The sequence below is a fragment of the Saccopteryx leptura genome, chromosome 3, assembly GCF_036850995.1.
Source record: "Saccopteryx leptura isolate mSacLep1 chromosome 3, mSacLep1_pri_phased_curated, whole genome shotgun sequence".
Classification (NCBI taxonomy): Eukaryota; Metazoa; Chordata; class Mammalia; order Chiroptera; family Emballonuridae; genus Saccopteryx; species Saccopteryx leptura.
The window spans coordinates 117,358,258-117,430,346 of NC_089505.1; the positions used below are offsets into that span (position 1 = coordinate 117,358,258).

The 72,089-nt window shown below is 40.7% G+C and overlaps 3 protein-coding genes and 1 pseudogene across 3 annotated transcripts in view; 3 read left to right on the top strand and 1 right to left on the bottom strand.

The window, feature by feature from the left end:
• The first annotated feature begins 3,956 nt into the window (after window positions 1-3,956).
• Window positions 3,957-4,904, top strand: LOC136398296 (olfactory receptor 2A12-like). Its single transcript, XM_066372649.1, is given in 1 exon segment — window positions 3,957-4,904. A coding segment is annotated over 1 exon segment (948 nt).
• A 5,696-nt stretch (window positions 4,905-10,600) lies between these two features.
• Window positions 10,601-14,773, bottom strand: LOC136398297 (glyceraldehyde-3-phosphate dehydrogenase-like; annotated as a pseudogene).
• A 29,965-nt stretch (window positions 14,774-44,738) lies between these two features.
• Window positions 44,739-45,686, top strand: LOC136397636 (olfactory receptor 2A12-like). The gene has a single exon (XM_066372143.1). The coding sequence runs from the start codon at window positions 44,739-44,741 to the stop codon at window positions 45,684-45,686; it is 948 nt and encodes a 315-aa protein (XP_066228240.1).
• A 26,244-nt stretch (window positions 45,687-71,930) lies between these two features.
• LOC136397638 (olfactory receptor 2A12-like) overlaps window positions 71,931-72,089 on the top strand; it is a 23,042-nt gene continuing 22,883 nt past the window's right edge. The window contains exon 1 of the mRNA XM_066372146.1: window positions 71,931-71,998. The gene's annotated coding sequence lies outside the window, so the exon portion shown is untranslated. The remainder of the gene's footprint in view (window positions 71,999-72,089) is intronic.

Below are 72,089 nucleotides of genomic sequence, written 5' to 3' on the forward strand. Positions count from 1 at the left end.
CTCACCAGCCTGTGAGGGGTCACCAGCTGAGTGGGGGATCATAGACATCACCCCCTGGTCACTGGTTTGAAGCCCAAGGTCTATGGCTAGACACCAACGTCTATGGCTTGAGCAAGGGTCACTGGCTCAGCTAGAACCCCCGGTCAAGGCACGTATGAGAAAGCAATCAATGATCAACGAAGGTGCTGCAACTAAGGAATTGGTGCTTCTCATCTCTCTCCCTTTCTGCCTGTCTGTCCCTCTGTCTCTCTCTCTTTCATGCAAATAAATTAATAAATAAATAACTAAATACAAGTCTGTGCCTACTCCGACATGATATTTTATGGATTTGATTCTAAAAAATGTATTGTTTTACGTTTACCATTTAAATCTACAATATATCTGAAATTGATTTTTGTGTGTCATGCGAGGTAGGAGTCAAAACATGGTTTTCTGTGTAAATATCCACATGATCCAGAGAATTTGTTGACAAGACTATCCTTTCCCCATTGCATCATGGGATCAAGTTGTCATAAATCTGGTGATTGTATATTCATGGATGAATTCTGTGCTTTATTAAGTTCAATTAATTTATTTGTTTATTCTTGTGTCATGTGCTAATCTCATACTCGTTGAATTATTATAGCCTAATAGTAAGTCTTAATTTCTGGTAAGTTTTCCATAAAAACTTTATAAATTGGTTATCAATTTCTGTAAAAAAAAACAAAAACAACTGCTGGGATTTTTACTGCAATTTCACTGAATCTATAAATCAACTTCACATCTTTATAATGTTGAATGGTCCAACCCATGAACATAGAACATCCTCTACTTACTTAGGTCTCCCTTAATTTCTCTAAGTAATGTTTTCCTACACATATTCATTAGATTTACAAATTCATATTTGATTTTAAAAAATGTTTTTGTAAATTACTTTCTAGTTGCTGGTATAGAGAAATATAATGAGTTTTTGTAAATATGCTTATTTCAGTTTGCCTTTGATTTCTTTTTGATTTGCTACCTACACAATCGTGTGGTCTGCAGATAATGACAGTTTTATTTCTTGTTTTCCAATCCTTTGACATTTTATTTCTTTCTCTTGACTTATTTCACTGGCTACAATCCCCAGTTTAATGGTTAGTAGAAATGCTGCTATTGAATATTTTTGTTTAACTTTAATGTCAGGGAGCAAGTTACTATTTTGCTATTCAGTGCATTTACTGTATAGGCTGTTTCTTCTTTTATTGGAGATAATATTTATCACATTAAGAAGGTTCCCTTCTGATTCCTAGTTTAATAAAGTGTTTATTTCTAATTTTAATTTATTATTGATATTTACCAAATATTCTTTCTGTACCTATTGAGTTAATCATATCCTTTTCCTTTAGTTACTTTTATTAATAAGATGAATTACACTGTTAGCTTATTAAATGCTAAGCCACGCTTGCATTCTTATAATAAACACAACTTCATTGTGATGTATTATCTTTTTTATGTTGCTGTATTGAATTTGCTAATAAAATTTTTAAAAGTTTTGCAACAATGCTCATGAAAGAGCTTGGTTTATAAGTTTTCCTTCTTGTAATGACTTTGTTATTTTTTAGTTTTGAGTTTATGCTGGCCTCATAAAATGAATTGGAAATTTTTAACACTTTTTCTATTGTTTGAAAGGGTTTTTATGATTGGTATTATTCTCTTAAATGTTGAAAGAACTTACCAATAAAGCTATCTGGATCGGGATTATTCTTTGTAGGAAAGTTTGAAATATAATGTTTTTTAAAGACAGTGGATTCTTGACTTTTATTTCTTGTGTGAGTACTGGTAATTTGTGTATTTTTAAAACATATTTGTTTATTTCATTTAATTGTCAAATTTATATACAAAGTTGTTTGTAATTTTTAAAATTATTGTTAAATGACTTTTAGATCTATAGTAATTTTCCCTTTTCATTCCAAATGTTGGTAATTTGTGTTTTATTTCTTTTTCTTTATCAGTCTTGCTAAGGACTTTATCTATTTATCTATCTACTTATCTATTTTTTATACAGATAGCATAATTTAATAAAAAAGTTTTTTATTGATTTAGTTCAGTGAGAGAGGAAGGGTGAAAGAGAGAAAGTGAAATAGGAACACTGAGCTGTTCCTGTGTATGTCCTAATTGGGAATTGAACTGGCAACCTATGTGCTTCAGGACGATGCTAAACAACTGAGCTATCCGTTCAGGGCAGGGCTTATACAGTACTTATTTCGAAGAATGAAATTTTGGCTTTGTTCATTTTTTCTACTGTAAGTTTGTTGATGATTTCATTATTTTTTGCTCTTATTTTTATTATCTCATCCTATCAATTTATTTTTGAATTTGACTTGTAGTTCATTTTTTAGCTTTGTGAGATGGGAGGTCAGCTAATCAATTTTTAGCCTTTCTTTTATTCTAATATGTATTTGCATCATGAAAGAAAATATAAGGTACCCTTTAAACACTGATAATATTTTATTTTTATCACTATTTAGTTAAGTATAGACTAATTATCATTTTGATTTTTTTGGTCTAATACATTATTTTGCACTGTGTATTAATTTCAAAGGGTTGTGTTCTTCCTCGTTATATTTATTTTGAAATTGATTTCTAGCCAAATTATGGTAATCAGAGAATATAGTCTAAGTGATTTCCATTCCTTGGATTTTTTGAGCTTACATTTATGATGCAAAATGTGATCAATTTTGACAAATGTTTTATGAAACTACAACATGTTTCTTTCACTTAGTTTTGCATGTCATATTTCTTGCATTTTTTATTTCCAGTATGCTTATGTCCTTATATTAAGGAGTGTTTATTTTTTCCTTCAGTTTTATTGAGATATAAGTAACACAACATGTGGATTTGATATATTTACATATTGCAAAATAATTGACGTATTTCTTGTAAACAATATGCAGGTTTTTTTAAAGCAGTGTGAAAATATGCCTTTTATTAAAATATTTAGTCCATTTGCATTTAAAGTAATCATCTACACCAGTGGTCCCCAACCCCCGGGCCGTGGACTGGTACCGGTCCATGGGTCATTTGGTACCGATCCGCAGAGAAAGAATAAATAACTTACATTATTTCCATTTTATTTATATTTAAGACTGAACTATATTTTATTTTTTAAAAATGACCAGATTCCCTCTGTTACATCTGTCTAAGACTCACTCTTGATGCTTGTCTCGTAAGTTCGACAATTATATTTTAAAATACCACAGTTTTTATGCCGGTCGCATAATTTTATTTTGTGCATTTATCTGTCCCACCCTAAAGGCCGATCTGTGAAAATATTTTCTGACATTAAACCGGTCTGTGGCCCAAAAAAGGTTGGGGACTACTCATCTACACACTAAAGTTCATATTTACTATCTTTCCACTTACTTTCATTTGACTTACCTGTTTTATATTTGAAGTAATTTTTTCCAGCTATCACGTCACAGTGTCCTTCTAGCGCCCTCTATTGACAAAGCTGATAGTGACGTTTGGCAAAGAAGAAATGGTCATTGATTGGGGAGAGGTTTGTAGCATATTCAGACAGCCTAAGGCAGACAGGAACTTCAGCTTTAAAAGTTTAGGGGCTGGGACTGATGCGATGTAAACCAATTGTTGCTAGACATGTGAATGACCAGGTTGTCCATTGGAGAAAGTGAAGTAAGACAGGGAAAATTGCCTATGAGCAGTTAATGTTATTGTTTTAAGGTATTGTGTTTTATATGTCATATACAGTGCCTCTACTCCTTTCAAAAACCTGATAAATTAATATTAGTATTAGTCACATTTTACAGATGAGGAGACTGAGGCTCAGAAGTGTTAAGTAACTTGGTCAAGACAGCAGATGAATAGAGGGCCAGGATTTAAATCCTAGCCTCTCTGTCTCCAGGGCAGATACTTTTGCTAAACTACCACAGTTTCAATGACATTTAAATGAATGTGATTCTTTTTTAATCCCCACCATGTGGATGTCTCCAGCGGAGAACTAAACTTGGGTGTCTGAATTCATCCTGCTTGGCTTCTCCCGTGACCCCACGTCCAACAGGATCCTCTTCATTGTCTTCCTTCTGCTCTACCTGAGCTCAGTCCTGGGCAATGGGCTCATTGTCACCCTGATCTGCCTGGATATGCGTCTTCACACTCCCATGTACTTCTTCCTCTGTATCCTCTCCCTGCTGGACACGGGCAATGTCACCACCACTGTGCCCCAGATGTTGGTGCATCTTCTCGCTCATTCTCAGACCATCTCCTTTTCTGGCTGTTTGCTGCAGATGTATGTGTTTAGTGCCTTGGGCTTGACTGAGTGCATTTTATTTGTAGTCATGGCTTATGACCGATACATAGCCATCTGTTACCCTCTGCGTTATACAGTCATCCTCAACTGGGGCCTGTGCACACGGCTGGCAGCTTGGACCTGGGCCTGTGGTTTCTTCCTCTCTCTGATTCATACATTCTTCACCATGCAGCTGCCATACTGTGGACCTAACGTGATCAACCACTACTTCTGTGAAGGCCCCTCGGTACGAAGCTTGGCTTGCATGGATACCCACCTCATTGAGATTATGGACCTGGTGATCAGTGTGTTTATGGTTGTTGCCCCAATTTCCCTCATTTTGGCCTCCTATGTCCGTATTGCCCAGGCCATTCTCAAGATCAAGTCCACAAAGGGCCGCTGCAAGGCTTTCTCCACCTGTGTCTCCCACCTCACTGTGGTCTCATTCTTCTATGCTCCAGCCACTTATATCTACATACGGGTCAACTCTAACTATTCCCCTGAGCGAGACAAGCAGATCTCTCTCTTTTACAATGTCTTCACTGCCCTGCTGAACCCTGTGGTCTACAGTCTGAGAAACAAGGACATCCAAGGGGCTTTTCTCAAAGTGATGAGGTGGAATAGGGTGACCTGGTGAACTGGGAGCAGGAAAGGCTTGAGGTGTAATGTGAATTGATGAGAAAAAGGACAACATCTATAACAGTGGGAAACAAAAATTTTGTTGCATCCAAAAAAGACTTCTTCTTACCTAATTCGAGTGTGCTGATATCAAATCTGACATTAGTTTTTCTCTGTAAGCTACAGTTTTTTTGCAATTCAAGATTTTATGTTTTCATCTTATTATAAAATGTTCTTTTTTCTTATTTTTTCCAGAGACAGAGAGAGTCAGAGAGGGATAGATAGGGACAGACTGACAGGAATGGAGAGAGATGAGAAGCATCAATCATCAGTTTTTCATTGCAATACCTTAGTTGTTCATTGATTGCTTTCTCTTATGTGCCTTGACCGGGGGCTATAGCAGACCGAGTGACCCCTTGCTCAAGCCATCGACCTTGGGACAAGCTGGTGAGCTTTGCTCAAACCAGATGAACCTGTGCTCAAGCTGGCAACCTTGGGGTCTTGAACCTGGGTCCTACACATCCCAATCCAAAGCTCTATCTATTGCGCCATTGCCTGGTCAGGCGTAATATTTTCAACATTTAGTAACATAATGAAGTAGAATGTCTTCTTAGGTATCATCTTTGTGAAAATTTAATAATTTGTATAATGCAGTAAATACACTTATACACTAAAAGATATGATTGTGTTAGAATTTGTCTACAATTTTGAAATAGAACATATTAAAACACTTGTTTTAATCATAAAATTTGTGCAAAACTTATTTAAATTCTATTCAGGTAAAAATTTGTGTTTGTAGCTCTTGCATTTGCGTACTTGTTAAGTACAATCTCATTTGATGCTCCAGTAGTAGTCTGCCATCATTAACATCTCCAAGATTTTTGGGAAACTTATCAAGGTGACTGTTCAAGGAAGTGAATTTTTTTTTTTTTTTTTTTTTTTTTTTTTTTTTTTTTTTTTTTTTTTGCAGAGACAAAGAGAGGAGCAGATAGGGACAGACAGACAGGAAGAGAGAGAGATGAGAAACATCAATTCTTCATTGCGATTCCTTAGTTGTTCATTGATTGATTTCTCATATGTGCCTTGACCACCGGGGCTACAGCAGACTGAGTGACCCCTTGCTCGAGCCAGCGACTTTGGGCTCAAGCTGGTGAGCCTTGCTCAAACCAGATGAGCCCGCACTCAAGCTGGCGACCTCGGGGTCTCGAACCTGGGTCCTTCCGCATCCCAGTTTGACGATCTATCCACTGCGCCACTGCCTGGTCAGGCAAGGAAGTGAATTTTAACTCTCATGTTACATCCAATGTCATGGAAAGCCAACAGCATCCTTTGAACCAGAAGTTCATACTTTTCTGCTTTTTTGTTGCCAAGGAAGTTCTTTGTAACTGCCACAAAAGACTGCCATGCTGCTTTATCCTCCTTATTCATCTTCCTGGCAAATTCTTCGTCACGTATGATGGTTCGAATATGAGGTCCATTGAATACACCTGCTTTTATCTTCTCGAAAGACAAGGCAGAAAAAGCAGAAATAATATTTTGAAAACATTCACTTTCTCTATTCAAAGCCTGAACAAATTGCTTCATTAAGCCAGGTTTGATGTGAAGTGGGGGGAAAATGATCCTGTCTCAATATATAGAACTGTCTCGATCTCGATTAACTACAGGTTCATTCACAATATTTTGCATCACTACTTCTAGAGCTTCACGTTTCGGCCACTCCTTCTGTGTCCAGTGTTTCTCCCAACCTTGGCTGTCCCACAAACAAGAAAGCAAGGATACTTCGTGAAACCTCTCTGTTGTCCTAGCAGGAAATTTACCATTTTAAGATTCACACAAATGATCTAGTTATGCTCCTCATACTTCAGAAAGTGGAGGACAATTTTTATGTCATTATTACTAAGTCATTCAATTTGGGTTGGCTAAACTGCTGAGGGGTTAATGAACTGCTTGGCATCAGAAGAAGACCCTTCAGATTCTACAACCATTTTTTCATGGATCTTATCAAAATACACTTGATCACCATGTTCACTGTCTTTGTCCTTAGAAGAAATAAAACCATTGAAAACGGGAACCAGGAGTGTCTCAGAGTGTGGAACAGGTCGTATTGCTGAAGAAATTAGAATATGCAATCGTATGCCGTTTTTTCTTGCCGACGCCCTTGGTCTGGAAGAGACAGAAATAACAGTCACTGATGTGGTTCTTAGGTTCACGCCAAACCATGGGAATACCAAAAGGCATTCCTTTGTGTTTTCCTTTTGTCCAGTCACAAAGCATTTCCTCACAATTGTGACACACAATATGATCACCAAGGGGAACTTGAAAATAGGCAATATATGCACGTGTCACAAATGATGAAATATTGCACTTTTGACGTTGAAGTGTGTAACAGCAACATATAGAACAGAAGTTGTCAGGACTATTCTTACATTTACACCTACTCGAAGAAGCCATGATTCAATCTTAAAACAAAATAAGAGGGTGTTTTTATCAGATAATAATGTTTTACATTTAAAAACAACTACAATTATGTAAAAGTGAAGTTTTTAAAACATTAATTGCCTTGTGGTTATGTTCAAACTAAGAGTCATTGCCCTTTAACTCCAATATAAAAACCAATGCATGTCATTAACTGTAACAAAAAGAAATTAAAATTGCATAATAACAAGAGCATGCACAAAAAAACCCCAAAAACAACAGATTTCAGATTTGGAATCAGTGAGGCAGAAATATATAAAAACAGTTTTAAAACTTCATGCAACAGAAAATGAAAAAAAAGTTGTTCCCCAGTGTAATGTATGCAACCAACATTATGCAATTGAACCAACAGAGTACTTGATCAGTGGAACAAACGTGGTACATGGAACCAACATGGCTGTTCTGGTCAACTTGCTACACTGTGGTACAGTGACAACTCCAAAATAACAGGACTTAGAAAAGCTCATTTACTGTTCATATTTCATGCCAGGTGTAGGTAGAATATAGCCTCCTGCTCTTGAATTCTTTTATATATTCTAAAGGAGGCCCTCTCTGGAATATGCCATTCTTTTTTCTTTTTTAATTTTTATTTATTGATTTCAGTGAGAGAGGAAGTAGAGAGAGAGAGAGAAACAGGAACATCAATCTGTTCCTGTATGTGCCCTGACCGGAATCAAACTGGCGACCTCTGTGCTTCTAGATGATGCTCTAACCAACAGAGCCATCTGGCCAGGGCTAGAATATGCCATTCTTATGATAGAGAGAAGGGAAGAAAGGTTGATATGCATGATGACCTTTAGAGCTTCAGTTCAGATATAAAACACATCTCTCTGCTTACATTTCACCGGCCAAAGGAAGTTAAACAATCAAGCTTGATGGGAAAAGGGTAGGAAACATTTTCATCCTACAACAATGCAAAGTAAGTCATTTTTCAATGGAGATGAAAGTATAACCCTCTACAGTGTAGGCAACAAGTAATGAGGATAGTAACATAACCCATCACAACGGCACTGGAACCAATACAATACATGTATAACTAACATGAAACATGAGAACTGTGAGTGACAAAGGACTTGGACACAGTAAAAGGCAAAAGTAAGGTAAGCAATCAAAGTGACATATGAACAATAAATATCTTTGGAGAACATAGACTATAAAGCCAATGGTATATGGAGCAAATGCAACTCACAGAGCTGACTTGGTGCGTGGAGCCAATGGGGTTCATGGAGCAAATGCGTAATCCTCTGCATCCTTCTGTGGAAGGACACAGAACATCAAGTGACCAGGGTTCTAGTCTCAAGCTTGCTAACTTGTCTTGTGACTTTGGACAACTCAGTTTCTTTATCTGGATCTTACTTCACTCATCTATAATATGAACACCCTAAATTTGATGTGTAAAATTCTATATCCTAGAAAGTTCAGTGCATGCAACTCAAATGCAGTAAACTGTGACTCGTCTGTGAACCATACAATGAAGAAGGGAACCACAGAAGAATGAGTTGCTGCTCACTATCTGTGAACCATAGTGGGCAGCACACCTGACTGTGACTCTGACTCTTTCAAGGGATCTGAATGACATATGAGGCTCTCTAACAATCCTTACACGGAGCCTCAGGGTTAGTGGGAACATCCTGCTTTCTTCCAGGCCTCACTGGTGGCCCTGAGATCCTGGCGATGAGTCCACTCAGTTCCAATAGTTCTCAAGCATCCATTATGGCCCAGGCTGTAACAGACCCTGTGGAAACCAAGAGAGATAGACCATGGATGGCATATACAGTCATGAAAGTATAATTTATAACCAAAGGATATGACACAGTAATCTGTGGGGACCAATGACCTCATAGGAGTGCCATTCTCTCAGTGTATGCCAGATGCAGAGGACCAGGTTACAGCCACCCAGTTCCTGTTCACCACTGTGCCCTGCAGCACTTTGCAAGCTCTGCAGAGGTTCAAGTCAGAGACAGAGAGAAATCCCAAGGAGCGTAATATTGTTTCTTCCACTAGTAGAATGATAGCTCAAAATAGAAATAAGTATAATTATTGAAAAATAAAGTGGTAAAACTCTCAGAAATAAACAGGTTTTGCAATAAAGAGCAACAGAAAAGGGAAACCTACTGGACAAGAGTTGACAGGTAAAGCCTTGTGAGGGATTGTTAGTTGATACCTGAGGATGAGAAGGAGTCACCTCTGCAAATAACCAGGAGAAGGGCATTTCAGGCAAGGGGACACCAGCCACCAAGCCTCTTAGTCTAGAAAGGACTGTATATTGCATGCAGAGATGAAAGAAAGGTCATGTGGTCATAATACAGTGAGCAGGGGAGATAGAGATAGCATTGAGAGATTGGCAAAGAGTCGTCCTATAGAGCCCTATACAATATGTGTTTATACTATACTACGTGCAGTGTTTATACTTCGTTCTTATTTAGAGAGTGATCCAGCTTTAGGAATGGTCGACTCTACTATGAGTGTGATATGAGGTTGGAGAAAAGGTCATTAGGGTGAGAATGTCAGCAACTCATAGGTCAGGAATGAGAATAGGGAATCACCCTTTAAAGAATGAAATCTTGCCATTTTCAGCAACATGAATGGACCTTGAGTGTATTGTGCTGAGTGAAATAAGTCAGACAAAGAAAGACAAATGTCAGATAATTTTGTTTATATGTGGAACCTAAGGAAGAAAATAAATGAACAAGCTGAACAGAAACAGACTCATAGATACATAGAACATTTTGACAACTGCTAGATGGGAGAGGTTTGGGAGAATGGGCAAAAAGGGTGGAGGTTCTTAAGAAGTACAAGCTTGTATCTGCAAAATAATCATGAGAATGAAAATACAGCATAAAAAGTACAATCAATAACATTGTAAAAACTATTATGGTGCTAGATGGGTGCTAGATTTATTGGAGTGATTACTTAATCAGTTATATAAATGTCTGGTCACTGGGTTGTACACCTGAAATTAATATGTCAATTTTAATTTAAAAATAAAGAATTGTTAAAATAATAAAGACAAAACAAAAAAACAGATGATCACTCGCTCATTTTATTTATATTTATTTATTTATTAGCTGGGTACAGTAAATTTATTGATGGTTCATAACAATATAGGGACCCTTAAGCCCCTCCCCTTCTTTAGGGGGTCTGTGATGGAAACTGTGATGGTCAGGAGATTCTCAGTGGGTTGGAGGATCAATTTGGGACAAGGATTCCCCAGCAACTGAGAGCCTCTTTTCCTCTTACTCATAGTGATGGTCCAGGGGGCTCTAATTTCTTAGAGGTCATGTGGACCACAAGGATTACCACCTTGTTGCTTTAGCCAAATTCATTGTTCTATCACAAAATGAGCTTGACAAAGTGGTCATTGAGGGCAATGCCAGCCCCAACATCGAAGGTGGAGGAGTGGGTGTCACTGGTAAAGTTGCAAAAGACAATCTGTTCATCTGTGTGTCCCAGAATGCCCTGAGGGAGCCCTCTGATGATTGTTTTAGTGACCCCTAAATGTTATTGTATTTGGTAGCTTTCTCCAGGTGGCAGGTCAAATCCACAACCAACACACTGAAGGTGAGGACAGGAAAGGCCATGTCAGTAGCTTCCCATTCAGGTTATGTATGACCTGGCTCAGAGCCTTGGCAGCACCAGTAGAAGCAGGGATGATGTTCTGGGCAGCACCTCAGCCATCATGCCACAGCTTCCCAGAGGGGTTGTCCACAGTCTTCTGGGTGGCAGTGATGGCATGGACCGTGGTCATGAGTCCTTATGGGATGCCGAAGTTGTCATGGATGACCTTGGTCATAGAGACCAAACAGTTTGTGGTACAGAAAGCAATGATGACCATCTTTAAGGAGTTTTCAACCTTGTCATAGTTCACACCCGTCACAAACATGGGGGCATCTGAGAAAGGGCAGAGATGACTGTAAGGTATTTTCCACTGAGGAAGACAGAAGGGCATACCACCAAGTGTGGACTAGTAAAAGCTTTATTTAGAGCACATCCTGGGCGAGGTTCTCTGGTCCACAAGACAGAGGCCAGAAAAGTCGCACAGCCTCCCCCACCCGGGGTAACTTATAGCATCGGTATGGTGATGGTGGGTTGATACGACAGGGCAAAATTTCTTTGGCTGACAGTAGTTCTTCATCAAAGTGCTCCTGGGTCGTTTCTTTTTGGTAAGCATGGGTGTGGGTGGTTCTAGCCAAAGTCCCTGGACCTGGTTTCTCATGTGACCTTCCCCCATTGTGAACTGACCTCACATTCTGACCTGTTATGTTAGATGGGGGCGCCGCTGTTTGTCTGGCTGGTTAGGGGCATAATAGGGAAGGGAGGTCAGAAAATGGTGGCTCTGAGGGGAGTCACGTATATGGGTGCAGGAGCATCTGGTTGACTGTGACTTGAGAAACCTCGCTGATGCGGCCCTGTAAGAATATAAGAGAAAGAGGAGCAAACATGAGTAATATGCTGATAATCATAAGAGGACCTAGGATAGGGGCAACCCAGATGAGGACGGGGGACTGCCATCAGGAGTTAAGTGGGTTGTAGGAAAAGAGGTCCTTGCACAGTTTCTCTTGCAGATGGTTGAGGACATTGATGTTTTCTTCCATCAGGCCAGTCTCATTAATACAGTAACAGTATTGCTCTCTGCTTTAATTCACTCTGGCGGCAGGTTCCCGGTGGGAGGGACAGGAGTAACAGGAGGATCTGCAGGGCCCAACCTTTTGGTGAGCCAGAGACGGGTGGGGCCCAGTGGTTCTTACTGCCAGAGGTCCGTATGGGGTCCCGTCCACCTGGGCTGTAGGGAGCTGGGCTGGAATTCCCTCAGAAGAACCTTGTCTCCTGGCTGGAGGGGGACTGCTGGGTGTGCTTCATCTGGACTCCCTATGGGAGGAAGGGTCCGGTCCGCATATTCTCTGAGAAGATGGTGAAGTAAAGACAGAAAGGGGAAGTATGTGGCAAGAGGAGAGGGGTTGACAGGTAAGTTGTGATTGATTAGGATTGATCTACCATAAACCAGCTCAAAGGGGCTGAGTCTAGTGGGGTTTCGCTGGGTTGCTCTGATTCTGGTGAGTGCCAGGGGGACGAAGTTTGGCCAGAAGAGTCTGGTCTTGATGGGAAGTTTAGTTAGTTGACCCTTCTGGATGCCATGGGCCCTTTCCATCTAACCCAATGATGGAGGGTGATCGGGTATGTGGAGTCTCCAGGTAATGTTAAGTGAGGTGGCGACCTGCTGAACTTTTTGGGCAGTGAAGGCCGGGCCGTTGTCTGACTAGATGGTAGTCGGCAGTCCAAACTGTGGGATGATGTTTTCAACGAGAATGGAGGCAACGGTGTCTGCTGTCACTCGAGAGGTAAGAAAGGCTTCTATCCACCCTGAAAAGATATCAACAAAAGTTAAGACATAACGGAGTTTTTTGTGAGGGGTTATAAGATGAAGTCGATTTGCCAATCTTGGCCTGATAAGTGCCCCTCTGTTGATGAGTGGGGAAGCGGGGGTGGAGCCCCCCTGTTTTGGTGCTCTAGACAGTGGATGAAGTCCACTATTTCAGGGGAGTACACTCCTGCATTGTTGGGGTGAGGGTTTGAGCCTCACCTTTGTTAGTCCTTAAGCCTTCTCCTGATGGCCCCTCTTCAGCTGTGCCTGTCTTAGGTTGTCCCTGCTTTCAGGTAGCTTAGCCATCTTTGACTAACCAGCAATATTAGGGGCCAGAGTTACGTGATTGAGGGAGGAGCAATGATCCTTCCAAAATGCTTAGTTTTATTTATTTATCCATTCTTAGCAGCTGATGATGCTATCTTACAATACATCTCCTTTCTAATTTCTAGAGCTGATTGCTATGCAAAGGCTAAGTTGACTGTTTCCATATCTTCTTTGATTCTGGCTAACAAAAATTGATGGAAAGTGTGCACAATTTCCTTACTTGCTTGGGTGTTAGAATCTCACTTAAGTTAGGCAACCAGAAACATTTTCTGTGGTGGTATCGATTGACTTAAGTGTGGCAGCATATGTAGAGTACAGATTCTAACAGTCCTGTTAGGGCTTGAGACTTTCCCGATAAAGGGAATTCTGAGTTTTCTAATTCTATAGGTTATTTGGGAAAAAAAGGATTTAAGTTATTTTCTAATATTTAAACCAAGATTTCAACATCACAGGGCTATGAAATAGCAAATAAAAAGGAAAATTAACAAAGGATTCTTGAAATAACAAATACATTTCTAACATGGAAAATACTTTTTACACAACAAGGGATTCTTGGTACAAAAAGGAAGTCTTTGAATTTGGCAGGTTATACAATTATATATGCCTTTTCATTAGTACAATTTTAGTACAATTTACAATAAGAGGATTGTAAACTACATCCTCTATGAACCACTGGTTTACTGAGAAAAATAAGGAATGGTAAAAATGCACTCATTATTTTGTAACTACCCAGCTGGCAAAAAGATGCTAACCCTCTTCTCGGCCACAGTGCTTTACACTATTAGGTCAATATAAGGGAATTGATCAGGGTGTCTGGGATTTCAGGTGCCAGAGGGGGAACATGTGCTGGGAGCTGTGAGAGGAGCCTGCCCCTTCCATTTTTCAATCAGCCATTAGCAAAACAACAGCCCCTCCTGAGCAGGAATGCAATCCAATCTGCCATCTACAACCAACTGCCTCGCTCCTTGGAAGGGATGGGGAGAGGAGCGACCCCCACAGCCTTCAAACTCCTCCCTGGTTTCAGCACAAAATATAAGGTATTTTCCACTGAGGGAGAAAAAAGGGTGTAGCCACCAAGTGTAGACTAGCAAAAGCTTTATTTAGAGTGCATCCTGGGTGAGGTTCTCTGGTCCACAAAACGGGCCAGAGGAGTCACACAGCTTCCCTCACCTGGGGTTAATTTATAGCATGGTGTGGTGGTGGCAGGTTGATATGACATGGTGAAATTTCATTGTCTGACAGACAGTCGTTCTTCTTCCAAGTGCTCCTGGGTGGTTTCTTTTGGCAGGCATGGGTGTGGGTGGTTCCAGTCAAGTTTCCGGACCTGGTTCCTCATGTGGCTTCCTTCCTTAATTGCCAACCGACCTTACAATGATGACCTTCCTGGCTCCACTCTTCAAGTGACCCCAGCCTTCCCCAAGGTGGTGAAGACACAGGGGACTCCTCAGCATAATCAGCACCAGCACCACCCCACTTGATGTTGGTGGGATCTCTGTCCTGGAAGACAGCGATGGACTTTCCGTTGATGACAAGCTCCCTCTTCTCAACCTTGACTGTGCCTTTGAAGTTGCCACGAATAGAATTATACTGAACATGTAGACCATGTATTTGAGGTCAATGAAGGGATTATTGATGGCGGCAATATCCACTTTGCCAGAGTTAAAAGCAGCCTTGGTGACCAGGAGCTAAATATGGCCAAATCCACTCACTCTAACCCCTAGCATTGTGTCTCGGGGTTTCTGGCTGGTACTGCACAGGAAGAAGTGGCTGACTGTCAAACAGGATGAGCAGAGAGCCAAGAATCACCCTTCCAGAGAGCTGCAGGGGCTGTGGTGTCCCAGGGAGAGTCCCAGGATGAGGCTTCTGGGAGGGGCAGCTGCTGATTATGGTGCTGAAGCTGAGATGACAAAGAAGGAGAACTGGGGAACTCTGTGCTTGTGATACACATGTTTATTCATACAAAATCATTCTATTCTTGTTATTTATCACCATTTTAAAATTATTTAATGAGTGTGTTGTTGGAAGATCACATTATAATGCTGTAAGGTAACAGAATATTCAGTGAGATGGATTCGGTGAATTTGAGGAATAGTTAATGAACTCCATGATCTTCGATTGTAAGGAGAATGTGTCTTACAGGGTAGAAATATAGAGTTGTCCTGTTTGTTGTAAGGGAGTGTGCATGTTCATAGGGGATACAGAAGAGTGCTGAGCAGACAAAAGGCTAGACTGTATCAGTTATTCATTTATTACCTCAGTTCTCAATGCAACTTTCAATATATGCTCAGTAATAAACAACACAGTTGCCTTAAGTGTTTCTTCTTTAATGTGAGCATGACGTTCAGCTTTCTCAACGGGCACTGGGGGAACATTGCAGGACAAAGGAGATTGTCTGCATTTTCCAGTCTGGGGTTCAGGTGGCCCAGAATGCACAATGACCTTGCAACCTCAGTCTGACTGTCCTTTCATCATGGAAACCAGACCCCCCCCCCTTCCCCGCCGCCCCCGGGCAGCCACCTGCCTGACTATGGAAGGTGGCCTACAGTGTGTCACTCAAGACCAAATTTGGCTTGGCTAAACCAGTGAACTCTTCTGTAATCCCGTACATGAGCCGCACCTTCTCCAGTGAGATCTGAACCTTTCCCAGGTCACCCTATCTTGGCTATGGCACCATGTATGGTCTTTGGGTACCACATCTAGTTTCTTTATATCTGATGGTTTCTAATCTTATCATAGTTAACACTTAAGTATATTAAACTTCACCTCTTTAATATACTGAGTGGTTTTTCTCTCCTGATTAGACTCAGAGAGCTACCGTCCATCTCTACCTTTCAGAGTTAATTTCATTATCTGGTGCACAGCTGCCAGGTCCTCCGGGACGATATCCACCACCCGGCTGTGCTTCCTGGAAAGGAAGAAGGAATCACCATCCAGAGTGTAGGAGGCCAGCAGGGCGCCCTCGCCAGTGGGAAGCCTGTGCTGGGGGAGGAGACTTGCATGACAGCCGGTCAGTGATGCAGACCCCGCCCCAGATGCCATCCCCCTTCCAGAAGGACTTGTTACAGACCAGGACCACCCAACCAGAGCGTGTCTACTGTGCCTGCGGAGAATGGGGGCATAAAAGTAACGAGGCGTATGGCCTTGTCTGAGTGGACATGATGAGAAAATCCACCATGAGGTTGTGCAGTGCCGAGTTGGACTTGACCACCCAGTAGGACATCTGGACCTCAGGCCCAGAGTTCACTACCACCTTCACCTGGGAGCCCAGATGGATGGTGCCCGGCTCAAGCTGGCCCTGAGGGCATTGAGGAGCTGGTTGAAGACACCCACGAATTTGGTAAAGCTGCAGGAGTGAGGAGAGGGAACGGGTAAGGGTGGTACATGAGGCCAGGTGGCCCGTTGCCCACAGTGTTCCTGGTCTGAAAGGGGGGGAACCAGCTTCATATACATACTTTCAATATATCATCTTACCTGATCTCTGTGGGGGAAAGATTATCATTGAATTCTATAGTTTGGAACACTGACACCCAGAAAGAGAGGGAGTTTTTTACAGTGGATTCAGCCACCATGCAATTCTTCATCCCAAGAGACTCCTACAGACCTGAGTTTGGATTCTGGCTCCAGCCCTTGGCCCAGTTGTGGGAATTTGGCTGTTACATAATTTCTCTGGGCCTCAGAAGTCTCACTGGTACAGTGGTTCTGAATAGTAGCACCCACCTTGTAGGTGAATAGTTGTCCCTACCTTCCAGGTGGTTATAAGATGAAACCTGATAATTCTTGGAAAGTGTTTAGGACCATGCCTGGCACACAGTCAGTGCTCAATAGTCAAAGTTCCCTTTCTGCTCTGAGTGTTGGGGGAGGGGCAGACTTCAGTCCTGATCCAGATCAGCTTTACTCATCGCTTTTGGAGAAGGTGAGGTCAGATCACAGGGACTCTCGGAATGACTTACAGAGTTCAACATCCTCACTTGTCTATCCCTGACCATCTCTACTGCCCCTGGGCTCAGCCTCCCTTCCTTCAGCAGGTTAGCCTGTGGGAGGAGGAAGCGCCAGATGGAGGGCTAAGTATGTAGAAAGGGGCTGTGGCCAAGCAAGGAGTGAGATTGAACTCCAAGGAGGTAGAGGCTTTGACAGTGGGAAGAGAGGATCCTGGTAGGTGAGGTTCAGCCCCTGGGAGGTAAGCTGAGCACAGCACCCCTCCATCACGATCCTGGGATTTCTTTGTCTCACTCACTCACCTTGGTGAAGTAAAAGTCATAAAAGGACACCTGGTGGTTGCGGTTGAAAATTTCAGACTTTGTTTCAGCTGCAAAAGGTAAGAAAGGGAAGCAATTTTAGATTAAAGCCAAATATCCAGAAATAGGACTCCTGGGTTCTCAGGATGACCCTTTCTTTGAAGAGGGTGGAAGCAAGGTGGTGGTGGGGGGTGGAAGGACCTGGGAGGGATACTTTCAGAGCTCCTAAATGCTTTCCCCCCAATATCCCCTTCATTTAAAGGTCATTGGAGAGAAGTGACGTCATGGAAATGGCACCGTGAGCAGCGCGTCCGACAGATCTCCCCAAAATCTCAACAAATTTATCAACTAGAAACAGAAAAATATATCCTCCGAGCATCCCGGAGTTCCACACACACACAGAAAGCTAAAGGACTGTTGCCGAGGAGGGAATACGCCTGTGGTGAGTCAACCCACATGTGCAGCTGCCCGTGCCGCGGTCCGGGAGTCCCGGCTACCTGTGTGCGCTGAGAAGCCGCGCGCGCGCCCCTGTGCCGCAGTCCGGGAGGGGCGCCAAACCTGTCTTTCCTAGTCAGGATATTCTCTCCGTGGGCGGGGCACCTCACCCAGCCATTCAAGCTAACAATCAAGCATTGGGGGAGGGGCGCGCAGGCAGCCTGAAATACTCTCTGGAGCACAGCTGCGGATCCAATCACTGAAATTAGCTTAACCCATGAAATCTGCGCACCCACAGGGCTCTAATTGATAAGATCTCTCCCAGTTCAGCGATCCAAGACAAGAGGCATAATATTTTTCAGTGCCTTTCGCTAAAGGGGCGGGGGCAACTTCTGATTGACAGAGCCTCCATATTCAGGGATATACCTAACAAGAGGGACTTGGCAGATATTAAGATCTATACAGCAAGCAGCGAATAGTGCATCTTCTTACCAGCCAAAACAGGCTACAAAGTGTGGAAAGCCTGGGTTGAGTGGTCCAACTGAATGGTAGGCGCTGAACAGTCACCTCGACAACAATTGACTCCCAGCCCCACCTGATTACGCTGGAGGCTCTGACTGCCAGAGCCTTACCCAGAGCCTTGTGCTGAGTGAGGATAGAGTGGGGATTTCCCAGCTCTTTGAGCCTCTTACTCCCCAGACAGAAGCAGTGGCAGCCTCATAGCTGGATCACCAGGCCGCTAATTCAGGAAGGGGGGACTAGGGGAGAGACTCCAAGAAAGCAAACTCTCTCATTGTTGGACTCTGCAAACGCCAACAAGCCTTGACTACCAGTGAGACTAAAGCCAATTATATGACATTGCCATAGAATCCCATCAACTGCAAATCCCTACCTAAGCATGACACAGGGGCAGAACCTGGGGTACAGAGTCACCGACCAGGAAGAGGGAGAGAAAAGAAAAAGGAAGAAGTTAACTTCTCAAAATCAAGAAAAATCCACAGACCTTATAACTTGTTCCACTAATTATTTGTTGTTGTTGTTTCTTTCTTCTTTCTTATTGCCTTTAATATTATTTGTATTTCCTCCACCTCGGTCCTTTTATTCTCTGCCCATCTTATGCTACCCTTTTCTTGAACTACACTACCCATGAGTGTTACATTTTATTTCTTTTCTTCATCCTTACTATCCTTTAGGGTTACACTCCAAAACCCTTAACTCTCACTCTCTCCCCTTTTGTTTTCTTTTTGTTTTTTTTTTGTTTTTTTTCCCTTTCCTTTTTTTCTTCCTTCGTTTCTCTCTTTTTCTTATGTTTTCCTTTCTATTCATTTCTTCTTTTCTCCTTTTACTTTTCCTCCCAGTTAATCCTCAATCACGAACAAATTATTTAATTTTGGACTCAAGTTTTTTTGGTTTTTTTTGTTGTTTGTTCTTTTTTTCTTTTCTTTTCTGCTTTTGTTCTTGGTTTTCCTTTATTTGTTTGTTTTTGTGGCATTTTGGGTACTTTTTACATTGCTTTTTAACTCACTAGCATTCCTCCCAACCCAAAGTCTCCATTGTATTTAGTCTTCGCTCCACTTAATACAACAGATTTTTACTTATTATTTTTATTTTTTCTTCTTTAAATATGATTATTTTTTCTCTCCTTTTTTCTGTTTCCCTCTTATCCCTCTCATTATATCTCTTAGTCGACCATCACTTACAAGCAAATCATTTTATGCTTGTCTAAGATATTCTCCCTTTTTTTTTTTTGCCTTTAGTAGGTCCCTACTCCCTTTTTTGCCCCTTAAACTCTTCACCCCAAATCAGGCCCTACGTTATAGGCAGTTTTTGTTCCATTTAGCATAATATAATTCACAGGTCATCATGATATTTCCCTAAAGAGGTGAGAGGAAGGGAGGAGAAGAAAGAAAAAAGGGGAAAATAATAAATTATTACTTTTTTTGTGTGTGGAGTGTTTTCCCTTTTTTTTCCCCTTTTTATTCTTTTTTAATTCTAATTAACACTATCAACAAGACTACCTTCAGATGCCAATAAGAAAAAGGAAATCGAATATTATGGATACAAAAGATAGAGAGGTAACACAAATAGATGTGGAAAAATCTATGGAGAAAAAGATTTAACATATTGGAAGCCTTGGAGCCAAATGACAGAGAATTTAAAATAGAAATCTTAAAAATACTCAGAGATATACAAGAAAACACAGAAAGGCAATTTAGGGAGATCAGAAAACAACTCAATGATCACAAAGAATATATTACCAAGGAAATTGAAACTATAAAAACAAATCAAACAGAGATGAAAAACTCAATTCACGAACTGAAAAACGAAATAACAAGCTTAGCCAATAGAACAGCCCAGATAGAAGATAGGATTAGTGAAATAGAAGACAAGCAACTTGAGGCACAACAGAGAGAAGAAGAAAGAGACTCAAAAATAATAAAGAACGAGAAAGCCCTACAGGAATTGTCTGACTCCATCAGAAAGAATAACATAAGAATAATAGGTATATCAGAGGGAGAAGAGAAAGAAAATGGAATGGAGAATATACTCAAACAAATAATAGATGAGAACTTCCCAAGCCTGTGGAAAGAACTAAAGCCTCAAATTCAAGAAGCAAACAGAACACCGAGTTTTCTTAACCCCAACAAACCCACTCCAAGGCATATCATAATGAAGATGACACAAACCAATGACAAAGAAAAAATTCTCAAGGCAGCCAGGGAAAAGAAGAATACAACATATAAAGGAAGACCTATTAGATTATCATCAGATTTCTCAGCAGAAACTCTACAAGCTAGAAGAGAGTGGACCCCAATATTCAAAGCCCTGAAAGAGAGAAACTTTCAGCCAAGAATACTATACCCATCAAAGCTATCCTTCAAGTACAAAGGAGATATAAAAACATTCACAAATACAGAAAAGATGAGAGAATTTATCATCAGAAAGTCCCCACTCCAAGGAAATACTAAAGGGGGTTTTCAAACCAGATTCAAAGAACAAAAGAAAACAAAACTACAAGTAACAGCTCCACCAAGAAAACAATAAAACCAAACTTAAACTGTGACAACAAAAGAAAAAAAAAGGGGAGAAAAGATGAATATTAACAGTAGCAAAGGACGATGAAGCATAGAAATACTCATGAGAAAGGGTACTACAATGAATATGGTAGATACCCTTTTCATTACTTAATGGTAACCACTCTTGAAAAAACCACCACAAAAACACATGACTTAAAAAAGGTAGCAACAGAAGAAAGAAGTATGGAATACAAACAAACAAAAACAAACAATAGAAAAACAAAAGAGAAGAATCAAACAAGATACAAAACTAACAGAAAGCAATTTATAAAATGGCAATAGGGAACCCACAAGTGTCAATAATTACACTAAATGTAAATGGATTAAACTTACCAATAAAAAGACACAGAGTAGCAGAATGGATTAAAAAAGAAAATCCAACTGTATGCTGCCTACAAGAAACTCATCTAAGCATCAAGGATAAAAACAAATTCAAAATGAAAGGCTGGAAAACAATACTCCAAGCAAACAACACCCAAAAAAAGCAGGTGTAGCAATACTCATATCTGATAATGCTGACTACAAGACAGAAAAAGTACTCAGAGACAAAAATGGTCATTTCATAATGATTAAGGGGACACTGAATCAAGAAGACATAACAATCCTTAATATATATGCACCAAACCAAGGAGCACCAAAATATATAAGACAGCTACTTATTGACCTTAAAACAAAAACTGACAAAAATACAATCATACTTGGAGACCTCAATACACCGCTGACGGCTCTAGATCGGTCATCCAAACAGAGAATCAATAAAGATATAGTGGCCTTAAATGAAATACTGGAACACCTGGATATGATAGACATCTACAGGACACTTCATCCCAACGCGACAGAGTATACATTTTTCTCTAGTGTACATGGAACATTCTCAAGAATTGACCATATGTTGGGCCACAAAGACAATATCAGCAAATTTAGAAAAATTGAAATTGTACCAAGTATATTCTCTGATCATAAAGCCTTGAAACTAGAATTCAACTGTAAAAAAGAGGGGGAAAAACCCACAAAATTGTGGAAACTAAACAACATACTTCTAAAAAATGAATGGGTCAAAGAAGAAATAAGCGCAGAGATCAAAAGATATATACAGACAAATGAAAATGAAAATACGACATAGCAGAATCTCTGGGATGCAGCAAAAGCAGTAATAAGAGGAAAGTTCACATCACTTCAGGCCTATATGAACAAACAAGAGAGAGCCGAGGTAAACCACTTAACTTCACACCTTAAGGAGCTAGAAAAAGAAGAACAAAGACAACCCAAAACCAGCCGAAGAAAGGAGATAATAAAAATCATAACAGAAATAAATGAAATAGAGAACAGAAAAACTATAGAAAAAATCAATAATACAAGGAGCTGGTTCTTTGAAAAGATCAACAAAATTGACAAACCCTTGGCAAGACTCACCAAGGAAAAAAGACACAGGACTCAAATAAATAAAATCCAAAATGAAAGAGGAGAAATCACCACAGACATCATAGATATACAAAGAATTATTGTAGAATACTATGAAAAACTATATGCCACCAAATACAACAATCTAGAAGAAATGGGGAGTGACGTCACGGAAATGGCGCCGTGAGCAGCGCGTCCGACAGATCTCCCCAAAATCACAACAAATTTATCAACTAGAAACAGGAAAATTTATCTTCGGAGCAAACTGAAAGCAAAAGGACTGTTATCACTCGAATCTGAGAGACGAGGGTGTGGAGGAAGCTACCGCAGGGACGTTCATTCAAGCCACGAGAAAGTGCGCCTATGGTAAGTCATCCCGCACTCGGAAGCCGCCGCCGGCCGCCGCCGCCGCCGCCGCCGCCGGCCGCCGCCAGCCGCCGCCGCCAGCCGCTGCAAGCAGCGCCCGGGTCGGTTGCAGGGCGAGCGGCAAGCAGCCGCTGGCGCGCTCCCGGTCTGGTTGCAGACCGAGCATTGCAGACCGAGCACCGCTAACGTTCCCAGCGGCCCGCGCACGGGGAGCGGGAGAGGCCCCAGGGCGGTATTCCCTACTTGGGAGATTCTCTCCGCGGGCGGGGCACCTCACCCAGCCATTCAAGCTAACAATCAAGCGTTGGGGGAGGGGCGCGCGCAGGCAGCCTGAAATACCTTCGGGAGCACAGCTGCGACCCAATTACTAAAATTAACTTAACCCGTGAAATCTGCGCACCCTCGGTTCTAATTGATAAGATCTCTCTCAGTTCACCAACCCAAGACAAGAGGCGTGATATTTTTTGGTGCCTCTCGCTAAAGGGGCGGGGGCAACTTCTGATTGATAGAGCCTCCATATTCAGGGATAAACGCTAACAAGAAGGACTTGGCAGATAATAAGATCTATACCACACTAGTCGCAAGCAGAGACTAGTGCCTCTTCTTACCGGCCAAAACAGGCTACAAAGTGTGGAAAGCCTGGGTTGAGAGGTCCAACGGAATGCTAGGCGCTGAACAATCACCTTGACAACAATTGACTCCCACCCCCGCCTGATTACACTGGAGGCCCTGACTGTCAGAGCCCTTCCCAGAGCCTTGCACTGAGTGGGGATAGAGTGGGGATTTCCCAGCTCTTTGAGCCTCTTACTCCCCAGGCAGAAGCAGTGGCAGCCTTGTGGCTGGATCGCCAGGCTGCTGGTTCGGGAGGGGGGGACTGGGAGAGAGAATCCACGAAGGCGAACTCTCTCGTCGTTAGACCCTGCAGATGCCGGCAGGCCTTGACTACCAACAAGACTAAAGCCAAGTGTGTGACATTGCCGTAGAACCCCATCAACTGCAAGTCCCTGCCTGGGTGTGGCGCAGGGGCAGGGCCTGGGGTGCAGAGTCGCCGACCGGGAAGAGGGAGAGAGGAGAAGGAGGAAGAGGTTGACATCTCAAAATCAGGAAAAATCCACAGACTTTGCAGCTTGTTCCACTGTTTTTTTTTTTTTTGTTTTTTTTTTTGTTTTTTTTGTTGTTGTTTGTTCCTTCTATCTTATTGCCTTTATTTCCTCCACCTCAGTCCTTCTATTCTCTGCCCATCTTATGCTTCCCTTTTCTTGAACTACACTACCCATAAGTGTTACATTTTATTTCTCTTCTTCATCCTCACCCTCCTTTGGGGTTATACTCCAGGACACTTAATTCTCACTCTCTCCTCTTTTGTTTTTTTTTTGCCTTATTTTGTTTTTTTCTCTTCCTTTTTTATTTCTTCCTTCGTTTTTCTCTTTTTCTTATTTTTTCCTTTCTATTTGTTTTTTCTTTTCTCGTTTTACTTTCCTCCCATTTAATCCTCAATCACGAACAAATTAGTTAATTTGGGACTCAAGGTTTTTTTTGGCTTTGTTTTTCTTTTTCGGTTTTGTTTTTGTTTTTTTCTGGTTGGTTTGTTTTTGTGGCATTTTGGGTCCTCCCAACCCAAGGTCTCCATTGTATTTGGTCTTTGCTCCACTTAATACAACGTATTTTTACTTATTATTTTTATTTTTTCTTCTTGATTATTCCTTTTTTTGTCCTTTTTTCTGGTTCCCTCTTGTCCCTCTCATTATATCTCTTGGTTGACCGTCACCCGCAGGCAGATCAACTTATGCTTGTCTAAGATTTTCTTCCTTTTTTATTTTTATTTTTATTTTTTTTATTTTTATTTATTTTTTTATTTTTTGCCCCCTTGAACTCTTCACCGCAAACCAGGCCCTCCATTATAGGCACGATATTTCCCTGAGGAGGGGAGAGGAGGGAAGGAGAACAAAGAAAAAAAAAAGGGGGAAAATAATAAATTATTACTGCTTTTTTTTGTGGGGTGTTTTACCCTTTGTTTTTTTTTTTTTTGTTGTTGTTGTTGTTGTTTTTTTTGTTTTGTTTTGTTTTGTTTTTTACTTTTTACTCTTTATTAATTCTAATTAGTTCTATCAACAAGACCACCCTCAGATGCCAATAAGAAAGAGGAAATCGAATATTATGGATACAAAAGAAAGAGAGGTAACACAAATAGATGTGGAAAAATCTATGGAGAAAAGACTTAACATATTGGAAGCCTTGGAGCTAAATGACAGAGAATTTAAAATAGAAATCTTAAAAATACTCAGAGATATACAAGAAAACACGGAAAGGCAATATAGGGAGATCAGAAAACAACTCAATGAACACAAAGAATATATTACCAAGGAAATTGAAACTATAAAAACAAATCAAACAGAAATGAAAAACTCAATTCACGAACTGAAAAACGAGGTAACAAGCTTAGCTAGCAGAACAACCCAGATTGAAGATAGGATTAGTGAAATAGAAGACAAACAACTTGAGGCACAACAGAGAGAAGAAGAAAGAGATTCAAAAATAATAAAAAAAGAGAAAGCCCTACAGGAATTGTCTGACTCCATCAGAAAGAATAACATAAGAATAATAGGTATATCAGAGGGAGAAGAGAAAGAAAATGGAATGGAGAATATACTCAAACAAATAATAGATGAGAACTTCCCAAGCCTGTGGAAAGAACTAAAGCCTCAAATTCAAGAAGCAAACAGAACACCGAGTTTTCTTAACCCCAACAAACCCACTCCAAGGCACATCATAATAAAGATGACACAAACCAATGACAAAGAAAAAATTCTCAAGGCAGCCAGGGAAAAGAAGAGTACAACATATAAAGGAAGGCCTATTAGATTATCATCAGATTTCTCAGCAGAAACTCTACAAGCTAGAAGAGAGTGGACCCCAATATTTAAAGCCCTGAAAGAGAGGAACTTTCAGCCAAGAATACTATACCCATCAAAGCTATCCTTCAAGTATGAAGGAGATATAAAAACATTCACAAATACAGAAAAGATGAGAGAATTTATCACGAGAAAGCCCCCACTCCAGGAAATACTAAAGGGGGTTTTCCAACCAGATTCAAAGAACAAAAGAAAACAACACCACAAGTAACAGCTCCACCAAGAACACAATAAAACCAAACTTAAACTGTGACAACAAAGGAAAAAAAAGGGGGGGGAGAGAATGGAGATTAACAGTAGCAAAGGACGATGAAGTGCAGAAATACTTATAAGATAGGGTACTACAATGAATATGGTAGGTACCCTTTTCATTACTTAATGGTAACCACTCTTGAAAAAACCACCACAAAAACACATGACTTAAAAAAGGTAGCAACAGAGGAAAGAAGTATGGAACACAAACAAACAGAAACAAATGATAGAAAAACAAAAGAGAAGAATCAAACTAGATACAAAACTAACAGAAAGCAATTTATAAAATGGCAATAGGGAACCCACAAGTGTCAATAATTACACTAAATGTAAATGGATTAAACTTACCAATAAAAAGACACAGAGTAGCAGAATGGATTAAAAAAGAAAATCCAACTATATGCTGCCTACAAGAAACACATCTAAGCAACAAGGATAAAAACAAATTCAAAGTGAAAGGCTGGAAAACAATACTCCAAGCAAACAACACCCAAAAAAAAGCAGGTGTAGCAATACTCATATCTGATAATGCTGACTACAAGACAGAAAAAGTACTCAGAGACAAAAATGGTCACTTCATAATGATTAAGGGGACACTGAATCAAGAAGACATAACAATCCTTAATATATATGCACCAAACCAAGGAGCACCAAAATATATAAGACAGCTACTTATTGACCTTAAAACAAAAACTAACAAAAATACAATCATACTTGGAGACCTCAATACTCCGCTGACGGCTCTAGATCGGTCATCCAAACAGAGAATCAATAAAGATATAGTGGCCTTGAACGAAATACTAGAACACCTGGATATGATAGACATCTACAGGACACTTCATCCCAAAGCGACAGAGTATACATTTTTCTCTAGTGTACATGGAACATTCTCAAGAATTGACCATATGTTGGGCCACAAAGACAATATCAGCAAATTTAGAAAAATTGAAATTGTACCAAGCATATTTTCTGATCATAAAGCCTTGAAACTAGAATTCAACTGCAAAAAAGAGGGGGGAAAACCCACAAAAATGTGGAAACTAAACAACATAATTCTAAAAAATGAATGGGTCAAAGAAGAAATAAGCGCAGAGATCAAAAGATACATACAGACAAATGAAAATGAAAATACGACATATCAGAATCTCTGGGATGCAGCAAAAGCAGTAATAAGAGGAAAGTTCATATCACTTCAGGCCTATATGAACAAACAAGAGAGAGCCGAAGTAAACCACTTAACTTCACACCTTAAGGAACTAGAAAAAGAAGAACAAAGACAACCCAAAACCAGCCGAAGAAAGGAGATAATAAAAATTAGAGCAGAAATAAATGAAATAGAGAACAGAAAAACTATAGAAAAAATCAATAAAACAAGGAGCTGGTTCTTTGAAAAGGTCAACAAAATTGACAAACCCTTGGCAAGACTCACCAAGGAAAAAAGGCACAGGACTCAAATAAATAAAATCCAAAATGAAAGAGGAGAGATCACCACAGACATCATAGATATACAAAGAATTATTGTAGAATACTATGAAAAATTATATGCCACCAAATACAACAATCTAGAAGAAATGGATAAATTCCTAGAACAATACAACCTTCCTAGACTGAGTCATGAAGAAGCAGAAAGCCTAAACAGACCAATCAGCAGGGAGGAAATAGAAAAAACTATTAAAAACCTCCCCAAAAATAAAAGTCCAGGCCCAGACGGTTATACTAGTGAATTCTATCAAACATTCAAAGAAGACTTGGTTCCTATTCTACTCAAAGTCTTCCAAAAAATTGAAGAAGAAGCAATACTTCCAAACACATTTTATGAGGCCAACATAACCCTCATACCAAAACCTGGCAAGGATGGCACAAAGAAAGAAAACTACAGACCAATATCTCTAATGAATACAGATGCTAAAATTCTAAACAAAATACTGGCAAACCGAATACAACAACATATTAAAAAAATAATACATCATGATCAAGTGGGATTCATCCCAGAATCTCAAGGATGGTTCAACATACGCAAAACGGTTAACGTAATACACCATATCAACAAAACAAAGAACAAAAACCACATGATCTTATCAATAGATGCAGAAAAGGCTTTTGATAAAATACAACACAATTTTATGTTTAAGACTCTCAACAAAATGGGTATAGAAGGAAAATATCTCAACATGATAAAGGCCAGATATGATAAACCATCAGCTAACATCATATTAAATGGCACTAAACTGAAGGCTTTCCCCCTTAAATCAGGAACAAGACAGGGTTGTCCACTCTCTCCACTCTTATTTAACGTGGTGCTAGAAGTTCTGGCCAGAGCAATCAGACAAGACAAAGAAATAAAAGGCATCCATATTGGAAAAGAAGAAGTAAAGGTATCACTTTTTGCTGATGATATGATCCTATACATCGAAAACCCGAAGGACTCCACAAAAAGATTATTAGAAACAATAAACCAATACAGTAAGGTCGCAGGATACAAAATTAACATACAGAAGTCCATAGCCTTTCTCTATGCCAACAATGAAATATTAGAAAACGAACTCAAAAAAATAATCCCATTCACGATTGCAACAAAAAAAATAAAATACCTAGGAATAAACATAACAAAGAATGTAAAGGACCTATATAATGAAAATTACAAAGCATTGTTAAGGGAAATCAAAAAAGATACAATGAGATGGAAAAATATTCCTTGTTCTTGGATAGGAAGAATAAATATAATCAAAATGGCCATATTACCCAAAGCAATATACAAATTTAATGCAATTCCCATCAAAATTCCTATGAGATTTTTTAAAGAAATGGAACAAAAAATCATCAGATTTATATGGAACTATAAAAAACCCCGAATAGCCAAAACAATCCTAAGGAAAAAGAATGAAGCTGGGGGCATTACAATACCTGACTTTAAACTATATTATACATGAATAGACACTTCTCCCAGGAAGAGATACAAATGGCCAACAGATATATGAAAAAATGCTCAGCTTCATTAGTTATTAGGGAAATGCAAATCAAAACTACAATGAGATACCACCTCACCCCTGTTAGATTAGCTATGATCAACAAGACGGGTAATAGCAAATGTTGGAGAGGCTGTGGAGAAAAAGGAACCCTCATTCACTGTTGGTGGGACTGTAAAGTAGTACAACCATTATGGAGGAAAGTATGGTGGTTCCTCAAAAAACTGCAAATAGAACTACCTTATGACCCAGCAATCCCTCTACTGGGTATATACCCCAAAAACTCAGAAACATTGATACGTGAAGACACATGTAGCCCCATGTTCATTGCAGCACTGTTCACAGTGGCCAAGACATGGAAACAACCAAAAAGCCCTTCAATAGAAGACTGGATAAAGAAGATGTGGCACATATACACTATGGAATACTACTCAACCATAAGAAACGATGACATCAGATCATTTACAGCAAAATGGTGGGATCTTGATAACATTATAAGGAGTGAAATAAGTAAATCAGAAAAAAACAAGAACTACATGATTCCATACATTGGTGGAACATAAAAATGAGACTAAGAGACATGGACAAGAGTGTGGTGGTTACCAGGGGTGGGGGGAGGGAGGACAGGGGGAGAGTTAGGGGGAGGGGGAGGGGCACAGAGAACTAGATAGAGGGTGGCGAAGGACAATCTGACTTTGGGCGAGGGGTATGCAACATAATTTAATGACAAAATAACCTAGACATGTTTTCTTTGAATATATGTACCCTGATTTATTAATGTCATCCCATTACCATTAATAAAAATTTATTTAAAAAAAAAAGGATAAATTCCTAGAACAATACAACCTTCCTAAACTGAGTCATGAAGAAGCAGAAAGACTAAACAGACCAATCAGCAGGGAAGAAATAGAAAAAACTATTAAAAACCTCCCCAAAAATAAAAGTCCAGGCTCAGACGGTTATACTAGTGAATTCTATCAAACATTCAAAGAAGACTTGGTTCCTATTCTACTGAAAGTCTTCCAAAAAATTGAAGAAGAAGCAATACTTCCAAACACATTTTATGAGGCCAACATAACCCTCATACCAAAACCAGGCAAGGATGGCAAAAAGAAAGAAAACTACAGACCAATATCTCTAATGAATACAGATGCTAAAATACTAAACAAAATACTGGCAAATCGAATACAACAACATATTAAAAAAATAACACATCATGATCAAGTGGGATTCATCCCAGAATCTCAAGGATGGTTCAACATATGTAAAACGGTTAACGTAATACACCATATCAACAAAACAAAGAACAAAAACCACATGATCTTATCAATAGACGCAGAAAAGGCTTTCGATAAAATACAACACAATTTTATGTTTAAGACTCTCAACAAAATGGGTATAGAAGGAAAATATCTCAACATGATAAAGGCCATATATGATAAACCATCAGCCAACATCATATTAAATGGCGTAAAACTGAGGACTTTCCACAAAGGACTCCACAAAAAGATTACTAGAAACAATAAACCAATACAGTAAGGTCGCAGGATACAAAATTAACATACAAAAGTCCATAGCCTTTCTATATGGCAACAATGAAATATTAGAAAACGAACTCAAAAAAATAATCCCCTTCACGATTGCAACAAAAAAAATAAAATACCTAGGAATAAACATAACAAAGAATGTAAAGGACCTATATAACGAAAACTACAAGGCTTTGCTAAGAGAAATAGAAAAAGACACAATGAGATGGAAAAATATTCCTTGTTCTTGGATAGGAAGAATAAATATAATTAAAATGGCCATATTACCCAAAGTAATATATAAATTTAATGCAATTCCCATCAAAATTCCTATGACATTTTTTAAAGAAATGGAACAAAAAATCATAAGATTTATATGGAACTATAAAAAACCCCGAATAGCCAAAGCAATCCTAAGGAAAAAGAATGAAGCTGGGGGCATTACAATACCTGACTTTAAACTCTATTATAGGGCCACAATAATCAAAACTGTATGGTATTGGCAGAAAAATAGACACTCAGACCAATGGAACAGAATAGAAAGCCCAGAAATAAAACCACATATATATGGTCAAATAATCTTTGATAAAGGGGCCAACAACACAAAATGGAGAAAAGAAAGCCTCTTCAACAAATGGTGTTGGGAAAACTGGAAAGTCACATGCAAAAAAATGAAACTCAACTACAGCCTGTCCCCGTGTACTAAAATTAATTCAAAATGGATCAAAGACCTAAATATAATATCTGAAACAATAAAGTACATAGAAGAGGACATAGGCACTAAACTCATAGACCTGGGTTTTAAAGAATATTTTATGAACTTGACTCCAATGGCAAGAGAAGTGAAGGCAAAGATAAATGAATGGGACTACATCAGAATAAAAAGGTTTTGCTCAGCAAGAGAAACTGATAGCAAAATAAACAGACAGCCAACTAAATGGGAACTGATATTTTCAAACAACAGCTCAGATAAGGGCCTAATATCCAAAATTTACAAAGAACTCATAAAACTCAACAACAAACAAACAAACAATCCAATAAAAAATGGGAAGAGGACATGAACAGACACTTCTCCCAGGAAGAAATACAAATGGCCAACAGATATATGAAAAGATGCTCAGCTTCATTAGTTATTAGAGAAATGCAAATCAAAACTACAATGAGATACCACCTCACCCCTGTTAGATTAGCTATTATCAACAAGACAGGTAATAACAAGTGTTGGAGAGGCTGTGGAGAAAAAGGAACCCTCATACACTGTTGGTGGGAATGTAAAGTAGTACAACCATTATGGAGGAAAGTATGGTGGTTCCTCAAAAAACTGCAAATAGAACTACCTTATGACCCAGCAATCCCTCTACTGGGTATATACCCCAAAACCTCAGAAACATTGATACGTGAAGACACATGTAGCCCCATGTTCATTGCAGCACTGTTCACAGTGGCCAAGACATGGAAACAACCAAAAAGCCCTTCAATAGAAGACTGGATAAAGAAGATGTGGCACATATACACTATGGAATACTACTCAGCCATAAGAAATGATGACATCAGGTCATTTACAGCAAAATGGTGGGATCTTGATAACATTATACGGAGTGAAATAAGTAAATCAGAAAAAAACAAGAACTACATGATTCCATACATTGGTGGAACATAAAAACGAGACTAAGAGACATGGACAAGAGAGTGGTCGTTACCAGGGGTGGGGGGAGGGAGGACGCAGGAGGGAGGGAGGGAGAGAGTTAGGGGGAGGGGGAGGGGCACAGAGAAAACTAGACAGAGGGTGACGGAGGACAATCTGACTCTGGGTGAGGGGTATGCAACATAATTTAATGACAAGATAACCTAGACATGTTTTCTTTGAATATATGTACTCTGAATTATTAATGTCATCCCATCAACATTAATAAAAATTTATAAAAAACTAAAAATAAAAAATAAAGGTCATTGGAGACTGAATTTCAAGGTGAAGACATTCACTGCAATCTAGCAGGACTGATTCATTATCAAAGATTCCCTTTCCTTCCCCTGCTGCCGATCAAGAAAGAAATGTCCCTGGACTATCCAGGGAAGAACATACGAGGTTGGGCTGTGGTTTAGGTGACAACATTCTTAGAGGTGTTCAAGGAAAGGCAAAATAGAAGTCATTAGAATGGCCCTGAACTATAAGAATCATAAAGCAGAAACACTACTACATTCCTGTCAGGATTGCAGCTTAGTGCCACCATCGAGGACTTGAAGGGGTGATGATTTCACTACATCCCATTTCACTCACCTGTGAGGCCTATGCAGAAACAGGTGGCCTTGGGGAATGACACTGGATTATCACAGATTTAACAAAGTAGGCACTTCCATTGCAGCTGTGTTTGCATTGGTTTCAATGCCTGAGCAAATGGACACATCCTCAGGCACTGGGTCCAGTGCTGTGGGACGTGTGAGATCCCCTTTTTGAGGTAAAGGACAGGTTGTTGCATTTGGCTTCTCCTGCCACCAACAAAGAGAGGCACGATGTCTGGTTGGCCTGCTTGGGATTTGGAGGCACCACATTCCTCATGTGGGTGTGCCACCCTGCTGCGTTTACTGAGTGACCTGAAAAGCCGCTCGTGTGAGTGAAGGTCAGAACAAGAGAAGGTTCTGTAGTGGGTCCAAGCTGCCATGCCTGTTGCTCTTCCATTTGGACCATGTGACCCAGCAGATCTGAGGACACATGGAGTGTGAGCAGCGGACACAGGTGCTGTCCGGAGCCTGACGTCCCGTGTCGGTGAATCCCAGCACACCTACGGCTTCGGAGCACAGCCTTGCATCCACTGAGGATAACTGCTCCCCTTTGGGGAAGCAGCCTTTGACTTTCTCTCTATTGGGCCTTAGCAGAGATTGAACGCTTAATCAGGAATCACCAAGTTACCATGTGACCTGAACTCCCGTCATGAACCTGATGTTTTCTGATTTACCAAGTCGTGGACTTGGCCTGACAGTTGCATTCCATCATCAGATGGAAGTGTGTGTATGGAATTAGACTCTGGGTGTCCTGAAGGTACAAGTAGTTTGTAAGAGGAAGTGTCCCAGTGCCCTGCTCCTGCTACAGGGCCCTCCATAGCCAGCTGGAAGGCCTTCTGTTGGGTCACATGTTGACCCTGAAGACCCCTTCTGATTCTGAGAGCAGAGAAATGAACAAACCAGTATCAATGATCCCTCAGGAATTGATCCATGACAAGAGCTCAGTAAATATCTATCATTATCTATAAAATGGGGACCATGATACCTGCCTCCCCAGAGTGCAGGAAAGACCATGGATGAAAACACATGTGACAGTGCGCTGTGCACCGTCAAGTTCTGTGAGCTGTCCCAAAGGAGCGTTAAGATGATCTTGATCATTAGTGTCATCGCCACCTCTTGATATTCCTTGACTCACTTCCCAGACAGAGATGCAGAGAACTTTCTGGGCACTGTCATAGCAAATGAGAACTAGTTCCCACAGGATCCATCACAGAGGTGTTCTCAGCCTGGGGCCAATTAGAGAGTTTGGGCATGTTAGAAATGCGGGCCACCCTGGCATTTCCTTCTCCTGAGCCCCCCCTTCTTCTCCTTGAGGCCTGTGGGCCAACCTGGCTCAGATTTAGCAGCCAGAGACTCCACATCTCCCTCATTTACCCTCAGGACGGGCCTCAAATCTTTATTTATCATGACCTGGCCTCTGGACAGTAGAGGGGATTTCAGTTAGAATTTAGAGGTCATCATTAGTTAGAGTTAATCACGACTTACATGGTGCTGTGGACACAGCCCCATTTTAAGGAGCAAGTGCCAGAGATCTGCTGCTGGCCCACCATTGTCTACTTGCAAGCTCTTGACCAAATTCCTCAGCAGTTCCTGGTCACATTTTGTGTTTTAGAAATGCAGGGTAGAACCATGCTTGACAGTCTTCAAGTAAGTCTGTCACTGAGAAAATCAAAGTGGTAGAGTGTCATTCTGTCTGTGATTCTAGATTGCTTCTGAACGTGGGCAAGTCCTTGTTCCTCCCAGGACCACAGTTTCCTCCTGCATCCAATGGGGAGGTAGATCCCTGCCTGCTCCACCTCTTCAGGGCTGAGTGAGGGTCAGTGACATGTGAGAAGAGTCAGGGCTGTGGCTCAGGGCAAGACATGGTTCTCATTCCATTATGGTTATGAGGAAAATGATTGATGAGACATATTTTCATCTGCCTTAGGTTCTGGTCCCCAACTCCCTCCTGCCCCTGGACCTCGGGCCCTATCTGTCTGGCCTGGTGGAACTGTGTATGTGAGGGGGGAAGGGTAGTGAGGTACAGGGGAGAACACCCACAGGGCGGTCCTCTGAAAGTGTGGCTCAGTGTGAGGAAGGGCTGAGGGAGACCTGGGATCACATTCCTCCCTCCTTACCTCCTATGAGGAACCAGATGGACCTTTCTGGTGCTCCTTATCTAGGAAAAGTTCAGGGACACATAGTGGATGAAACTCCACAGAAGCCACAAGGAGGGAGTCTGTACCCTTTCTGCCAGGAGTGATTTCAGGAGAGGAGAGTGGGAGAGGGGAGATCAGGAAGTAGACAAAGGAGGATACTGACCTTCATCAACAGCTTATTCTGTGCTAAGCATCGGGCTCACATCCCCGTGTGGCATCTCTAGATCTGCCTCATACACTGAGAGAGAAATAAGAGTCTTTCTTATTTTAGAGACATCGACACTGAAGCTAACCTCAGAAGACAAAACCACGTGGGGTAGCGATGCACTTAGTTTGAATCGGGGTCTCTCACTTATCAGTCACTGACCTTGGGTGAGGCCCTTACTCTTTCTGATACTCTTTCCTCATATGTGAAATCCCTGCCTCCCAGGCTGTAGTGGTGCCTGTGAAAAATAGACTCTGTGTGTCCTTGGCCTTTGTGCTTAAAGGTGAGAGCCAGTAGGTCCTGGGTGGTGTTTCTGCTCCCTGAACAGACAGAAGGCAGAGATGGTCTGCTACCTGGTGTGCAGTGGTGGCCTCAAACTTGGCTGGCCCTGCGGAGGTTTGTGAGGTCCCGAGAAAAAAGGACAAAGATCTGGGTTTACTTCAGGCTGTCTGAGAGCCTCTGTCAAGGGCAGACTGGAAGGACTGAGCAGCTGGGCTATGACTCTCGTGGACGAGGGCTGCTCATTCAGGGCTTCACCAAGTACTGCCAATAGTGGAGGTGGATGTCTCTTGCATTGAGTTGTCCAGGAATTTCTAGATTCGTAGGACTCAGGATGGAAACAGAGATGTGCTGGAAAATGTCCAACAATCACTCTGAAGAGAAAAGTGGGAGGTCTGATAAACACTGCTTGCCGATTTCTGTGGTGTAAATCCATCCACCATGGCCAATTTCAAACTAACAACATGGTGTCACTGAACTTGCAGATGGGAAGTGATGCACAGAAGCTCACGATTATGGAGTATTCCTTCCATACTAATAGAGTAGGTACAGGGATTCTAGAACACAGATAATAAATACCTACACTCTAGTAGTAGAATAACTAGGAAATTAGAACATTGAGCTTTTGTTTTTAATCTTTGGGTTTTTTTATTTCAGAATTTGATTTTTCTACCCTCACTCAAATTACTGAGATATAATTGATATAACCGTGCATTTTTGGAAGGTGTACAATGTGACTATTTGATCCATCATGTATGTAAAGAGTATGCCACAATAAGGTGAGTTAATGCATTCTTTCCCTCGGGAATTATCACTTTGTTGTTGTGATGGTGAGAACATTAAAGCTCTACTCTCACAGCAACTTTCAAGTATCAGTAACTATGGTCACGGTGCTGTACATTAAACCCAGAACTCATTCATCTTGTAACAACCGTTTCTACCCTTTGACCAACATCTCCCCATTTCCCCCACTCCTCAGCCCCTGCACCCTCCTTCTCTCTGTTTCTATGAGTATAATCTTTTTAGATTCCACGTATGAGATCAAATAGTATTTGTGTTTCTCTGTGTGGTTTCCTTCTGCTTCATTATTTTTTTAAGCGGAATCCTATTTTTTTTTTAATTTCTCCATTGATTTGAGAGAGTGAAAGATAGAGAGAGAAGCATCAACTCCTCCCACTCAGTCGATCCATTTAGTTGTGCACTCATTGGTTGCTTCTCATATATGTCCTGACCGGGGATTGAACCTGCAACTTCAGCATCCCTAGATGATACACTATCTACTGAACTAAGTGGTCAGGCCAGTCTGGTTTATTTCAATAGCTTTAGGGTCTGTTGAGCTTTGATTGTAGTGTAATTTATTTCATTGTAGTTCATATAATTTAACATTAATAATGATCTTGTTTAACCTCACAACGTTTCTGAAAAGTCAGCAATTGGTTCTGGTGACCTGTGGCTGAGTAGGCGGGACCTCAGAGCCCAACCTTCTCTGTCTGAATAGATGGGGAACCACAGCCCAGACAGAAGGCAGGGACAGGAACTCTCAGTCACGAAGGTTACAGCCAGGATTGTGTCAGGATTTCAACACAGTATCTCTTTTAGCTCTCCCAGCAATTCCAGGTTAAGGTTCTTAAGGGTTACTTTATCATTTTACAGAGGTGAAAACTGAGGTACAATTACAGCAAGTTTAAGAGAACATACATTAGAACTCGATAGGTCCTGATTCAAATCCTGGCTCTGCACTTAGAAGAAGTGAGCTTTGGGTAGGTTTCTCGTTGCACGGGGCCTCAACTTCCTTGTATGTAACATGGGGTTGATTCTATGTCCTCCCAGATGCTGCTTGCCAGGACCAGGTATGTAGGGAATCACCCATCTAATCTTGGACCCTCTATAACCTGGATTAAGGAACTTTAGCTAAAAAGCCCTGAGTGTGCATGGCGATGAATAGGTTTCTTGGAGGATGCAAGCACCAAGAAGCTGTGTGAGGCAGCGAGCTTTGTGCAAACAGAAAGGAATGCATGTGAATGAGCTTTAGGAAAACTAGCTTAGAGGTTTATAGATTGCCCTCCCTTTATGCTTGTTATTCCTCTTATCATCTGATCTCCCTCCCCTGTAATCCTGTTACCTTTCTACTCTGGTCCATAAAAGCTCTGGGGGCCTGGGACTCAGGAGCTGAGTCTCCCTTGACTCCCTCTCTCACTCTCTTTTGACAACAGTTTTTGTCCTGAGCAGTTCTTCCACGCAGAATGAAGTCATGGGTTTTCAGTATTTCTAACAGGTGACCAGGTGCCAAATGCTTTCCACTGGGCAGGTTGCATCCCCTACGAGGCTGGAAAAGGGAAAGAAGAGACCAGTACCCTTTCCATCACCTGGATGGTATTTGGTTCTGCTCCATCCCCAAGAGCCTGTTCCTTGTAGGGTTCTTGTTGACAACATTCAGGTAAGTCCATGTTGGCATCACCTCCAGAGACAGGACAGGGGTGTCAGGGGACAGGGATGGCTTCCCAAGGTCTCCTGAGAAAACTTGATGAAGAGGAAGGACTATAAACCCTCAGCAACTTGGCCACGGGGAGGAGTTGAGATGGTGGAGGTGCCCTCTGTCTGGCTACAGGACCCAACAGGCGAGGCCTTCAGGATCCCAGGCTGGCCTGGCTGCATCCAGGGAGCTGCACCATGGACAGAAGACAGGAGCCTCTCTCCTGACCTCACAGAAATGTAAGACTCTTCTGGAGACTGGAACACGGTCTGGGGGGTTGGGGGGTGGCCAGTTACTCTGGGGCTTCCTGTTCAATCCCTTTCCCTTAAGCTCTAGTGACAGCCTTTCTGTGACATTGTTGTGACTTGTTTCTGTGGATACCTGAGGGGTGAGACGGTCACTGAGCTGGTGTGTGGGCTGGATCCGCTCATCTGTGGGGTCAGAGGTCAGAAATAGGCAGGTCCCGTGTGTCCTCTCTCTGTCCACCCCCAAAACTACTGCAGCCCTTTCCTTCACTCCCTGTGCTCTTTCCTCAGCTCATGCTCAGTCCCTCCTGTTCCTTCCTTCTTCCTAGACCTGCTTCTTTCTCTCATTTATTCATTTAATAAATATTTGTCAATTGTTTCTCCGTGTCAAACCATGTTCTGGGTGCTAGGGACAGAGAAATGATTAACACAATTTCCTGAGTTTAATGCTCTCTATGTCAGGACAATGATGGTCACTGTGGGAGAAGCTTCGACAGTGATGGGGATTACTATGGTTATTCCCTCTCCCTGTGCTCTCGAGAGGCCGGGGTAAATTAAGAAGAATTCAGGATAGACAGACTCTTGAAAGACTTATTTATTTATCTACCTATTTATTTATTTATTTATTTTACTAAAGAAGTCTCTGGTTAAATAGAAATAACTTGGCTTAGAGGGAGGTTTTGACAAAGATTAACTCCAGAATGGTGATAATTTACCAAGTCTCTTTCCATCAATTTCCTCTGCTTTCAGTGCCACCGATGGTGTCTCACATCCAAGTGATGGGAGCAGATGATGGAAACCTTATAGTGAGAAACAGTTAGTGGCTGTCACTAGTTGTAGGTGGGTCTGATACTGTGTTGTCCCAAGGCCGCATGCCAGAGGCTATGAATTTATATTATTTAGTGCCAGATGTCAAGAAGCTCAAACAGATGAGCCGACAGGGAAGTTGTCATCCTTCACCCTTCCCACTTAGGCCCTGTGTGCTGGAAGCCAGTGAAGATAATGATTAAGAGTTGGCTCTGAAGCCGGACTGCCTGGGTCACACCCCTGGTCCACCTCACAGCGTGTAATTTGGAAGCAATCACTTACTCTCTGTGCCTGTTTTCATCTGTACTTAGTACCTCAATGAACCTTTAGGAGGATGAGCTAACACAATGCCTGGCACATAGAAATATCTCATGAAATATTAACTATTATTATTATTAAAAAGAGAGGTTAAAAACTCAGCCATATACTCATACTTTAGTACAAATACTCTAACTCAATTGATGGGAATTAAGTTAAGAGAAAAGGGTTAAGTTTCCTGAGATATTAGATCTGAAACTTTATATCAGAACCCTCTAGGATGAGTAGGATTGATACTTGCCAGTAAGCGAAGGAGCCTGTTAGAAATAGAGGAGCATCTCACTGAGGTTAGGGAGTGAGAGAAGGTGGGGTCGGTCAGGGGTGACACCTGAGCTGAGTCCTGATGTGGGAGTAAGGGTAGGACATAGGATGAAGTGTGTGAGGGCAGAGGCAGAGGCGGATTTAATGGCAGGCATAACAAGTGCACCCTGAGCCCCAAATTCTGAAAGGCCCCGCAAAACCCCAACTTTACACTTTTTTTTTAATGTAAGAGGCCCAGTGTTTTCTTCTGTGCCTGGGGCCTCAACCAATCATAATTCGCCTCTGGGCAGAGGGGATGCAGGAGGTGGTTCTCTTTTCTGCTGCAGACCTAGGCAAAGGCCTGAAGGTGTAGCAAAGGTGGCCCATACAGGGCACTGGGCATACTTGTCTGGAGAGTGTGTTTGCAAGGGAGACATGCTTTGGGGAGAGAGCTGGGTGCTGAGGCTGAAGAAGTCTGCAGGGGCTGATCATTTAGAAAAGTCTTTGAGACTCTTCTCAATGCCTTTATCTATGACATAGGGTGAGAAAATCTTGCTGGTATACATGACAGTCATTATCAGGTCTGACATCCTGGAATGGTATCTTGTATTTCTCTCCTTCTACCGTATTCAGATGATGTCCTTGTAATCCTTCTCAAAGGAATTCGTGTCCTCATGGCCCTTGTGATACTGAGCATAGTTTCACTTGTCATGTTGATTTAGATAGCCTCTTTGCTGAAATGTCTTTTTAAATCTAGAATGAAGGAGCTTTGGGACCCCTTCAAGGGTGTAAAGCAGGGGACAGGCAGAACCAGTGCTGTGTTTTGAAGAACCACTTGTTGCATTTTGAACAATTCTCCTTATGGAGAACGCATTGAAGGAGAAGAGTCCAGGGGCAGGAGACCCGGGAGGGGCTGGTGCAGGAGTGAAGGGGAGAGATGATGGGCTTCTGCTCCAGGGCGGAGGGAGGGATGGACCCAGGGACACGTAGGTGGTAGGTTGGTCAGGAGAAGCGGTAGGGGCAGGGACAGTATGGACTGAAAACGGCTTGAAGTCTCCTTTGTGTCTGTGCTGACACCAAAGGTAGCCTCTAAATGAACACACAGCGGAGTTTTTATTATTAAACTGTTGATTGAAATTTGGGTAATTCCTTATTTTTGCCTACTTTGATAAGTGTTTTGAAAACTTTTGTTCATGACTTTTCTTAAACAAACGTGTGTGCATATAAGTATGTGGGGAGAGAAGAATAGAATTGTTGGAAAGGTGGTAAGCATACATCACCTGTAGGAGATACCACTAAACATTATCTTGAGAGATTATACAGATTTGCTCTCCTGTTAGCAGCAGAAGGATTTTCTGTCACTCTTGCCCATTCTAGGGAATTTTCACTTAAGCCATTCTGGTGGGTGTGTGGTGGTGTACAGGGAGCTCTTAGTTTGCAATTCCTGGGTGACTAATGATGTTGAGTATTGTCTCCCCTGATTAATGGCTATGTAGATAAGCTTTCTGGTGAAGTGTCTTTTTAAATCTTTTGCCCATTATTCTATTGAGTACCTTCTACTTGTTAATTTGTAGTTCTTTATTTCTTCTGATACATCTCTTAAATTCTTCCTTTTAATATAATCTGGCTTAACATTTTTTTTTATATTGTAAGTGCTTTTTGTGTCCTATTTAAGAAATCTCTGTTTACTCAAAAGTGATATTTTTCTACATTTGATTCTGAAAATTATATGTTTTACCTTTACCATTTAAATCTACAATACATCTATAATTGATATTTGCGTATCATGTGAGGTAGGAGTCAAAACATATTTTTCTGTGTAAGTATCTACATGTTCCAGAGAATTTGCTGAAAAGGTCATCCTTTCCCCGTTGCATCATGGGATCCACTTGTCATAAATCTGGTGACTGTATATTCATGGTTCTATTCTGGGTTTTATTCTGATCAATTAATTAAGTTATTTATTCTTGTGCTAATTTCATGCCTGCTTAATTATTGTAGCTTTACAGAAAGTCTTAATTTCTGAGAAGTCATCCATGTAATTTTAGAACCAAGTTATCAATTTCTTTTGAACATCTTTTTTTTTTTTTTTGTATTTTTCTGAAGCTGGAAACGGGGAGAGACAGTCAGACAGACTCCTGCATGCGCCTGATCGGGATCCACCTGGCACGCCCACCAGGGGCGAAGCTCTGCCCACCAGGGGGCGATGCTCTGCCCCTCTGGGGCATCGCTCTGCCGGGACCAGAGCCACTCCAGCGCCTGGGGCTGCGGGAGGGGAAGAGAGAGACAGAGAGGAAGGAGGGGGAGGGGGATGGAGAAGCAAATGGGCGCTTCTCCTGTGTGCCCTGGCCGGGAATCGAACCCGGGTCCCCCACACGCCAGGCCGACGCTCTACCGCTGAGCCAACCGGCCAGGGCCAAGTTATCAATTTCTGTAGAAAAAGAAAAAATGCTGGAGTCTTTACTAGGATTGCACTGAATCTATAAATCAGCTTTACATCTTTATGATGTTGAATTATCCAACCCCTGAACATGGAACATCCTCCACTTACTTAGGTCTCCCTTAATTTCTCTAAGAAATGTTTTTCTACACATTTTTATTAGAGTTATTACTACATATTTGATTTTTAAAAATGGTCTTGTCAATTATTTTTTAGTTGCTGGTATAGAGAAATCCAATGAGTTTTTGTGAATTTGCTTATTTCAATTTGCCTTTGATTTCTTTTGTATTTGCTACCTACATAATCGTGTGGTCTGCAGATAGTGACAGTTTATTGCTTGTTTTCTGATATTTTGGTCTTTTGTTTATTTCTCTTGACTTATTTCAGTGGCTACGATCACCAGGGTAATGGTTATTAGAAATATTTCACTTCCTATGTCAGGGAGCGAGTTACTATTTCGCCATCCAGTACATTTACTTTAGGTTCTTCCTTCTTTTATTGAAGATAATATTTATCACAATCATAAGAACCATTCTATTTCTAGTTTAATACAGGGTTTATTTCTAATTTTAATTGATTATTGATATTTACCAAATGTTTTTTCTGTATCTATTAAGTTAATCGTATCCTTTTTCTTTGGTTAATTCTATTAATAAGATGAATTAATTACACTGTTAGCTTATTAAACGCTAAGGCAAGCTTGCATTCTTATGATAAACACAACTTCATTGTGATGTATTATATTTTTAATGTTGCTAAATTAAATTTGCTAGATATTTTTTGGGAGATTTGCAACAATGCTCATAAGACATATTAGATAACGAGTTTTCTTTCTTGTAATGTATTTGTTATTTTTTGGTATTGATTTATACTAGTTTCATAAAATAAACTAAAATATTTTTACTCTTTTTCTAGTCTTTGGAAGTTTGTTATAGTTGGTGTTATTCTCTTTTATGTTGAAAATATTCACCAGTTAAGCTATTTGACCCTGGAGTTTTAAAGCTAGGAATGTTTTAAACTATAGACTCAAATAACATTTATAGATTCAATTTTTAGAAAGACAGCAGACACTTGTGCCTTTTATTCTTTCTTTGTCAATTTTGGTAATTTATGTTTTTTTAAGGCATTTGTTTATTTCATGCAATTGCCAAGTTTATGGTATAAAGTTGTTTGTAATTTTAAAAATTATCTTTTTAAATTACTGTAGGATATATAGTAATGTTCCCTTTTCTCCCCTGATGTTGATAATTTGTGTTATATTTCACTTTATATCAGTTTTGCTAAGGACTTATACATTAATTATTTCAAAGTATGAATTTTTGGCTTTGTTCATTTTCTCCATTGCAAATTTGTTTATGATTTCATTATTTTCTGCTCTTATCTTTATTTTCTCATCCTGTCAGCTTCTTTTTGGATTTGATTTGTAGTTATTTTTTTAGCTTTTTGAGATGAGAGGTTACTTAATTAACCTTTAATTATTCTTCTATTCTAATATTGATTTCCATCATGAAGGAAGGATATACAGTAAATTTTTCTTTAAGCACTGATAATGCTTTATCTTCATCATAAGTGCATGATGAAGTTCATATATACTACTTCTCATTTTGATTTTTTTTTGTCCAAATCATTATTTAATAGTGTATGTTAATTTCAAAAGTGTTGGGTACTTCTTCATTACATCTATTTTAAAATTGATTTATAGCCAATTTTATGGAAATTAGGTAATATAGTTGAAATAATTTCTACTCATTAAATTTGTTTTTTGTTTGTTTATATCTTTTAAGTAAGAAGCGGAGAAGCAGAGAGACAGACTCCTGAATGCACCCTGACTGGAACCCACCAGGCAAGCTCTCTATCTGGTGATGGATTGCCCATCGGGGGCTGTTGCTCTGTGCTCAGCAATGGAGCTATTTTAGTTCATGAAGTGAGGCCATGGAGCCATTCTCAGAGCCCAGGGCCAACTTGCTCTAATCAAGCCATGGCTGCAGGAGAAGAGAGAGAAAGAGAGAGAGAGAGGTGGAGGGGGGTGGAGAAGCAGATGGTCGCTTCTCCTGTGTGCCCTGACCAGAAATCAGACCGTGGACAACCACATGTTGGCCAGTGCTCTACTGCTGAGCCAACTGGCCAGGGACTATTCTTTATCTTTTTTTGCTTATATTTATGACGCAGAAGCGGATCAATTTTGACAAATGTTTTATTAAATTACAGCGTTTCTTTTAGTTAGTATTGGCATGGCATGTTTCTTCCCTTCATCCTTCCTAGTGTGTTTATGTCCTTATATTGAGGTGTTTTCTTTTCTCTCATCTTTACTGAAATACCACATTGTGTCAGTTTAAGGTGTATGACATGTAGATTTGATATATTTATATATTGCAAAATGATAAGGTGTGTTTCTTATAAACCGTATGTAAGATTTTTAAAGCAGTTTGAAAATGTGTTTTCTATTAAAATATTTAGACTATTTGCATTTAAAGTAATCAACTACATATTAAAGTTCACATTTACCATCTTTCCTCTTATTTTATATTTAACTTAAGTGTTTTCTGTTTGAAGTAGCTTCCTCCTGCTATTAAATCACAGTGTTCACCTAGCTCCATCTTTTGACAAAGCTTCACATTGTCAACTGGCAAAGAAGAAATTTATAGGGTAAGGAAAGTGCTTGTAGCACTTCCAGACAAAGGGTCTCTACGGCAGACAGGAACTTCCACTTCTAAAGGTTTAGGGGCTGTAACTGATGTGATGTCAAATGGTTATTGCGAGACTTAAGAGTGACTTGTTTGCCCACTGTAGGTTGTGAAGTAAGACTGGAGAGATAGTACATGAGCAGTTTACTGTTGTTCATCGTTTAAAGGCTACATGGTTTATATACACTGCCTCTACTCTTTATTAAAATGCTGAGAGATTAGCATTAGTCATATTTTACAGATGAGGAGACTGAGGATCAGAAGTGTTAAGTAACGTGCTCAAGAAAGCAGAGGAGTAGCGGGGCCAGAATTTTAATCCTAGCCTATCTGTCTCCAGGGCAGGTACTTTTCCTAGACTACCACACTTTTGATAACTTTTAAATGAGTGAAATTCTCTTGTAGACCCCAGCATGTGGATGCCTCCAGTGGAGAACCAAACTTGGGTGTCTGAATTCATCCTGCTTGGCTTCTCCCGTGACCCCACGTCCAACAGGATCCTCTTCATTGTCTTCCTTCTGCTCTACCTGAGCTCAGTCCTGGGCAATGGGCTCATTGTCTCCCTGATCTGCCTGGACAAGCGTCTTCACACTCCCATGTACTTCTTCCTCTGTATCCTCTCCCTGCTGGACATGGGCTACGTCACCACCACTGTGCCCCAGATGTTGGTGCATCTTCTCGCTCATTCTCAGACCATCTCCTTTGCTGGCTGTTGGTTGCAGATGTACATGTTTAGCGCCCTGGCCCTGACTGAGAGCATTTTATTTGTAGTCATGGCTTATGACCGATACATAGCCATTTGTTACCCACTGCGTTATACAGTCATCCTCAACTGGGGCCTGTGCTCACGGCTGTCAGCTGGGACAGGGGCCTGTGGTTTCTTCTTTTCTCTGATCCATACATTCTTCACCATGCGGCTGCCATACTGTGGACCTAACGTGATCAACCATTACGTCTGTGATGGCCTCTCGGTAAGAAGCTTGGCTTGCATGGATACTCACCTCATTGAGATTGTGGACCTGGTGATAAGTGTCTTCTTGGCTGTTGCTCCACTTTCCCTCATTTCAGCCTCCTACATAGGAATTGCCCAAGCCATTCTCAAGATCAAGTCCACAAAGGGCCGCTGCAAGGCTTTCTCCACCTGTGCTTCCCACCTCACTGTGGTCTCATTCTTTTATGGCCCAGCCTCCTATATCTACATGAGGCCCAACTCTAACTATTCCCCTGAGCAAGACAAACAGATCTCTCTCTTTTACAATGTCTTCACTGCCCTGCTCAACCCTGTGGTCTACAGTTTGAGGAACAAGGACATCAATGGGGCTTTTCTCAAAGTGATGGGGTGGAGCAGTGTGGCCCAGTGAACTGGAAACCAGGATGGCCCCGGGGTATAATGTCTATTGATGTGGAAAGGGACAAATAACATCTATAAAGATGTAACCAACCCTGTGCATTTTATCCAACATAATATTTGTTCAGTGGAACAACTGTGGTACATGGAACCAACATGGATGACTTGATCAACTTGCTATATTTTGGTACAGTGTCAATTCTCTAATCTTAGTGGCTCACAAATGTTCATTTACTGTTCATGTTTTATGTGAGTTATTAGTGAACTCTTGCCTCTGCCAATGGATTCTCGGATTCATCCAGAGGGAAGAAGCCCTATCTGGAACATGCCATTCTTATGCCAGGAAGAAACAAAGGTTGAAATATATTATGACTCTTAACACTTCAGCCTAGATGTGAAATACCTCTTTTTATTCACTGCTCACTGGCCAAAGCAAATTAAATGATCAAGTCTGTTGGCAAAAAAGCAGGTAGAATTTTCTTCACACAGAAAAGTAATGTAAATTATTTGGCAATGGGGACAAGTGTAAAACCCTCCACAGTGAGAGAAGCAATTACTGGGAATAATAACATAATTCACCAAAATGGCATTAAAACCAATAAAATACATGTATAACCAACATGAAACACGGGGGCTGTGAGTGACATGGTTTATAAACACAGAAGAGGACCAAGGTAATGTAGGCAGTCAAATGGACAGATAAACAATAAATATCTGTAGAGAACATTGACTATAAAGCCAATGGTATATGGAGCCAATGCAGCCCACAGAGCTGAGTTGGTGCGTGGAGCCAATGTGGTTCATGGAGCTAACACGGTATCCTCTGCATTGTGCTGTGGAAAGACACAGAACATCAAGCACCCAGGGGTTTAGTCTCAAGCTTGCTATCTTGTCTTGTGACTTTGGACCATTCAGTTCCTTTATCTGGATCTTACTTCACTCGTATATAATGTGAACACCCTAAATTTAATGTGTCTAAAATTCTATATCCCTGAGGTTCGGTGCATGCAACTCAAATGCAGTAAACTGTGACTCCTCTGTGAACCATGCAATGGAGAAGAAAGCCACAGAAGAATGAGTTGCTGCATGTGCACTGCCCATCAGTGAACCACAGAGGGCACACACATGACTGTAACTCTGATTCTTTCAAGGAATCTGAATGATATGTGAGGCTCTCTAAGAATCCTGACACAGAGCCTCAGAGTTATCAGGAGAAAGCTCTGGTTTCTTCTGGGCTTCATTGTGGCCCTGAGATCATGAGGATGGGTCCATTCAGTTCCAATAGTTCTTGAGCGTCTATTAGGCCACAGGCAGTAACAGACCTTGTGGAAACCAAGAGAGATATGGAGACATATACAGTCATGAACGTATAATCCACAAACAAAGGAGATGCCACAGGGATCTGTGGGGACTGCTGGTCTCATAAGTGTGCCGTTTTCTCAGTGGGTGCAGACAGAGAGGACCAGGTTACACCCACCCGACTCCTGTTCACCACTGTGCCCTTCAGCACTTTGTAAACTCTTCAGAGGTTCAAGTCAAAGAGACAGAGGAAGAAACCCCAAGAAATTAATATTGTTTCTTCCATCATTGGAGTAATAGCTCAAAATAAAAATTAAGATTAATTATTAAAAAATAAAGGGACAAAACTATCAGAAAATAAAGTTCTTCAATTAAGTAATATGGAAAAGGGAAACCTACTTAAGAGTTAACAGCTAAAGCCTTGTGAGGGATTAAGATTTGGCTGATACCTGAGGCTGAGTAGGAGTCATCCTTGCAAATAACCAGGAGAAGGACTTTTCAGGCAAGCAGACACCAGCCACAAAGGCTCCCAGTCTAGAAAGGACTGTGTTTTGCATGCAGAGATGGAAGAAATGTTATGTGATCACAATACAGTGAGCAGTGGAGATAAAGATAGCATTGAGGGGTAGGCAAGGTACAGGTATGAGGAGCCCTAGGATATAATTGTTTGTACTAAGTTCAGTGGGAACACTTGGTCCTTATTAAAAGAATGATGTAGCTTAAGAATGGTAGACTTCGTGGTGAGTGTGACTTGAGGTGACATGAAAGGAGGTGGGAGAAAAAGTCTTTGGAGATAAGAATGTCAGAAACTCACAGACTAGGAATGAAAATAAATAATACCCCCTCTTTTTTGAGAGAGAGAGAGAAGAGTGAAAAAGAGATGGATACAGAGACACACAGGCAGAAAGGGAGATTGATGAGAAGCATCAACTCGTAGTGGCGGCATCTTTGTTGTTCATTGAATTGATTTCATACGTGCCTTAACCTGCTGCTCAAGCTGAGCCAGTGACCTCTTGTTCAAGCCAGCAAGCTTGGGCTCAAGCCAAGGGCTATTGGACTCAAGGCAGTGATCATTCTGAGATCCCTTCCTCAGGCTGGTGAATCTTCCCTCAAGCCGGCGTCCTTAGGGTTTTGAACTTGGGACCAAAGTGTCCCAGGCCGATGCTCTGTCCTCTAAGCCACCACCTGTCAAGGAAGAATCACCCTTTTAAGAATAAAATCTTGGCATTTGAAGCAACGTGGATGGACCTAGAGGGTATTATGCAGACTGAAGTTAGTCTGACAAAAAAAGACAAATGCCATATGATTTCACTTATATGTGGAATCTAAAGAAGAAAATACATGAAGAAGCAGAACAGAAACAGACTCATAAAGACATAAACATTTTGATGGATGGCAGAGGGGAGGGTTTTGGAGGAATGGGATGGGTGGAAGCTAGGATTAAAGCTAATGGCCCATCAGTTCTTGGCTCCATTGTTTCATTACCGTCTGTCCGAATCCTATACAAATCTGCACGAGCCAGGCAGCTGTGATGGTGGCCGCGCCTACTGGCTTTACATTTGGCGTAGTCTGTGGCAGAATTCAGAATTCGATATGGAGCCACCACCACCTTTGAGTGGTGGAGTAGAGGACTGGCTGCTGTTATGGTTCCCCATGGCTGTCGTTTTGGGGGCCATAGGCTGGCTGACTTTTACAACCATGTGTGAGGAAACCAAGAGCTCTGTGGAAGAGGCTGCCTGGGACCTGCAAACTGTGCAGAGGAAGGAGGTGGAGCAAATGTGGGAGAAAGAGATGCCGACCCTGGAGCTGGAGCTGGAGCAAGCACCGGAGGAGGCCAACCAGGTTTGTGAGATTTGCTTGGAAATGGAGCAGCCACTGGAGAAGGAATCACAGGTTTGTGAGTTGCAGCTTGCCCTGGACCTTGTGGAGAGCCAGCAGTGGCAAGAGGCTGGGGCTGAGGCCAGGACTGGGGCCGCAAGGCCCGTGGCACAGAAGGCAGCGGTGGCCTGGGGCTTGAGCCGGGCAGCAGGAGATGATGTTTTCAGGTCCTCTTTGGAGGATGAGGAGAATTGGGCTGGAGTGGCTATCTGCAGTCTCCAGAAGGTGAGAGCCCAGCAGCAAGGAGTTTCTACTAGACCCATGGTATGTCTGCGATTTTGGGACATAGGGGTGAATGTCATCATGCTCTCCAAAGCATAGATGGAAATACTGACTGTCATTGCCACATGCTCCTCTTTGGAACAGTGCAAGACCTGCCAGGATGGCAGGGATGAGGGGGGTGGCTGAGGCCCCATGTGCTTGAACTGATCCCTGGACTATGACCGGAGTGGGCACTGGCTCCTTTGTTGGATGGACTTATGGATTTTGGACAATATGAAATACCCTGATGGGGGTGGGGGGCTCTTTGCTGGAGGCCATTCCCCTGCGCAGGGAAGCTTTTCAAATGGGTAGAAAGAAGGTTGAGGACATTTTGTACTTTTGGCAAAGTGCTGAGACTGGTGAAATGTATCTTTGTAATTGTTGAAATTGTATGAGTTCTCATGTTGTAATTTGTGTAATGTGCTTAATTTCCATGTGCAGGAATACCTGTTCTTTAGATTGTGAAGCGAGCAAAAGTGGTGGAATGTTGGTCAAATAACTTTTTAAATATATATGTTTGCTCATTATACTTTGTATTGGGCATGAGGGATAGGCTGTAAGCAGGTAGGGTCGTTATAGCCTACGGCTTAGTTTTAAGGTAAAGCTTTTCCCTACACTCTTGACTGATTGCATTATGTGGGGTGGTGCACTCTCATGAGGAATCCCATTATTCCTCAGATAAGTGCTTTGTATCAGAGACTTCCTTATTTGTATATTGGATTAAAGGTTTTGATTTCTACACTATAAAATGGGGGCAGAACGGAGCTTGTTCACTCTTGGTTCCTGAGATTAGCATTAGAGAGGAGAGCAAAGAAAGGCTACGTGGAGTAGGCCAGAGAAGCAGCCAAGATGGTGGAGTGCTGAGGGAGAAGCCAGTTTGTGCAGAGTTTGTGCAGAGAGAAGGAGATGGGAAACAGAGGTGAATAAGTCTGGTGAGCTAGAAACCTTTGATTCTAGGAAACTCAGATAAGTCAGTGGCTTTGTGAGCACTGAATGAATGGTTTTTGGAGCCTAGTATGTGTTCTTACTTGCCCAATAGGTGCAAACTAGGTTAAAGCTAATGGCCCACCAGTTCTTGGCTCCGTTGTTTTATTACCATCTGTTCAAATCTAATGTGAACCTGCATGGGCCAGGCAGCTGTGATGGTGGCCATAGCTCCTGGCTTTACACACTGTCATAGCAAATGAGAGCTAGTTCCCACAGCGTCCCTCCCAGATGTGTTCTCAGTCTGGGACCAATTAAGGAGTCCTGGTTTGTCAGAAGAGCAGACCGACCTGGCTTCCCTGTCTCTTGAGCCCACCTTCTTCTCCTTGAGGCCTGTGGGCCAACCTGGCTCAGATTTAGCACCCCAAGTTCAGACATCTCCCTCATGCCACCCCACCATGATGGACCCAAATCCCTGTTTACCACGACCATGACTCAGGACAGTAGAGCGAATTTCATTTAGAGTTTAGAGGCCGTGATTAGTTTAAAGTTAATCACTGACGTACATGGTGCTGTGGACACAGCCCCAGTTTAAGGAGGAAGTGCCAGGAATCTGGTGCTGGTCCACCATTGTCTAGTTGTGAGCTCTTGACTAAATCCCTCAGCAGTTCCTGGTCACATTATATTTTTTTGGAAATGTTGGGTAGAACCATGCTTGGCAGTCTTCAAGTAATTCTGTCACTGAAAAAAAACCAGGGAAGCTAGAATTTCATTCTATGATTCTAGATTGTTTCTGAATGTGGGCAAGTCCCTGTTCCTCCCAGGACCACAGTTTCCTCCTGCATCCAATGGGGAGGTGGATCCCTGCCTGCTCTACCTCTTCAGAGCTGAGTGAGGGTCAGTGACATGTGAGAAGAGTCAGGGCCTTGGTTCAGGGCAAGACATGGTTCTCATTCCATTATGGTTATGAGAAAAATGATTGACAAGACATTTTCATCTGTCTTAGGTTCTGGTCCCCAACTCCCTCCTGCCCCTGGACCTCGGGCCCTATCTGTCTGGCCTGGAGGAACTGTGTGTGTGTGTGGGGGGAGGGTAGTGAGATACAGGGGAGAACGCCCACAGGGCGGTCCTCTGAGAGTGTGGCTGAGTGTGAGGAAGAGCTGAGGGAGACCTGGGATCGCATTCCTCCCTCCTTGCCCCCCACAACGAACCAGATAACCTTTCTGGTGCTCCTTACCTAGGAAAAGTTCAGGGATACATAGTGGATGAAACTCCACAAAAGCCACAAGGAAGGAGTCTGTACCCTTTCTGCCAGGTGTGATTTCAGGAGGGGAGAGTGGGAGAGGGGAGATCAGGAGGTAGACAAAGGAGGACACTGACCTTCATCAACAGCTTGTTCTGTGCTAAGCATCGGGCTCACATCCCCATGTGGCATCTCTAGATTTCCATCATACACTGAGAGAGAAATAAGAGCCTTCTCCATTTTAGAGACATCAACACTAAAGCTAACCTCAGAAGACACAACCACGTGGGGTAGCGATGGACTTAGTTTGAATCAGCGTTTCTCACTTATCAGTCACTGACCTTGGGTGAGGCCCTTGCTCTTTCTGATATTCTTTCCTCATGTGTGAAATCCCTGCCTCCCAGGCTGTAGTGGTGTCTGTGAACAATAGACTCTGTGTGTCCTTGGCCTTTGTCCCTAAAGGTGAGAGCCAGTAGGTCCTGGGTGGTGTTTCTGCTCCCTGAACAGACAGAAGGCAGAGATGGTTGCTACCTGGTGTGCAGTAGTGGCATCAACCTTGGCCGGCCCTGCGGAGGTTTGTGAGGTCCTGTGGAAAAGGGATAAAGAGCCAGGGGTTACATCAGGCTGTCTGGGAGCCTCCGTCAAGGACAGACAGAGAGTACTGAGCAGCTGGGCTGTGCCTCTCTCGGACGAGGGCTGCTCATTCAGAGCTTCATCAGGTCCTGCCAATAGTGGAAGTGGACTTCTCCTCCATTGGGTTGTCCAGGAGTTTCTAGATTCGTAGGACTCAGGATGGAAACAGAGGTGTGCTGGTAAATGTCCAACAATTACTCCGGGGAGGAAACTGGGAGGTTCTGATAAACACTGCTTACCGATTTCTGTGGTGTAAATCCATCCACCATGGCCAATTTCAAGCTAACAACATGGTGTCACTGAACTCAGAGATGGGAAGTGACGCACAGAAGGTCACGATTATGGAGTATTCCTTCCATACTAATGGAGTAGGTACAGGGATTCTAGAACACAGATAACAGATACCTACACTCTAGTAGTAGAATAATTAGGAAGTTAAGAACTTTGAGCTTTTGTTTTTAATCTTTGGGTTTTTTTTTTTTATTTCAGAATTTGATTTTTTTACCCTCACTCAAATTACTGAGATATAATTGATATAGCACTGCATTTGTGGACGGTGTTCAATGTGACGATTTGATCCATCATGTATTGTAAAGAGTATGCCACAATAAGGCGAGTTAATGCATTCTTTCCCTCAAGGAATTATCACTTTGTTGTTGTGATGGTGAGAACATTAAAGCTCTATTCTCACAGCAACTTTCAATATCAGTAACTATGGTCACCATGCTGTGCATTAGACCCAGAACTCCTTCATCTTGTAACCAACCGTTTCTACCCTTTGACCAACATCTCCCCATTTCCCCCACTCCTCAGCCCCTGCACCCTCCTTCTCTCTGTTTCTATGAGTGTGATCTTTTTAGATTCCACGTATGAGATCATACAGTATTTGTGTTTCTCTGTGTGGTTTCCTTCTGCTTCATTATTTTTTTTAAGAGGGATCCTATTTTTTTTTTAAATTTCTCCATTGATTTGAGAGAGTGAAAGGTAGAAGGAGAAGCATCAACTCCTCCCACTCAGTCGATCCATTTAGTTGGGCACTCATTGGTTTCTTTTCATATGTGCCCTGACCGGGAATTGAACCTGCGACTTCAGCATCCCTAGATGATGTACTATCTGATGAACTAAGTGGCCAGGGCCAGTCTGGTTTATTTCAATGGCTTCAGGGTCTGTTGAGCTTTCATTGTATTGTAACTTATTTAATTGTAGTTCATATAATTTAACATTAATAATGATCTTGTTTAACCTCACAACATTTCTGAAAAGTCAATAATTGGTTCCGGTTACCTGTGGCTGAGTAGGAGGGACCTCAGAGCCCAACCTTCTCTTTCTGAATAGATGGGGAACCACAGCCCAGACAGAAGGCAGGGACAGGAACTCTCAGTCATGAAGGGTGCAGCCAGGATTGTGCCAGGATTTTTACACAATATCTCTTTTAACTCTCCCAGCAATCCCGGGTTAGGGTTCTTAAAGATTACTTTATCATTTTACAGAGGTGAAAACTGAGGTACAATTACAGCAAGTTTAAGAGAACATACATTAGAACTCGATAGGTCCTGATTCAAATGCTGGCTCAGCACTTAGAAGAAGTGAGCTTTGGGTAGCTTCCTCATTGCACGGGGCCTCAACTTCCTTGTATGTAACATGGGGTTGATTCTATGTCCTCCCAGATGCTGCTTGCCAGGACCAGGTATGTAGGGAATCACCCATCTAATCTGGACCCTCTATAACAGTGTTTCCCAACCTTTTTTGTGCCATGCCCCACCTTAACCTTTCTAAAATTTTTATGTCCCCCCCTATGTAACATACATAATTTTTAACATTAAAAAATTGATTTGTTGCCTGACCTGGTGGTGGCGCAGTGGATAGAGCATCGGACTGGGATGTGGAAGGACCCAGGTTCGAGACCCCGAGGTCGCCAGCTTGAGTGCGGGCTCATCTGGTTTGAGCGAGGCTCACCAGCTTGGACCCAAGGTCGCTGGCTCCAGCAAGGGGTTGCTCAGCCTGCTGAAGGCCTGCGGTCAAGGCACATGTGAGAAAGCAATCAATGAACAACCAAGGTGTTGCAACGTGCAATGAAAAACTAATGATTGATGCTTCTCATCTCTCTCTGTTACTGTCTGTCTATCCCTCTCTCTGACTCACTCTCTGTCTCTGTAAAAAATAAATAAATAAATAAATTTAAAAAAAAAATTGATTTGTTCACTTAATAAACATAAATGATAGGTTCTAGGAAGAAATCACTATGAAATTGTTAACAAAACGCAGTAAGTAAAATTTCAAAACATATAATGAAAAACAGAAATTTTTTTTTTAAATAAATTTTTATTAATGGTAATGGGATGACATTAATAAATCAGGGTACATATATTCAAAGAAAACATGTCTAGGTTATTTTGTCATTAAATTATGTTGCATACCCCTCACCCAAAGTCAGATTGTCCTCCGCCACCCTCTATCTAGTTCTCTGTGCCCCTCCCCCTCCCCCTAACTCTCTCCCTCCCTCCCACCCATGTCCTCCCTCCCCCCACCCCTGGTTAACCACCACACTCTTGTCCATGTCTCTTAGTCTCGTTTTTATGTTCCACCAATGTATGGAATCATATAGTTCTTGTTTTTTTCTGATTTACTTATTTCACTCCGTATAATGTTATCAAGTTCCCACCATTTTGCTATAAATGATCTGATGTCATCATTTCTTATGGCTGAGTAGTATTCCATAGTGTATATGTGCCACATCTTCTTTATCCAGTCTTCTATTGAAGGGCTTTTTGGTTGTTTCCATGTCTTGGCCACTGTGAACAGTGCTGCAATGAACATGGGGCTACATGTGTCTTCACGTATCAATGTTTCTGAGTTTTTGGGGTATATACCCAGTAGAGGGATTGCTGGGTCATAAGGTAGTTCTATTTGCAGTTTTTTGAGGAACCACCATACTTTCCTCCATAATGGTTGTACTACTTTACAGTCCCACCAACAGTGAATGAGGGTTCCTTTTTCTCCACAGCCTCTCCAACATTTGCTATTACCCGTCTTGTTGATAATAGCTAATCTAACAGGGGTGAGGTGGTATCTCATTGTAGTTTTGATTTGCATTTCTCTAATAACTAATGAATCTGAGCGTCTTTTCATATATCTGTTGGCCATTTGTATCTCTTCCTGGGAGAAGTGTCTGTTCATGTCCTCTTCCCATTTTTTTATTGGATTGTTTGTTTGTTTGTTGTTGAGTTTTATGAGTTCTTTGTAAATTTTGGATATTAGGCCCTTATCTGAGCTGTTGTTTGAAAATATCATTTCCCATTTAGTTGGCTGTCTGTCTATTTTGATATCAGTTTCTCTTGCTGAGCAAAAACTTTTTATTCTGATGTAGTCCCATTCATTTATCTTTGCCTTCACTTCTCTTGCCATTGGAGTCAAGTTCATAAAATGTTCTTTAAAACCCAGGTCCATGATTTTAGTACCTATGTCTTCTTCTATGTACTTTATTGTTTCAGGTCTTATATTTAGGTCTTTGATCCATTTTGAATTAATTTTAGTACACAGGGACAGGCTGTAGTCGAGTTTCATTCTTTTGCATGTGGCTTTTCAGTTTTCCCAACACCATTTGTTGAAGAGGCTTTCTTTTCTCCATTGTGTGTTGTTAGCCCCTTTATCAAAGATTATTTGACCATATATATGTGGTTTTATTTCTGGGCTTTCTATTCTGTTCCATTGGTCTGAGTGTCTATTTTTCTGCCAATACCATGCTGTTTTGATTATCGTGGCCCTATAATATAGTTTAAAGTCAGGTATTGTAATGCCCCCAGCTTCATTCTTTTTCCTTAGGATTGTTTTGGCTATTCTGGGTTTTTTATAGTTCCATATAAATCTGATGATTTTTTGTTCCATTTCTTTAAAAAATCTCATAGGAATTTTGATGGGAATTGCATTAAATTTGTATATTGCTTTGGGTAATATGGCCATTTTGATTATATTTATTCTTCCTATCCAAGAACAAGGAATATTTTTCCATCTCATTGTATCCTTTTCGATTTCCCTTAACAATGCTTTGTAATTTTCATTATACATTCTTTGTTATGTTTATTCCTAGGTATTTTATTTTTTTTGTTGCAATCGTGAAGGGGATTATTTTTTTGAGTTCGTTTTCTAATATTTCATTGTTGGCATATAAAAAGGCTATGGACTTTTGTATGTTAATTTTGTATCCTGCGACCTTACTGTATTGGTTTATTGTTTCTAATAATCTTTTTGTGGAGTCCTTCGGGTTTTCGATGTATAGGATCCTATCATCAGCAAAAAGTGATACCTTTACTTCTTCTTTTCCAATATGGATGCCTTTTATTTCTTTGTCTTGTCTGATTGCTCTGGCCAGAACTTCTAGCACCACGTTAAATAAGAGTGGAGAGAGTGGACAACCCTGTCTTGTTCCTGATTTAAGGTAGAAAGTCCTCAGTTTTATGCCGTTTAATATGATGTTGGCTGATGGTTTATCATATATGGCCTTTATCATGTTGAGATATTTTCCTTCTATACCCATTTTGTTGAGAGTCTTAAACATAAAATTGTGTTGTATTTTATCAAAAGCCTTTTCTGCATCTATTGATAAGATCATGTGGTTTTTGTTCTTTGTTTTGTTGATATGGTGTATTACGTTAACCGTTTTGCGTATGTTGAACCATCCTTGAGATTCTGGGATGAATCCCACTTGATCATGATGTATTATTTTTTTAATATGTTGTTGTATTCGGTTTGCCAGTATTTTGTTTAGTATTTTAGCATCTGTATTCATTAGAGACATTGGTCTGTAGTTTTCTTTCTTTGTGCTATCCTTGCCAGGTTTTGGTATGAGGGTTATGTTGGCCTCATAAAATGTGTTTGGAAGCATTGCTTCTTCTTCAATTTTTTGGAAGACTTTGAGTAGAATAGGAACCAAGTCTTCTTTGAATGTTTGACAGAATTCACTAGTATAACCATCTGGGCCTGGACTTTTATTTTTGGGGAGGTTTTTAATAGTTTTTTCTATTTCCTCCCTGCTGATTCGTCTGTTTAGGCTTTCTGCTTCTTCTTGACTCAGTCTAGAAAGGTTGTACTGTTCTAGGAATTTATCCATTTCTTCTAGATTGTTGTATTTGGTGGCATATAATTTTTCATAGTATTCTACAATAATTCTTTGTATATCTATGATGTCTGTGGTGATCTCTCCTCTTTCATTTTGGATTTTATTTATTTGAGTCCTGTGCCTTTTTTCCTTGGTGAGTCTTGCCAAGGGTTTGTCAATTTTGTTGATCTTTTCAAAGAACCAGCTCCTTGTTTTATTGATTTTTTCTATAGTTTTTCTGTTCTCTATTTCATTTATTTCTGCTCTGATTTTTATTATCTCCTTTCTTCGGCTGGTTTTGGGTTGTCTTTGCTCTTCCCTTTCTAGTTCCTCAAGGTGTGAAGCTAAGTAGTTTACTTCGGCTCTCTCTTGTTTGCTCACATAGGCCTGAAGTGATATGAACTTTCCTCTTATTACTGCTTTTGCTGCATTCCAGAGATTCTGATATGTCGTATTTTCACTTTCATTTGTCTGTATATATCTTTTGATCTCTGCGCTTATTTCTTCTTTGACCCATTCATTTTTTAGAAGTATGTTGTTCAGTTTCCACATTTTTGTGGCTTTTTCCCCCTCTTTTTTGCAGTTGAATTCTAGTCTCAAGGCTCCATGATCAGAAAACATGCCTGGTACAATTTCAATTTTTCTAAATTTGCTGATATTGTCTTTGTGGCCCAACATATGGTCAATTCTTGAGAATGTTCCATGTACACTAGAGAAAAATGTATACTCTGTCGCTTTGGGATGAAGTGTCCTGTAGATGTCCATCATATCCAGGTGTTCTAGTATTTCATTTAAGGCCACTATATCTTTATTGATTCTCTGTTTGGATGACTGATCTAGAGCCGTCAGCGGTGCACTGAGGTCTCCAAGTATGATTGTATTTTTGTTAGTTTTTGTTTTAAGGTCAATAAGTAGCTGTCCTACATATTTTGGTGCTCCTTGGTTTGGTGCATATATATTAAGGATTGTTATGTCTTCTTGATTCAACTTCCCCTTAATCATTATGAAATGACCATTTTTGTCTCTGAGTACTTTTTCTGTCTTGTAGTCAGCATTATTAGATATGAGTATTGCTACGCCTGCTTTTTTTTGGGTGTTGTTTGCTTGGAGTATTGTTTTCCAGCCTTTCACTTTGAATTTGTTTTTATCCTTGTTGCTTAGATGTGTTTCTTGTAGGCAGCATATAGTTGGATTTTCTTTTCTAATCCATTCTGCTACTCTGTGTCTTTTTATTGGTAAGTTTAATCCATTTACATTTAGTGTAGTTATTGACACTTGTGGGTTCCCTACTGCCATTTTATAAATTGCTTTCTGTTAGTTTTGTATCTTGTTTGATTCTTCTCTTTTGTTTTTCTATCATTTGTTTTTGTTTGTTTGTGTTCCATACTTCTTTCCTCTGTTGCTACCTTTTTTAAGTCAAGTGTTTTTGTGGTGTTTTTTTCAAGGGTGGTTACCATTAAGTAATGAAAAGGGTACCTACCATATTCATTGTAGTACCCTATCTTATGAGTATTTCTGCACTTCATCGTCCCCTGCTACTGTCAATCTCCATCCTCTCCCCCCTTTTTTTCCTTTGTTGTCACAGTTTAAGTTTGGTTTTATTGTGTTCTTGGTGGAGCTGTTACTTGTGGTGTTGTTTTCTTTTGTTCTTTGAATCTGGTTGGAAAACCCCCTTTAGTATTTCCTGGCGTGGGGGCTTTCTGCTGATAAATTCTCTCATCTTTTCTGTATTTGTGAATGTTTTTATATCTCCTTCGTACTTGAAGGACAGCTTTGATGGGCATAGCACTCCTGGCTGAAAGTTCCTCTCCCTCAGGGCCTCAAATATTGGGGTCCACTCTCCTCCAGCTTGTAGAGTTTCTGCTGAGAAATCTGATGATAATCTAATAGGCCTTCCTTTATATGTTGTACTCCTCTTTTCCCTGGCTGCCTTGAGAATTTTTTCTTTGTCATTGGTTTGTGTCATCTTTATTATGATGTGCCTTGGAGTGGGTTTGTTGGGGTTAAGAAAACTCGGTGTTCTGTTTGCTTCTTGAATTTGAGGCTTTAGTTCTTTCCACAGGCCTGGGAAGTTCTCGTCTATTATTTGTTTGAGTATATTCTCCATTCCATTTTCTTTCTTTTCTCCCTCTGATATACCCATTATTCTTATGTTATTCTTTCCGATGGAGTCAGACAATTCCTGTAGGGCTTTCTCATTTTTTATTATTTTTAAGTCTCTTTCTTCTTCTCTCTGTTGTGCCTCAAGTTGTTTGTCTTCTATTTCACTAATCCTATCTTCTATCTGGGCTGTTCTGTTAGCTAAGCTTGTTACCTCGTTTTTCAGCTCGTGAATTGAGTTTTTCATTTCTGTTTGATTTGTTTTTATAGTTTCAATTTCCTTGGTAATATATTCTTTGTGTTCATTGAGTTGTTTTCTGATCTCCCTAAATTGCCTTTCTGTGTTTTCTTGTATATCTCTGAGTATTTTTAAGATTTCTATTTTAAATTTTCTGTCATTTAGCTCCAAGGCTTCCAATATGTTAAGTCTTTTCTCCATAGATTTTTCCACATCTGTTTGTGTTACCTCTCTTTCTTTTGTATCCATAATGTTCGATTTCCTCTTTCTTATTGGCATCTGAGGGTGGTCTTGTTGATAGCACTAATTAGAATTAATAAAGAGTATAAAGTAAAAAAAAAAAAAAAAGGTAAAACACCCCACAAAAAAAAAACAGTAATAATTTATTATTTCCCCCTTTTTTCTTTCTTCTCTTTCCCTCCTCTCCCCTCCTCAGGGAAATATCGTGATGACCTGTGAATTATATTATGCTAAATGGAACAAAAACTGCCTATAATGGAGGGCCTGATTTGGGGTGAAGAGTTCAAGGGGCAAAAAAAGGGAGTAGGGACCTACTAAATGCAAAAAATAAAAATAAAAAAAATAAAAAAATGAAGAAAATCTTAGACAAGCATAAGATGATTTGCTTGTAAGTGATGGTCGACTAAGAGATATAATGAGAGGGATAAGAGGGAACCAGAAAAAAGGAGGAAAAAAAAAGAATAATAAAGAAGAAAAAAATAAAAATAATAAGTAAAAATCTGTTGTATTAAGTGGAGCGAAGACTAAATACAATGGAGACCTTGGGTTGGGAGGAATGCTAGTGAGTTAAAAAGCAACATAAAAAGTACCCAAAATGCCACAAAAATAAACAAACAAACAAGAAAAAAACAAAAACAAAAGCGAAAAAGAAAATTAAAGCCAAAAAAAAACCTTGAGTCCCAAATTAACTAATTTGTTCGTGATTGAGAATTAAATGGGAGGAAAGTAAAACGAGAAAAGAAAAAACGAATAGAAAGGAAAAAATAAGAAAAAGAGAAAAACGAAGGAAGAAAAAAAAAGGAAGAGAAAAAAAACAAAATAAAGCAAAACAACAAAAAAAAACAAAAGAGGAGAGAGTGAGAGTTAAGTGTTTTGGAGTATAACCTTAAAGGAGGGTGAGGATGAAGAAGAGAAATAAAATGTAACACTCATGGGTAGTGTAGTTCAAGAAAAGCGAAGCATAAGATGGGCAGAGAATAGAAGGACCGAGGTGGAGGAAATAGAAATAATAATAATAAAGGCAATAAGATAGAAGAAACAAACAACAACAACAAAAAAATTAGTGGAACAAGTTGTAAAGTCTGTGGATTTTTCTTGATTTTGAGAGGTTAACTTCTTCCTTTTTCTTTTCTCTCCCTTTTCCTTGTCGGTGACTCTGTACCCCAGGCTCTGCCCCTGTGTCACACTTAGGTAGGGATTTGCAGTTGATGGGATTCTATGGCAATGTCATATAATTGGCTTTAGTCTTGCTGGTAGTCAAGGCTTGTTGGCGTTTGCAGGGTCCAACGATGAGAGAGTTTGCTTTCCTGGAGTCTCTCTCCTAGTCCCCCCTTCCTGAATTAGCAGCCTGGTGATCCAGCTATAAGGCTGCAACTGCTTCTGCCTGGGGAGTAAGAGGCTCAAAGAGCTGGGAAATCCCCACTCTATCCCCACTCAGCGCAAGGCTTTGGGAAAGGCTCTGGCAGTCAGAGCCTCCAGTGTAATCAGGCAGGCAGGAGTGGGAGTCAATTGTTGTCAAGGTGACTGTTTAGCACCTAGCATTCAGTTGGACCACTCAACCCAGGCTTTCCACACTTTGTAGCCTGTTTTGGTTGGGAAGAAGAGGCACTAGTCTCTGCTTGCGACTAGTGTAGTATAGATCTTATTATCTGCCAAGTCCCTCTTGTTAGCGTTTATCCCTGAATATGGAGGCTCTATCAATCAGAAGTTGCCCCCGCCCCTTTAGCGAGAGGCACTAAAAAATATCACGCCTCTTGTCTTGGATCGCTGAACTGAGAGAGATCTTATCAATTAGAACCCGTGGGTGAGCAGATTTCATGGGTTAAGCTAATTTCAGTGATTGGGTCCGCAGCTGTGCTCCCGAAGGTATTTCAGGCTGCCTGAGTGCCCCTCCCCCAACGCTTGATTGTTAGCTTGAATGGCTGGGTGAGGTGCCCCGCCCACAGAGAGAATCTCCCAAGTAGGGAAGACCGCCTTGGTGCCTCTCCCGCTCTCCCCGCTGCTGGCGGCTGGGGCGCACCCTGGGTGTGCGGGCCAGTAGGGCGCTCTGGGCGCGTGGATTGCCCAGGGCACGTGCGCGAATGGGGTGCTCCGGCACCGGTGGCTGGGGTCTCTCACTCGCAGTGCGCGGGCCGCTGGGAACGTTAGCGGTGCTCGCTCTGCAACTGGACCGGGCGCGCGCCAGCGGCTGCTCGCCGCTCCCGAGTGTGGGCGGTGCTCGCTCTGCAACCGGACCGGGCGTGTGCCGGCGGCTGCTCGCTGCTCCTGAGTGTGGGTGGTGCTCGCTCTGCAACCGGACTGGGCGCGCGCCGGCGGCTGCTCGCCGCTCCCGAGTGTGGGCTGACTCACCGCAGGTGCACTCCGTCCACAGCTCCCGAGTGTGGGCGGTACTTGCTCTGCAACCGGACCGGGCGCGCGCCAGCGGCTGCTCGCCGCTCCCGAGTGTGGGCCGACTCACCACAGGCGCGCTCTCTCCGCGGCTTGAATGAACGTCTCTGCGGTAGCTTCCTCTACACCCTCGTTTCTCAAATTCAAGTGATAACAGTCCTTTCGCTTTCAGTTTGTGTGGAACTCCGGAATGCTCCGAGGATAAATTTTTCTGTTTCTAGTTGATAAATTTGTTGTGATTTTGGGGAGATCTGTCGGATGCGCTGCTCACGGCGCCATTTCCGTGACGTCACTCGAAAAACAGAAATTTAAATTCCAAATAATTTTAATACAGATTTTTCTATATTAATTTATTATTTTAATTTATTGTGATCCTTGCGCTTGATGCTTGCTGCACAGAGATTTTATATTAGGTTCCAATTTGGTTAGCTTTAGTCTCAAGTCTCCACGTTGTGTTATATCCAGCCGATTTCTTTTTTTTTTTTTACCAGTAAATCATTTACAGCACTAAATCCATATTCAGCTAAAAATGAAGATGGAAATGGTAGCAATAGTTTTCTTGCACATTTGGTTGAATTTGGGTATTTGATTTCTGTTTCCTCACAAAGCCATGCCAACACTCCTTTGATATTAAATAAAGCTTTAACTGACTCATCATTTTGCAATTCTGCGAGTTCTTCTTGATACTGCATATTTGATATATCAGACAAATCCACTAACATTGGCTGCATCATCCATGTTGGGAAATCAATTTGTTTTAAATCAGAAAATCTTTCTTTTAAATCAGCCGATAGAATATTCAAATGATTGACAATAACAAGTAAAGCGGTATCAGTTACTTCACATTTTTGGAGCCAATGAAACTGTTTAAAGTTTTTGTTGTTAATATGTTTCTGACATAACTCAATATTGGTAATGAAACCAAATATCTTTGCTTATTTGTTCCTTGAAGTTGCTTATTTAATATATTTAGTTTTTCAAAGATATTGGCTAAATAACTCACAAATGCTTTACCATCTATTGTTAACAGATACTTCATTTCAGGTTTGTCGCTTAAAAAATCACTAAGAGTATCAAACAGTTCCATAAATCTTTTCAAACAGTTTCCTTTAGATAGACATCTTACTTCAGTATGAAGTAAAAGTCTCACATGGTCTTCATTTTGTTCTTCACAAAATATCTTGAAAAGATGCTCACATTTGGCTCTAGCTTTAATAGCATTAACACACTTTATTACTGTATGTAATACTTCATTCAGAATGGGTGAGATGTTTTTAGCTACCAAGTTTTCCCTATGAATAACACAATGCATAAGAATCATTTCTGGATTCATATCTTTCATCAATTTTAAGCAGCCATTTTTCTTGCCCATCATATTGGGAGCACCATCTGCAGCACAAGATGTTATATTTTTCATTGGTATATCATTGACATCTAAGTAGTTTTTTAGCTTATTATATATATCTTTGGAGGTAGTGGTGCTTTCTAATCTTTTACAGAACAACATTTCTTCAGCAAAATGTCCTTTATCAATATATCTTATGTAAGTTATCAATACTGCCTCACTGTCTCTCAAAGTTGATTCATCCATTTGCAAGGAGAATTTTTTTGTTTTCAGCTTTTCAATAAGTTGTTTTTCAATATCCGCACTCATTTTGTCTATTCTTCTGCTAACAGAATTGTTACTAAGTGGCATAGCTTTTACATCTTTGTCATCTTTTTCAAGAACCGTTTTAAGAAATGCTGATATTGATGGTTTTATTAAATTCTCTCCTATAGTGTGATTTTCTCCAGTTTTAGCGATGAATAAAGAAATTTGATAACTAGCCTCAAGAACACGATTATTAGTTGAAATATGAGCAGTAAATAGAGACTTTAATGTTGTTCTTTTTTCAAAATTTTTCTTTAAAGTTTTAAAGTAACTCAAATCTGAATTAATATGAGCACTATGTTTCGCCTTCAAATGCGCCTCAAGACGACCTCGTTTCATTGATTCGTTGGTCAAGCATTGCTGGCATAAAAGACAAAAAGGAATCCGCTCATCGTGAACAGCGGGTATGAACCCAAATTTTAAATATTCCTCCAAATATTGACGAGTTTTTTTCTTGCTTGCACCACTCATTTTACTATGGGCTATAATAAAAATAAGATCAATTAAAAACTAATATTAAAATATGTGTTAAAATATATTCAATGTGACATAGGGTAAACGTATACTAAAAATTCATATTTATTTAAATGTATATAACACATTTACTACACTACCACCACAAATCAAAAGGTATCTATATTTTTTCCACTTGACAAAATTTTCTGGAAAGTTATGCTCTAAAATTAAAATTGTCGTGCATGCACTATTATAGCCCCAATAATATTTATAAAATATTATTGCTTTCTAGCCCCGATGCAAGAAGTACTTAATAAAGAGTTTAATAGTGATAAAAATAAAATCAAATACTTACCAATTATATCTATACAATATATATATATATATGTATATTTATTAAATCAACGAGCTTTTACAACAGTTTTGACTGACACTTATTTCAAATTAACACCAACTGAATGATGTGAAACACTACAGAAGTTGCGATGGGCCAATTAGGTGAGAATAACTGCGTTGTTTAGCAAGTTTTTAAAACGTCCGGGGTTCCCCGCGGCAGACGGCACGCTCCGCGGTGAACCCAGGACTAAGTTTACTTGACGACGCCAATCACCCAGTTGATATTTTGGTCTCATCTAACAAAATTATACTTAATAATTATTTACCGCAGTTATTTAAGAATTGCATTTTTTGTTAAATTTGGCACCGATATCTAGCATTGCATTTAAATGGCCCGGGGCGAAAGAGTTAAAGTCCTGTCGAGTCCATTTTCAAATTGCCCCCCTTAACTATCGAATTGCCCCCCTGTGGGGCAAGGGCCCCACGTTGGGAAATACCACTCTATAACCTGGATTTAGGAACTTTAGCTAAAAAGCCATGAGTGTGCATGGTGATGAATAGGTTTCTTGGAGGATGCAAGCACCAAGAAGCTGTGTGAGGCAGCGAGCTTTGTGCAAACAGAAAGGAATGCATGTGAATGAGCTTTAGGAAAACTAGCTTAGAGGTTTATAGATTGCCCTCCCTTGTGCTTGTTATTCCCCTTATCATCTGATCTCCCTCCCCTGTAATCCTGTTACCTTTCTGCTCTGGTCCATAAAAGCTCTGGGGGCCTGGGACTCAGGAGCTGAGTCTCCCTTGACTCCTTCTCTCACTTTCTTTTGACAACAGTTTTTGTCCTGAGCAGTTCTTCCACGTGACACAGGTAGTTCCCAGTGAACTGGAGGACTACACAAGTCTAAGACCTGTAATCAGGGAGGTGCTCCATGCTCAACTCTTAAATATCTCAGAGAGACTGAGCATCCTGTTCAAAGTATTTTCTGATGGGGGATGAAGGATTCTGACTTGCCCAGTAAGGAATGGATGTGTGACTCAAATCGACAATTCGGGCACAGGAATTTGAGAGGTAAGAGGCGAATCAGAATGAAGTTGTGGTTCTCAGCATTTCTACCAGGTGACCAGGTACCAAGCCCTCTCCCCTGGGCGGTTTGCGTCCTCTACAAGGCTGGAGAGGGAATAAACAGGCCACCACCTGGATGTGGTTTGTTCCTGCAGCGTCCCTAAGGGCCTGTTCCTTGTAGGGTTCTTGTTGACAACATTCAGAGAAGTCCATGCTGGCATCACCTCCAGAGACAGGACAGTGGTGTCAGGGGAATGGGATGGCGCTTCCCCAGTTCTCCCAGGAAAGCCTGGTGAGAGGGCAGGACCATTAAAGCCTCACAGCCTGGCCACATGGAAGAGTTGAGATGGTGGACGCTCCCGTTGTCTGGACCTAGGACCAAACAGGCAAGGCCTTCAGGATCCCGTGCTGGCCTGGCTGAGTGAGGGGAGCTGTGTCATGGAAGAAAGGCAGACAGCTCCTATTCTAACCTCTCAGAAACGTAAGACTTTTATGGAGACTGGGTTGCCTGAAATACTGGCTGACTGGGTCCCCTGCCCTGGGGCTTCCTGTTCAGTTCGTTTCCTTAAGCTTTACTGACAGCCTTTCAGTGACATTGTTGTGACTGTTTCTGTGATACCTGAGGGGTGAGGTGATCTCTGGGTGGGGTTGTGGGCAGGATCTGGTCATCAGAGAGAATCTTGGAACACTTTATTTACTTATTTATTTATTTATTTTACTAAAGAAGTCCCTGTTGGGTAGAAATAACTTGGCTTAGAGGGAGACTTTGCAAAAATTTACTAACTCCAGAATGGTGATAATTTACCAAGTCTCTTTCCATCAATTTCCTCTGCTCCCAGTGCCACCGACGGTGTCTCACATCTAAGAGATGGAAGCAGATGGAGGAAACCTTATCATAAGAAACAGTGTGTCTGTCACTAGTTGTAGAAGGGTCTGATACTGTGTTGTCCCAAGACCGCATGCCAGAGGCCATGAATTTATCGTATTTAGTGCCAAATGTCAAGAAGCTCAAACGTATGTGCAGACGGGAAAGTTGGCATTCCTCACCCTCCCCACTTAGACCCTGTGTGCTGGAAGCCAGTGAAGATAGTGATTAAGAGTTGGCTCTGAAGCCGGACTACCTGGGTCACACCCCTGGTCCACCTCCCAGCTGTGTAATTTGGAAGCAATCACTTACTCTCTGTGCCTGTTTTCTTATGTACTTAATACCTCAATGACAGTTATGAGGTTGAGCTAACACAATGCCTGGCACATAGAGATGTCTCATGAAACATTAGTTATTATTATTATTAAAAAGAGAGGTTATAACAGAGACATATACCATACTTTAGTGCAGATATTGCAATGCAATTGGTAGGAATTAAGTTAAGAGAAAAGGGATAAGGTTTCCTGAGATATTAGATCTGAAACTTTATATCAGAACCCTCTAGGATGACTAGGGTTGAAACTTGCCAGTAAGTGAAGGAGTCTGTTAGAAATAGAGGAGCATCTCACTGAGGTTAGGGAGTGGGAGAAGGTGGGGTCGGTCAGGGGTGACACCTGAGCTGAGTCCTGATGTGGGAGTAAGGGTAGGACATAGGATGGAGTGTGTGAGGGCAGAGGCAGAGGTGGATTTAATGGCGGGCATAACAAGTGCACCCTGGGCCCTGACTTCTGAAAGGCTCCGCAAAACCCCAACTTTATACCTTTTTTTAATATAAGAGGCCCAGTGTTTTCTTCTGCACCTGGGGCCTCGACCGACCTTAATCCACTTCTGGGCAGAAGGGATGCAGGTAGTGGTTCTCTTTTCTGCTGCAGACCTAGGCAAAGGCCTGATGGTGTATCAAAGATGGAACATACAGGGCACTGGGCATACTTGTCTGGAGAGTGTGTTTGCAAGGGAGACATGCTTTGGGGAGAGAGCTGGGTGCTGAGGCTGAAGAAGTCTGCAGGGGCTGATCATTTAGAAAAGTCTTTGAGACTCTTCTCAATGCCTTTAACTATGACATAGGGTGAGAAAATCTTGCTGGTGTACATGAAAAAGACAGTCATCATCAGGTCTGACATGCTGGAACAGTAACTAGTATTCCTCTCCTTGCACATCCTCTCCTTTTACAGAATCCCGACTGACCTCCCCGTAATCCTTCTCAATGGCAGGCATTTCCTCACAGCCCTAGCGATGCTGAGCATAGTTTCACTTGTCATGTCGATTTAGATAGCCTCTTTGCTGAAGTGTCTTTTTAAATCTAGAGTGAAGGAGCTTTGGGACCCCTTCAAGGGTATAAAGCAGGGGACAGGCAGAATCAGTGCTGAGTTTTGAAGAACCACTTGTTGCATTTTGAACAATTCTCCTTATGGAGAACGCATTGAAGGAGAAGAGTCCAGGGACAGGAGACCCGGGAGGGGCTGGTGCAGGAGTGAAGGGGAGAGATGATGGACTTCTGCCCAAGGTGGAGGGAGGGATGGACCCAGGGACATGCAGGTGGTAGGTTGGTCAGGTGAAGCGGTGGAGGCAGGAACAGTGAAGACTGAGAATGGCTTGAAGTCTCCTTCGTGTCTGGGTCCCCATAAAGGTAGCCTTTAAATGAACACACAGCAGTATTTTTACTATTAAACTGTTGATTGAAATTTGGGTAATTCATTATTTTTGCCTACTTTGATAAGTGTTTTTGAAAACTTTTGTTCATGACTTTCCTTAAACAAACGTGTGTGCATATAAGTATGTGGGGAGAGAGGAATAGAATTGTCGGAAAGGTGGTATGCATACGTCACCTGTAGGGAACACCGCTAAACGTTATCTCGAGGGATAGTGCAGATTTGCTCTCCTGTTAGCAGCAGAAGGAATTTCTGTCACTCTTGCCCACGCTAGGGAATTTTCACTTAAGCCTTTCTGGTGGGTGTGTGGTGGTGTTACAGGGAGCTCTTAGTTTGCAATTCCTGGGTGACTAATGATGTTGAGTATTGTCTCACCTGATTAATGGCTATGTAGATAATCTTTCTGGTGTAATGTCTTTTTAAATCTATTGCCCATTATTCTATTGAGTACCTTCTATTTGTTAATTTATAGTTCTTTATTTCTTTTAATACATCTCTTAAATTCTTCCTTTTAATGTAGTCTGGCTTACTATTTTTTTTCTATATGGTAAGTGCTTTTTGTGTCCTATTTAAGAAATCTGTTTACTCCAAAGTGATATTTTTCTGCATTTGATTCTGAAAATTATATTGTTTTACCTTTGCTATTTAAATCTACAATATATCTACAATTGATATTTGCATATCATGTGAGGTAGGAGTCAAAACATATTTTTCTATGTAAGTATCTACATGATCCAGAGGATTTGCTGACAAGGCCATCCTTTCCCCATTGCATCATGGGATCCACTTGTCATAAATCTGGTGACTGTATATTCATGGTTCTATTTTGGGTTTTTTCTGATCAATTAATCAATTTATTTATTCTTGTGCTAATTTCATGCCTGCTTAATTATTGTAGCTTTACAGTAAGTCTTAATTTCTGAGAAGTCATCCATGTAATTTTAGAACCAAGTTGTCAATTTCTGTAGAAAAAGAAGAACTGCTGGAGTCTTTACTAGGATTGCACTGAATCTATAAATCAGCTTTACATCTTTATGATATTGAATTATCCAACCCCTGAACATGGAACATCCTCCACTTACTTAGGTCTCCCTTAATTTCTCTAAGAAATGTTTTTCTACACATTTTTATTAGATTTATTACTACATATTTGATTTTTAAAAATGGTCTTGTCAATTATTTTCTAGTTGCTGGTATAGAGAAATCCAGTGAGTTTTTGTGAATTTGCTTATTTCAGTTTGCCTTTGATTTTTTTTGGATTTGCTACCTACACAATCATGTGGTCTGCAGATAGTGACAGTTTTATTGATTGTTTTCTGATATTTTGGTCTTTTGTTTATTACTCTTGACCTATTTCAGTGGCTACGATCACCAGGGTAATGGTTATTAGAAGTGTTTCACTTGCTATGTCAGGGAGCGAGTTATTATTTTGCCATCCAGTACATTTACTTTAGGTTCTTTCTTCTTTTATTGAAGATAATATTTATCACATTAATAAGGACTATTCTATTTCTAGTTTAATATGGGCTTTATTTCTTATTTTAATTGATTATTAATATTTACCAAATGTTTTTTCTGTACCTATTGAGTTAATTATATCCTTTTCCTTTAGTTAATTTTATTAATAAGATGAAGTATTTACACTGTTAACTTATTAAATGCTTGCATTCTAATAATAAACACAACTTTATTGTGATGTATTATCTTTTTTATGTTGCCGCATTAAATTTGGTAATATATTTTTGGGGAGATCTGCAACAATGCTCATAAGAGAGATTGGATAACGAGTTTTCTTTCTTGTAATGTATTTGTTATTTTTTGGTATTGCTTTATACTAGTCTCATAAAATAAATTGAAACATTTTTACCCTTTTTCTATCTTTGGAAGTTTGTTATGGTTGGTGTTATTCTGTTTTATGTTGAAAAGATTAACCAGTTCAGCTATTTGACCCTGGAGTTTTCAAACTAGGAATGTTTTAAATTATAAACTCAAAAAATATTTATAGATTCAATTTTTGGAAAGACAGCAGACACTTATGCCTTTTATTCTTTCTTGTGTCAGTTTTGGTAATTTATTTGTTTTTTAAGGCATTTGTTCATTTCATGCAATTGCCCTGTTTATAGTGTAAAGTTGTTTGTAGTTTTGAAAATTATCTTTTAAATGACTGTAGGATATATAGTACAGTTCCCTTTTCTCTCCTGAAGTTGATAATTTGTCTTTTATTTCATTTTTATATCAGTGTTACTAAGGACTTATACATTAATTATTTCAAAGAATGAATTTTTGGCTTTATTTTCTCCATTGCAAATTTGTTTATGATTTTATTATTTTCTGCTCTTATCTTTATTTTCTCATCCTGTCAGCTTCTTTTTGGATTTTATTTGTAGTTCTTTTTTTTAGCTTTTTGAGATTAGAGGTTACCTAATTAACCTTTAGCCACTTTTTTATTCTAATATGCATTTTCATCATAAAGAAAAGATAGACAGTAAATTTTCCTTTAAGCACTGATAATGCTTTATTTTCATCATAATTTAGTTCATATATAGCATTTTTCATTTTGATTTTTCTTTGTCCACTTCATTATTTAATAGTGTATGTTAATATCAAAGGTGTTGGGTACTTCTTTCTTATATCTATTTTAAATTGATTTCTACCAATTTTATGGAAATCAGACAATATACTTTAAATGATTTCTATTCTTTAAATTTGTTTTTTGTTTGTTTATTTCCTCTAAGTGAGAAGAGGAGAAGCAGAGAGACAGACTCCTGAATGCACCCTGACTGGAACCCACCAGGCAAGCCCTCTATCTGACGATGCTTTGCCCTTTCAGGGGCCATTGCTCTGTGCTCAGCAATGGAGCTATTTTAGTTCATGAAGTGAGGCCATGGAGCCATCCTCAGGGCCCAGGGCCAACTTGCTCTAACCAAGCCATGGCTGCAGGAGAAGAGAGAGAGAGAGAGAGAGAGAGAGAGGTGGAGGGGGGTGGAGAAGCAGATGGTCGCTTCTCCTGTGTGCCCTGACCAGAAATTGGACCCTGGACAACCACATGTAGGCCAGTGCTCTACCGCTGAGACAAACTGCCAGAGACTGTTCTTTAACTTTTTTTGAGCTTACATTTATGATGCAAAATCCTATCAGTTTTTTGTTTGTTTGTTTTTACAGAGACAGAGAGAGTCAGAGAGAGGGATAGATAGGGACAGACAGACAGGAATGGAGAGAGATGAGAAGCATCAATCATCCATTTTTAGTTGCAACACCTTAGTTGTTCATTGATTGCTCTCTCATATGTGCCTTGACCGCAGGCCTTCAGCAGACCGAGTAACCCCTTGCTTGAGCCAGAGACCTTGGGTCCAAGCTGGTGAGCTTTTGGCTCAAGCCAGATGAGCCCACGCTCAAGCTGGCAACTTCGAGGTCTCAAACCTGGGTCCTTCCGCATTCCAGTCCAACACTCTATCCACTGCACCACTCCTCGTCAGGCCCGATCAATTTTTACAAATGTTTTATGAAATTACAACATGTTTCTTTTAGTTAGTATTTGCATGGCAAGTTTCTTTTCTTCTTTCTTCCTAGTGTGTTTTTGTCCTTATATTAAGGAGAGTTTTGTTTGTCTCACCTTTACTGAGACACCACATTGTGTCAGTTTAAGGTATAACATGTAGATTTAATATATTTATATATTGCAAAATGATAAGGTGTGTTTCTTATAAACAATATGTAAGATTTTTAAAGCGGTTTGGAAATGTGCTTTTATTAAAATATTTACACTTTTTGCATTTAAAACAATCAACTACATACTAAAGTTCACATTTACCATCTTTCCTCTTCTTTTCTATTTAACTTAAGTATTTTCTGTTTGAAGTAACTCCCTCCTGCTATCACATCACAGAGTTCACCTAGCTCCATCTTTTGATAAAACTTCACATTGTCAACTGGCAAAGAACAAATTTATAAGGTAAGGAGAGTGCTTGTAGCACTTCCAGACAAAGGGTCTCTATGACAGACAGAAATTTCCACTTCTAAAGGTTTAGGGTCTGTAACTGATG

What these genes read in the sequence shown, in the direction of transcription:
- LOC136397636 (XM_066372143.1), top strand. Translation starts at nt 44,739, where the DNA reads ATGTGGATGCCTCCAGTGGAGAACCAAACTTGGGTGTCTGAATTCATC.